At 35.4% G+C, this 72,089-nt stretch overlaps 5 protein-coding genes across 9 annotated transcripts; 3 read left to right on the top strand and 2 right to left on the bottom strand.

Annotated features, from left to right (window-relative positions):
* Positions 1-1,126: 1,126 nt before the first annotated feature.
* On the top strand, positions 1,127-2,722 carry LOC116030624. Of its 3 annotated transcripts, none has more exons than XM_031272931.1 (3): positions 1,127-1,336; positions 1,489-2,187; positions 2,290-2,722. In XM_031272931.1, exons 2-3 carry the CDS (start codon positions 1,490-1,492, stop codon positions 2,303-2,305), a joined length of 714 nt encoding a protein of 237 aa, XP_031128791.1. In that variant the 5' UTR covers positions 1,127-1,336; position 1,489; the 3' UTR covers positions 2,306-2,722. The 3 variants fall into 3 exon arrangements, with proteins under 3 accessions (XP_031128791.1, XP_031128790.1, XP_031128789.1); XM_031272930.1 differs by having other exon boundaries at positions 1,444-2,187; XM_031272929.1 differs by having other exon boundaries at positions 1,127-2,187.
* A 15,868-nt stretch (positions 2,723-18,590) lies between these two features.
* Positions 18,591-23,646, top strand: LOC116029133 (ubiquitin-conjugating enzyme E2 28-like). Of its 2 annotated transcripts, none has more exons than XM_031271035.1 (5): positions 18,591-18,742; positions 18,888-18,970; positions 20,790-20,917; positions 21,715-21,819; positions 23,239-23,646. In XM_031271035.1, exons 2-5 carry the CDS (start codon positions 18,901-18,903, stop codon positions 23,380-23,382), a joined length of 447 nt encoding a protein of 148 aa, XP_031126895.1. In that variant the 5' UTR covers positions 18,591-18,742; positions 18,888-18,900; the 3' UTR covers positions 23,383-23,646. The 2 variants fall into 2 exon arrangements, with proteins under 2 accessions (XP_031126895.1, XP_031126896.1); XM_031271036.1 differs by having other exon boundaries at positions 18,621-18,742; positions 18,861-18,970.
* Positions 23,647-30,885: 7,239 nt separating this feature from the next.
* On the bottom strand, positions 30,886-32,091 carry LOC116029625. The gene is made up of 2 exons (XM_031271673.1): positions 31,516-32,091; positions 30,886-31,323 (listed from the first exon to the last, which is right to left on the bottom strand). The coding sequence occupies exons 1-2, from the start codon at positions 32,089-32,091 to the stop codon at positions 30,886-30,888; spliced, it is 1,014 nt and encodes a 337-aa protein (XP_031127533.1).
* An 18,527-nt stretch (positions 32,092-50,618) lies between these two features.
* LOC116029429 lies at positions 50,619-57,018 on the top strand. Its single transcript, XM_031271431.1, has 2 exons — positions 50,619-51,337; positions 56,718-57,018. Exons 1-2 carry the CDS (start codon positions 51,027-51,029, stop codon positions 56,734-56,736), a joined length of 330 nt encoding a protein of 109 aa, XP_031127291.1. The 5' UTR covers positions 50,619-51,026; the 3' UTR covers positions 56,737-57,018.
* A 46-nt stretch (positions 57,019-57,064) lies between these two features.
* On the bottom strand, positions 57,065-61,250 carry LOC116029428 (mitochondrial adenine nucleotide transporter ADNT1-like). 2 transcript variants are annotated; one of them, XM_031271429.1, is made up of 8 exons: positions 60,692-61,250; positions 60,329-60,377; positions 60,011-60,174; positions 59,705-59,742; positions 58,588-58,700; positions 58,350-58,463; positions 57,888-58,232; positions 57,065-57,582 (listed from the first exon to the last, which is right to left on the bottom strand). In XM_031271429.1, the coding sequence occupies exons 1-8, from the start codon at positions 60,847-60,849 to the stop codon at positions 57,499-57,501; spliced, it is 1,065 nt and encodes a 354-aa protein (XP_031127289.1). In that variant the 5' UTR covers positions 60,850-61,250; the 3' UTR covers positions 57,065-57,498. The 2 variants fall into 2 exon arrangements, with proteins under 2 accessions (XP_031127289.1, XP_031127290.1); XM_031271430.1 differs by lacking the exon at positions 60,692-61,250 and adding an exon at positions 60,555-60,690.
* Between the last annotated feature and the right edge of the window lie 10,839 nt (positions 61,251-72,089).

Genomic DNA, 72,089 nt, shown 5'->3' with positions numbered 1-72,089 from the left:
AATACATGGTGATGGACTTGAGCTTATGAGAGTTTTTCAATAGTCATCACTTGAAGAAATATATTGAAAGTAAAGTGAATAGAGAAAAGTGATCCTTCCTTCCTAAATCCCTCATTGAATTTTCATGAAAGTTATCGTCGAACTAGCAATTTAAAATCAGGCGCTTTTTAGGAGGCAACCCAAATTTTCTTTTGATTTTTTCTTTTTTTTCTTTTTTTTTCTTTTTTTTTTTTTTTTTGTGCTCGTCCATGATTTAGTTTTGGTGTTGTTAGGTTGAATTATGCAGACCAACTCAATGGGAAAAGGCAAAAAGATCACTTTGGCCATGCCTGGGCCACGTCACATGGCAACACTAATATTTTTACTATATCTCTCTCATACAATGTTGGATTCAGGCGATTGAAAATTCTAAAGAAAGTTAAGAGGATGGTCTACAACTTTGATATTTTGAATGCAAATTGAATGATTCGCCATGATGAGCAAGTTGAAAAAGAGGCATTTAACCTAAATTTTAGACCGGCACTGCCCAAGTCTAGAGCGCAATTTGCACCCTGAATAGGTTAAAGTGCACTCTACTGGACTATATTAAACTTTTACAAATCTTGGGTGCCCTTGACATATTTTGGATGCATTCTGAACTTTTGCGTTGTACACGTGGCAACTCTAATATGTTTGCTTCTTTTTTCTTTTTTCAAATGCCAACCTATTAAAATTTGTCACATCAGGAAGTAACTTTGTTGTGAATTGTAAATGTAGGGGCATATAGCATTCTCATCTAGTTGATAACCTTTTATGTGCGTATGCAAACAGGATAAGTTGTCACTTGCTTGTGAAACAATTCTTTAAGCAATTACCTAAAGTAGGAGATGTTGGCATATGTAATTCCAGTACACGGTACTCTAGATCTTGCTTCTATTGTTCATGTTTGGTGTAATTTCAACGTTTGATAAGCATAGTTGTCCCTTTTTCCTTCAAAAAATGAAAATGCAAAAATAAAAAAATTATACAGAAAAGTATTGATTTGACAACAAATTGTTTGTCTTATCTTAAATGTTCATTAGTCGGACCTCAAATATTACCACCCAAAAAATGGATATATTTCTTGTAAGAAGATGTGCATCTCTACTCAGATCACCCTCCTCATCTTCTCTCTCTCATCTCCCACCAAAAACCCTCAAAGAAAAATAGAAAAAGAAACAACCAGCTACCCACTCCATTCTTTTCCCAATTGATCAATTCCAAGAATTCCAGTTACTCCATCCTCGTCGTCCCTTAAGAAATTTGTTGATGTGTTAATTGTGAGGCCGGCTTGGTTTGCATGGCATTGTCATTCTCGGTATGTGTTATTCCAGGGTTTCAGTTAGGGTTCATGCATATCGTGCATCTTTCTTTCATGTAATTGTTGTTTACATGATCCTCGATTGGATTTAACTAAATTAGCAGAGAATTGAAGCGAGCATAGAGGGCTGATACGATATTATGTTATAGGATGTCTGAACCAATTAAGCCTCTGAAAAAGCCACCAGGCTACAGAGACCCTTCCATCCCAATCCAAATGCCGCCGTCCTTCTACCCTCCACGGCGAAAGCGCAGGAATTGCTGCTGCAGATGTTGTTGCTATTTCATCATTTTCCTCATATTCGCCATCCTCTTGTTGATCATGTGCGGGGCCATTTTCTTCCTGTGGTTCAACCCCAAGCTGCCGGTTTTCCACCTCACCTCCCTTGATTTCACCAAATTCGCGGTCACCAACTCCCCAGACGGGGGCTCTTCCTTGAACGCCCAAGGCACCGTCGGGGTGGAGATGAAGAACCCCAACAAGCAGCTGAAAATGGTGTACGGGCGGACCAAGCTGGAATTGAGAGGTGGCACTGGCGGGAGTGAGGACATGAGCCTTGGGAAGGGCATCGTGCGCGGTTTTGTGCAGAAAGCGGGGAATGTGAGGGAGTTGAAAGTGAGGATTTGGTCTAAGGAGTTGTTGTTTGGGAAGAGCGCAACAAATGTGGGGGACAGATTCAAAAGGAAGACGCTGAAGGTGAACGCAGAAGTGAAGACAGGAATTGGAATAGGATTCTCGGGGGGTTGGAGCACCGGCCCCATTGGGGTCACCGTGCGCTGTAATGCTCTCAGCTTGAAACACATATCCGACGTCACCTCCCGGAAATGTCACGTTAAACTGCTCAACTTGTATGATTCCTAATTGTATCTTTATTAATGTAATTAGCTGTTGGAGTACTGTCTTAACTCATAACCTAGATAACGCACACTTGTTTGATTATTGTATTGCAGGGTTGATATAAGCTGACGACGGATTATTACCAATTCAAAATCACAAATTAGTTCTTATGTGCTTAGATCAGAACAACTCTAGTGTGTTATCGGTAGGCTAGAAAACAGAATTTGTGCTCCCATGAAGTTAATTCACCGATTCAATAGGTAGTATTTGATAGAAGAGACCAATGTTTAAAACTCGACAGTGGTGGTGCATGTGGAATTTGCCCCCTCCCACATATTCTGTCCGGCCAGAGTGTGGGGGCTCTAAGATTGGGATTCAACCTTTTAGGAGAAGAAACATGGTTTGTTTTGGGGGTGAATTTTCATAGAAATATGTGAAATGTTTTACAGGACAAGATCGATCAATTAGTACGACATGCATGCTATCCATTCAGATTCTTGTGAATGTATGAAAATTTAATCAATTAGCATATGGAGTAATTTAGTCGGGCTTACTTAGCTTGTAGCTAATTTGGGTTGTAATATAATATGTTTGATCTGATATCCTTTTAGTGAGTGTTTGCCAATCTCTATTGTGAAAACCAATTTGTACCTAAAAATAAAATTTCATGTGATGCAAACTCGATTGTCATTATATGAAGCCTATTGATCTGAAATGGAAAATGCACGTCCTGTTTAAAACAATGTTTCAAATAAACCAACTTGTTAACTTATTATAATAATCTTTGATATTTATTGATTGTTAATTTCTAAATCACGTTTCAAAGTTGGAGATATATTATAAAAATGTAACTGCATTTTTCCTAAACTGATTTTGAAAGTACATAAGTATATACTATTAAGTGCACCGATTTATACTATCAAATGCATAAGTCAACCGTTGATCTAGACAGATCAACGGCTCAGATCTCACCCCATTTTTTACTTATGTGTCTTTTCACCTGATCTCATCCTTACGACAAAAACTTGTAGAGTCCGTTTCACGGATCTTGTTAGACTGATCAGATTAAGATGAAAATGTAATATTTATACTGGAAAATGTAAATACTAATAAGAAATATATAAAGTGTTAATTAGAATGAAAAGTGTAATAATTTTGAAAAAATATATAATGCTTTTACATTTTTAAATATTATATTTTCATCTTGTCTCGACTTGTCTTATGAATAATGATCTGTTGCAATAGTAAATTGATAGAGAAATCCTTGTAGTACATGACTTGGAATGTACATCATGACTTGAGGGACGCCGGGACGGTCTGGGGTGGTATTAGTGTATGTTTAATTAGGTTGATGGTCAATTGTACTAGTTGTTTGAGTGTTTGACTCTTCTTTTTATAGCATTTCACAAGATTGTTTTCATAGGCAACTGGATGGATACATTCCACATTTTTCAAGCCACCTTTTTTACTTTTATTTTTATTTTTTAATTATACATTAGGTCTAGACTAATCCTAAATCGTCAAAACCCATGCCAAATATTTCCTTCTTTAAAATTTGTTGAACATATGGTTGACCTTATCATTGCTTGACACATTTCCTTTTTCATATAAAGTACTTCTTAAGACACTTTACACTAGGTAAACTTCGTTTTTTAATCATAGTAAAAAAAGAACGACAAAAATTACTAATTTAGATTGCCTATATTACTTGTATTTTTAGCGTAGCATTTTGTAGTCGTTGCGTTGTGCTCTCTCTTTATGGCCTTCACTCTCTTAAATTTTTAATTTGTACATACATGACTTTCATTCTCAATAAGATTAACCTTTTCTCTTTATTGGGGCTGATTGAAATATCTTTTATTGTATCTACACTTATAATAACAGTCAATAATGTTAGACTTCTAACTGGAAGTAAAAAAATGTTAGTGTAATAATCTGCTATAACATATTGTACTTTGTGTTCTTCTTATTGTGCAACCTCCAATTAAATTCCTAATATATCCTAATCATTTATAATTTTATCAAATTCTTTTGGTTAAATATAACGGAAGTTTAACATTAAATTCTTTAGGCAATTTGTTTCTTTATTGTAGTTTTCAAACAAATTGGCAATATTCTATAATACAATTCTGTATGGATTCCTAACTTAAAATTAGAATATTGAAGTTTTAATAGGATTCTATAATACAATTTTGTATAGATTCCTAACTAAACCATTATTCTACCCAAAACAACAGTATATAAATTCCTCCCCTTCTCACTGGTATTCACCCAAAACTAAACATAACATATTCTGCAACACACCATCTACTTACATTCTATATGTATGATTGTCAAAATATTATATATCATGCTAATTCTATTATTTGTATTTGTACTCATAATGATTACAATTTAAAAAAAAAATCAATGACGGTATACTCATTAATTAATATAACTTCAATATTGTTATGTAAATATATCTATTGTATAATCTGTTAATCTATACTTGTATCCTTGTATGTAATGTTGTGGTTCTCATTATATTCCTCTATAATCTACACATTTTAGTTACTCCTAACTCCCTAATCTATAGTTTTTGAATTTATGTTGTGGTTCACATTATATTATTTCATAACATCCTTTATGAACATATTTCCATGGCACAAGGATATTAGTCATGACAAATGTAGTAGAGTTAATTGATATTGACACACAAACTGTGGGCACAAGTTGTATAGTTTATGTCATTAAGAAAAACGAACCAAAAAACGCTATTGAAACGCTTGAGAAAAAGTATATGCTCATCGTCCTTGAGAATGAAACTCTAAGTAAATAGTAAAAAATTTCTCCCTTTTATTATTATTATTATTATTATTTTATTTTTATCATTATTAGTATTATTATTATTATGAAGATGCTCTCATTCACCACCAAAATCATTGTAAATGCTATATCTAAATGCAAGGAACTCAGGTTCAATCAATAGTGTTTGATAATGACATTGGAATGTATGATATCACTTTACAAACCAACAAATGGTACATCATCTCAAATGTCATTGTCAAACCTGTCCGAACGAAATATAAAGTACTTGATCACAAATACAATTACACATGGATTTTAAATGGTCGGACCGGTGTCCAAACAAGTGACAATGATGACACATCATTTGCTCGATCCCATGTAAATGTTTATTTATTTCTACTTAATTTAATTATAATTTAGCTATTTACAATTTCGTTATGTTTTATTAAAATATATAAGCATCGAGACTATTTCTTTGATTTTTATTAATTTAGTATTTTTTTCTCTCTCATTATTATATGACTAATTTAACCAATTAAGGAACACTAATTTAAAAATACGCATTGGACATTGGTTTAATCGAGCAACGCGCGTGTGATAACTAGTATTAATTATAAGAGTGAATTGTATTCATAGAATTAGGATGAGGTAACGTAATTAGTGGGAGAGTTAATAATGCTATTAAATTAGCATAAACAATATATATATATATATATATATATATATATATATATATATATATATATATATATATATATATATATATATGAAACATGCGGATGAATCTCAGCTTTAGATCAACTCCTCTTTAAAAAAAATATTTGTCACCTACGATCTACAACAATAATGTGCATCGGAAGGCAGAACAACGTGCTCTGGAAGGAACAATAATATGCACTGGAAGACAAAAATGTGCACCGGAAGGTACAAAAATGTGAAGCAATTATTAAAAAGACTAAATTTAATATAGGATATTCAATACAAATTATAAACGACAATAAATAATAAACAAGCAAACAAGACTCAACTCAAATTAGTGTGATCAAGATTAACTTATTTTTTTTAAAGAAAGTTTGCCACCTTTGGAAGGCTCAACAATGTGCTCTCGAAGACTCAACAATTTATGTGCTCTAGAAGGCTCAATAATGTTTAGTCCAAAGCAAAACAATATGCACTTCGAAGGCACAACAATGTGCTCTAGAAGGCTCAACAATGTGTACTCTAAGGCAAAAAATATATATATACTTTTCGAAGACACAACGATGTGCTCTAGAAGGTTAACAATGAGTACTGTAAGAAAATTAATGTGTTTTGAAAGGCACATCAGTGTGCGTTGTAAGGCACAACAGTGTGCTCTGAAGGTACAACATTGTGTTTTGCAAGAAGGAAAAAATGTTCTGAAATACAAAAAAATTAACTTACACAAAATTACCATAATGCCACCATGTTTTTTTAAAATATCTTCATTCTGACCCTTGATATGGACTGAATCAATGGATGAGATTAAACCCTATTTTCACCTAAGGCTTTCTTCGCACTTGATCCGTTATATATATATATGGACTGGATCAAGTGTGAAGATAACTTCCTTGCGGAAGTGCGGATAACATACACCAAAAGGACGCATTTTAAGTGTAGAATTCACGCACCTAACCTTAAGCATTAAAATGGTGCACCTTAAGTACACAAACCACGCACTTTATGCACACACATAAGGCATCTTAAGAACACAAATCACGCACCTAAAGTTTTAAAAGAGCGCACCTTAAGTTTCAACAACCACGCATCTTAAGAAGGCAAACCACGCACCTTAAGAATTAAAACAACGTACCTAAAGCTTTAATTGAGAACTTAAGGTGCGTTTTTGTTGAAACCCTGAAACACCTTAAACACATAAATCACGCACCATAAGAATGAAAACCACGCACCTTAAGAAGTAAAACCACACACCTAAAGCTTTAGACTGGCGCACCTTAAGTTTCAACAACTGACGCACCTTATGCACAAAAACCACGCACCTTAAGAAGGCAAACCACGCACCTTAAGAAGTAAAACAACGCACCTCAAGTTTCAACAAAAACGCACCTTAAGTTCTCAATTAAAGAACTGACGCATCTTAAGTACAGAAATGACGCACCTTAAGTTTGACCAAAATGCCACTGCGTTATTTTTTTTTTTAAATCTATCAATCTGGATAGTTGATTTTAGTGAAATCAATGACTATCGTTCAACTGCATGCATCTTTCACCTGGACACATTCACCGCATTTGATCTCTATTCTATTATATATATATATATATATATGGATGAGTTTAAGTGCGGATATAGCTTCCCGTGCGGTTGTGCGGTTAACCCAAAAAGACGCACCTTAAGCATTAAAATGGTGCACCTTAAGTACACAAACCACACACCTTAAGCACACAAACAAAGCACCTTAAGAACACAAATCATGCACCTAAAGTTTTAAAATGACGCGCCTTAAGTACACAAACCACGCATCTTAAGCACACAAACAAAGCACCTTAAGAATACAAACCACACACCTAAAGTTTTAAAATGGCGCACCTTAAGTTTCAACAACTGACGCACCTTAAGCATACAAATTACACACCTTAAGAAAGAAAACCACACACCTAAAGCTTTAGGCCAACGCACCTTAAGTTTTAACAACTAACTCACCTTAAGCACACAAACCATGCACCTTAAGAAGAAAAATTACGCACCTTAAGAAGAAAAACCACACACATAAAGCTTTATATCGACGCACTTAAATTTTCAACACCTGTTGCACCTTAAGCCACACATTACAAAAATCACTCACCTTAAGCACAAAAACTACGCACCTTAAGAAGGAAAACCACGCATCTTAAAATTGACCTAGATGTAAAAAGACCAAATTACCATCGCGCATTTCTTTAATTAATGTTAATCCTGGACGTTAATTTAGGCAAAATCAATGGCAACCACCAGTTGTCCGGTCATGATAACCACGATTGCCTAAGAAAGATGGTCATACGGCTATAACCGTCTTTCTTAGATAGTTGTGGTTGTCGTCTAACAACCGATGGTTGTATTCCTCTTTATATATATATATATATATATATATATTTCTTATAAATGAATAACAAGTTTTTTTTTAAAAAAAATGAAATAAAATAAGGATATGTGTCAAACCTACGATGAGTTAATCTACTGAGCAAGTTAATTTGGACTTAATTAAAATTTTTTACTAGTTTAGGAGATTTGAATGGAGTAATTTTTTTAACTTAGGGGACCCAATTGCATTATCTAGTTGATTTAGGGGCCAATTTGACCCTTTTTTCTAATATGTTAGTGTGACCCCAATTCATGACATCCAATTGTTATAAGCTATGTTACGATGGATTTCACATTGGGGGGAGGGGATCTTTAGGGGCACAAAACATGTGTGTGTGTGTGTGTGCGTGTGTGCGCGTGCGTGTGTATATATATACAAAATCATGATCAACTGTGAAATAGGTTTCTCGTGATAAATGTGGACTAAGTTGATCCATTCATCTAGGATGACTAATCGCTAAAAAATGACGGCGTCAATTTTATAAATATTAGTATAAGAGAATCAACTAAGAGATTTCATGCATCTATTTCTTTAATGTAACAAAACTAATTATATCGAATCTGTTCTTTTAGCAAACTAGCACTAGTAACTGAATTGCACATGAAACACTACCAAAAAAAAAAGTAGTAGACAAGCAATTAAGACGAAAGCCAATGACAAACATATCCAAAAGCAAATTAACAAAACTTAGAGTAATTATAAACAAAAGTAGTATCTACTAACTAATACAATACCAACTACAATAAGTATTTAGATAATTGTTTTTAGAAAAGTGTAAATTAAACATTAATTTTAATGCCAACTATAATGACCCTTTTATATATAATCTTGCATTAATATACTTTGAATTACTTATTTAAATAAAAACATTGGATATTAAATCAGTCGCGCAATACACATGTAAAACCAGTATTCGTATAAATAGGGATCTTGTCTAGGGCTGTGCAAACCCGACCATACCCGAAAAAACCGCCCAGTTCGAAATCTGAATCAAGCCAATCCGACCTGAACTGTATCCGAATGGCAATATTCGAACCGCGAGGTTAAACGACGTAGGAGAAGGGAGTTCAGATAGGGTTAGATATTTTGATATCCAACCAACCTGATGATAAGTGCACATTTGTCTATATTTTTTCCCTTTCACTAAGTCATTTTGTTTACTAGAAGCAAAGATGAGTATTTTCATGCATTTTGGTAGGCATTGGAGTCAAATGGAGACCAAATATGAAGCTATGTAGATGGATGCATCACTCCTAAGGTAGACTAAGATTGGTATTTTCAATATTCTTGGTCATTTAGGCAAACCAAAACAAAAGAAGAGCAAAAGATCAAGACATTGCAATTTTCGCTCATTTCGACCACTATTCGGTTATTGGACCACATCTCTGCCTAGGAATGTCCAAATGAGGTGATTTTTGCGCCATTAGAAAGCCAACTTGAAGGGATACAACTTTGTTGAAGACCACAAAGTCCAATGAAATAGTTTTAAGAGTGAAAAATAGCCTAGAAGTCAAAGAAACTACATAGAGTTCAGAAATGCAATTTCTAGAGGCCACCCTCACGGCCAGCCACACGGCCGTGTGTGTGGCCGTGACCTTTTCGCCAATTTTCAGTGAAATATGGCAGTTCCAAAGGCCACCTACAGCTTGTAATCTTTGATTTGAAGCTTGGATTTCAAGATTCTACCTCCCATCTCAATAGAGAAACTTTATTTCCTTTATCTCTTTCTTTTGCAAGATTTATGTTTATTACTTGTGTTTTTGTGTTCTTTATGCTATTTAATCATGAGTAGTTAGTTTATGGGCTTGAGTTAGGGTTATATTATCTATCTTGATGCTTAATTTGTGATTATTGCAAAAAAGGGGAAGAACTCTAACATAGGGTTCTTGAGTTTATGAATGATTTGTGTTTGTATATTGCTATGATTGATGTACACAATGTTGCTTTTACACATGGACATCTGTACAGAGGATAAATTACATGTGCATTACTGCACATTTCATTGATGATTAGTGGAAGCTCAACAAAAAAAATCATAGCATTTGTCCCTGTTTCATCTCATAGGGGGGAGTATATATATAGCCAAGGCATTGGAGAGTTGTCTGGTTGAGTGGGGTATTAGGAAGGTTTTCACTGTCACAGTTGACCATGCCTCTTCCAATGATACTGCCATGGGGTTTTTCAAAAGTAAACTGGTGTCTTGGGGTAGCACTTCTGTTAGGTCTAAGTACATGCACATGAGGTGTATAGCCCATATTCTTAATCTTGTAGTGCAAGATGGGTTGAAGTTTGCTGACAGTTCTTTTAAGAGGGTAATAGATGCATTAAGATGGTTAGGAGCTCCCCTACAACTCTGCAAGGCTAAAAAAATTTAGAGATCTTGCTGATCTTATTGGGGTGGAAGCCAAATCAACTTTGCAGCTGGATGTTCCTACCAGATGGAATAGCACTTATATGATGCTCAACACTACTATCCAGTACCAGAGAGTGTTTGAAGCATATAAGGAGAATGATTCCTCCTTTTCTACTAACCTAGGTGAATCTGTGCCAACTCTTCTAGATTGGTGTGAGGTGAAAAGTTTGGTAACTTTGCTGAAAAGTTTTTATGAGATGACTGTGAGAATTTCTGATTCTCTTTATGTGACATCTAACACTTTCTTCAATGAGATCTCTGATCTTAGTTGCATGTTAGATGACATGATTGGGGCTGATTCTGGGAGTGAAAAGGTAAATACAAATCTGTTAAATAAATTTAAATATGTTTTTCTGCGTTTGTGTTAATTTTTAATGTGTAAAAAAATTAAAATATGTGTTTGTTTTATTTTTGTACGGGTAATTGGGTCCCAAATGAAAAATAAGTTTGAAAAATATTGGGGGGACCTTGAAAAAATGAACTGTCTAATATTCTTTGCCAATATATTGGACCCTAGAGATAAAGTTGAGTATATGCCTCACCAGTTTACTCAACTTTATGGTGAAGATAAAAGTAAAGAAAGTTTTGCTAAGGTTCAATCTGCAATGGTTGAGCTGTTCAATGATTATGAAGCCACATACTTTATGAGTGTAAGTAGTGAACCTTCTACTGCCCAGCCTTCTCAACCAGCGAATTTGCAGTGTACTACTATTGGTAGGCCACAATCTAGGTTGAAAAGTGAACTTAAAAGGCAAAGAATGGAGAGTGGTGGAAGCCTTAAACAGACTGAGCTGCAAATATATTTGAGTGAGAGTATTGTGGAAGATAATGATGATTTTGATATCTTTATATGGTGGAAGGTAAATAGTGAGAGATTGTCCATTCTTTCAAAATGGCAAGGGATATTCTGGCAGTACCAATATCTACTATGGCTTCTAAATCTGGTTTTTCTACAAGTGGTAGAGTGTTAGATGCATTTAAGATTTAACTTCTAAAATTGTAGAAGCCTTAATTTGTACACATGATTGGTTGAGATTACCAAATCAACCAATACAAATTGAGGAAAATATTGGTGACTATAAAAGGCTTGAAAAAGGTAAACCTCTTTTTTTTTTTTCTTTTTCTTCTTTTTTTTTTATGTTATTCCTTATTCACTTTTAAGTTTTAATCGTTATATGTTTTTTATTTACAGAGTTGCCAAGGTGGAGTTAGGAGTGTTGGTCCTACAGGAACTAGTTCATCCCTTCCAACAATTGCAGTAATGTTCATTCATTCTACTCTACAGTTTATATTAATATGTTATTCTTGATTTTTGTTATTGATAAAGTAATATACGGATGTACAAATGAAATACTCTGTATTAATACTAATCGGATACAAGTAGGAATACCCTATGCGAAACCGGTCTACGTGGCAGTGGGTTAGAGGTTCCTGGTTTCTTTGACTATTCTCAAGATTAAATAGCCAAAAGTTCACCTGCCAGCAATAAATGCGCCTTTTATAGGTGGCCTCGAGAAAGGTCTCGGACCAGCGGCATGTACTACGCGTGTCGAACATGCACCGGCCTACGCGACGGCCCAGCGTGCGAAATCCAAGTGGGAGTCCCGAATTGGTCAGGACTTTAGCCGAATGAGATCCCGATCAAGGGCGGGATGACGACTTAACTGGCCTTTGGAGACCGGTAAAATGAGCGGGGTAATTTAAGCAAGGAAGTAGACCGGTGGGCGAAAATAGACCGGTACGCACAGAAAGACCGGTGGACCGGAATACATAGATCGGGATTTTATCCCTATCAATTAGCCCCCTAGCCCGGTCTCTGACGACTCTCGAGGAGACGGAGGCTGGGCTACATGATTAGGCCCCGGACCCGATCCCGCCCTGAAACTCGAATAAGTTTCACGGGATGACGTGAGGGACGACGTCAGCCCTAATCGACACGTGTTGCGCTCGGATGGTCCCTAGGAAATAGCGCCGGGGTTATGGGGAAGCGAACCGTCACGTTGCTTTTACGCCGCCTATAAATACGGGGTCCACCACGAGTTTACGCTTTTACGAAACCTTTAGTTTACGAGCCAAAGCTTCCCGTTCATCAGAGCTCCTGCCAACCCGAAATCGAGCTTGCTCTATGACTCGTTTCTCCTCTAGCAGGTACTGACCATTCGACCTACCTTTTCTTTAGTCTTAGTCATTTTGTTCCTGCTTATTTTTCGTCCTAGGCTGCCCTTAGTAAGGCGTCTTTTCGTCTTTGCGAGGTACAGCCATGAGCTAGTCCGAGATCGGGTCATTCACGGTCTCGTCATACAACTTCGTAATAAACGATATAGAGGCATACTCGAGGGAACTCGAGGGACCTTCCCGGCCTACCAACTCAAACCCCAACGCTCTCCTGGCCGACCTTGCTACTGATGCTGAGTCTCGACCCATGACGGAGCCCCTCTCAACGGAACCGGGGACCCCAAGTCGGGGCAAACCTCCCCTAGCGACCCTTAGGAACATAAACTGGCTCGCTGGGCTGCCAGCCCACTCTACGCCTTCAACGTCAACCGGGAGGTTTTTCTTAAGTAGTGACGGCCTACGACAACACACCAGCCTCCTTACTCAGGGCGAGATCGAAGAAGCGTCGGCCCTTTTGTCCGGGATCGTCAAGTTCAACATGATTTGGACTCAAGGGGACTGGCTTGGGATGCATTTGGACTCTCTAAAAGCCCCCCTAACGTTCCCGTTTCAGCTCTTCCTTCTGGGCTTCATGAAATATTATGGGGTGTTGCCCGGGCAGATCAGCCCGAACGCGCACCGCACCATAGCGTGCTTTCCACAAATCTATGGTCGTCACAACCTCCCGGTCACCCTGGAACTCTTTCGGTTCCTTTTATCGGTCCGACTCTTATCTCCGAAGCACGGGGGAGGGGTGCTCTGCACCCAGTCCCGAGGTCACTTCTGCAAGATCCTTCATCTCCCTGACAACAATAGAGGGTGGAAGGATCGGGTCTTCTCGGTTAGGTACCCAAGGCCTCTCCCGGTCGACTGCGAATGGCCGTCACATGTGACCGAGCACACTCAGCTAGCGCCAACTCGGGCCCTCAATAACGCAACTACGACCTAGGAGAGAAATACACTCCTAAGAGGGCGGTTATCACCGTCGCAGCGGGTCCCCTCCCGCATCTAGCCAGTCAGGTTTGTCGCGACTCATCGTATCGACGGTAGGTAGCCTCCCGGTCAAAGGCAATCGTTTATTACCTAATTTGGGTTTTCTCTTTGCAGCGATGAGGAGCTTTCCAGTATCAGCCTGTCATCCCGCCCCGACCGCGAAGATCAGCCTAGGGGCGAAGAAGGGTAATTCGGCAAGGCCGGTAGCCAAGGCACTGAAGCCCCAGTTCCCTCCGGGCTTCCACTCACCACAACCCGTCCCGCTAGCCCGACTAGCGAGAAAGATGCTTCCCAGGCCACCAAGCGTGGCAAGGAAAAGGAAACCGAGATCAAGGAAGTCGCACTGATCAAGCGCTCTCGTCGGGACGGCTCGGGCTCTATGACGCTGGTTATTGACGTGCTCCTGAAGCACGGGGATGAATCCCCGGCCGCCCTACTGACCAAGACCTGTGCAGCGGCACCTCCCTAGAACAAATTAGTGGGGGTCGACCGACTTGGTCGGCGAGCGTATCGCCCGGGACTTAATACAGGTGAGTGATCTTATCGCCCGGTCTTTTGCTTTTTACGCACCGGCCTCCTAACATTTCTGCCTCCTAATCAAATGGCCCATTTGGTCACCGACCTGTTCTTTCGGGCGAAAGACGGTGACGAAATCCATCGGAAGGAGGTCGGCCCGCTCAAGAAGGCCCTGGTGAAGCGGGACTAGAAGATCAAGGACCTGGAGGCGAAACTGAAGGCGGCCGAGGACGCTGAGAAGACGACTCTTGAACGGGCCAAGTTCAGCGAACGACTGCTAGTGGACGCCGACCTGCTGGCCAAGCACATCTGCCAGGGGCTTAAGACCGCCGAAGCGGTCCTCAGCGCGATGTCCAAAACACCGGTCGGTGAGGACCTGATGTACACGTACGGGACTTGGGCCTTCACCAGTGGTCGACACGCAATGCAAAACGACGTCCGGGCGGCCTTAGAGGCTTCGGTCGATGCGGACGACCTTCCCAAGCTCCTGGCCGTACTGCCCGAAAACGTTCCTGACCCCGGGCCGCCCCCCTTCTTTGAGGTCACCGAGCAGGTTTCTGGTGCGGTTGCCGAGGCCTCTGCTGGATAATCGGCAGAGGTCGCCAAAGAGCAGCCTGCCGAGCAATCCAAGGAGGGAGAGTGACTTAAGGCAGCTCTAACGAGAGCCCTCCATGACCGTTATCGGTTCTAACCTCGGCCTTTTCTCGGGGTTAGCCTCCTCCACGAGGCCGACGTGTAGGTCCCGGGCCCAATTACAGCGTCCTTCTACACTGTCGTCGCCTTCTGGTCCACCGAAAATCACGTGGATAGCTTGCTTCGAACCGGACGGGGGAGGGCTCTCGATCTTGCTTGGAGTCTTTTTCCTTTTTGTCCTTATCCTTCTTGAAAAACTTCTTCCACCCTCGTCGACCTTTCTTTTTCTTCTCGGCGGACTGCGCCAACTCGTCGGTCTGTAACAAATCCTCGATCAAACCCTTTAGCACGTGGCATTCTTCAGTGTCATGTCCCCGGTTACGGTGGTACGCTCAATATTTGTCTTTGTCCGGGCCGTCTTTTGATGGTTCGGGCAACTGGATCATGTGACAAGCTTGGGCGTATTGCAACACCTCTGCCACCGGTCTACTTAACGGTGTATAGATTGGATTTCCGTCCCGGTCGTTTTGCCGTTGGTTATTCCGCCTGTCTCCATCATCCTCTTAGCCGAGTTCGCCTCCGTGGCGGTGACGTGGTCGACTACCTTGCGCAAGGCGTCTTCATAGCAGAGCGGTGGCCGAAGGATAAGGTCCTGGTACAAGTTCCCTGCTTGTAGAGAAGACAGTAACAGGTTCGTGGCCGTGACATCGTCAACCTGCTGGATTTCAGTCATCGCGATTTTCCATCGTTCGATGAAGACAGAGAGCGGTTCACCCTCCAGCTGCTTGGCATTCTCGAGGTGGGAAAAATGTTTCTTTATCGTTTTAGACATAGCAAAGCGCTGGACGAACCTCTGGGCTAACTCTCGGAAGTTGGAGATTGATTCTGGTTCTAAAGTTTTGAACCACTCTACCGCCTTCCCGGTCAACGTGGAGTAAAAGGCTCGGCACATGACGGCCTCCAACACCCCCATCATGAGCATGTTTCCGTAATACGAGTTAACATGCTGCTCGGGGTCCGACATACCAGCGTAATCTTTATCACCGGGGACGCGCAAGTCAATGGGGTAGAGCTGGCTCATGATCTCCTGAGTGAAGGGCGTTCGTAGCAGGTTGCTGGCTCTGTCGGCCGGTCTGCCATCGACTTGCTCTTGTTTCTACCTATTGAACTCGGCGCGCACCTGATTAAGTATTCCGCGGGAGAGGCCGGACTGACGGGCAGTATCTCGGTGGCGGTGGCGCCGAGAGTTGGAAGAGTTGGCCTCGCTGGAGTCCCCGTCGCTAGGAGTTGGCAAATCCAACCGATCAAAAGCGCTCGCCCTCGGTGGCTCTTCCCAGTTAGCGGGGTGTGGGGCCCCAGATCCGCTCAACTGGGAGAGGGTCGAGCGGTGCGCAGGGATCGGCTCGTGCAAACGGGACGACACTAAACGCCTCTCGGAGTGAGCTCTTCTTAGTCCGAGTGTGGCGATCGCGGCACCCCCGATCATTGTAGTCTCAGGTTGAGGGACCTGCAACTGAACGGGCGACACTGGCTGGAACGGAAAAGGTTGAGCGAACGGTTGTGCGTAAAAACGCGGTGAATTAGGCCACCACTACATGTTCGGGTACGCGCAGGTATTGATAAGGGATCGACCCGACGAGGATAGGAAATGCTTGGGGATGATGGATAATGTTGACCGGGTCGAGGGTTGGTGCCCCGGCCATGTTGTTCGGCTCGTCGCGGGAACTGAGCCGAGACCGAATGTCCGATGGTGCCTCTTGCTCCGGGTTAGCAGCGGCGAAGTAGTCCATGTATGGGTACAATGTCGGAGACCGAAAAGCGGGATGAAATGATCGGCTTAGATTATTCGGTCCCCATAGACGGCGCCAAAATGATAAAGTAATATACGGATGTACAAATGAAATACTCTGTATTAATACTCAATCGGGTACAAGTAGGAATACCCTATGCGAAACCGGTCTATGTGACAGTGGGTCAGAGGTTCCCGGTCTCTTTGACTATTCTCAAGATTAAACAGCCAAAAGTCCACTTGCCAGCAATAAATGCGCCTTTTATAGGTGGCCTCGGGAAAGGTCCCGAACCAGCGGCATGTACTACGCGTGTCGAACATGCACCGCCCTGCGCAACGGCCCAGCGTCTGGAAGCCAAGTGGGAGTCCCGAATTGGTTAGGACTTTAGCCTAATGAGATCCCGATCAAGGGCGGGATGACGACTTAACCGCCTTTGGAGACCGGTAAAATGAGCGGGGTAATTTAAGCAAGGAAGTAGACCGATACGCACAGAAAGACCGGTAGATCGGAATACATTGATGAAGATTTTATCCCTATCAGTTATCTTCTGAATTCTGATAATCTGTTATGAGTTATGATATGAGTAATGAGCACATGACATATGAAAATGGCTTCATTAGCTTGACAACAATTAACTTGTTACTGCCTTGAATCCTTAGGCCCTTGAAAGCTTTCACTCTGCTTCAGGTATAATAATATTAGTTTAGTATGCATTTATAGCAAATTTGATCCGGTATTATCATTCTCCCTTCTTCATTTATTTTTCTTTGGCTATGATGATGCTTCCACCTGGTCTGAATCAAATTTTGGGTTGGTATGTTGCTCGAGTTTTGGGTTTTGATCCAAAACTTAAGAAGCAATTTGCCCCCAATCTTAACTTGATCTAAAAACAAAGCAATCTGAGCCTATTTTTATTTCTAAGTGAACTGTTAAAGTGTGATTTTTCATGTATATAAATGTGCTTTAAGTTTGCAAATTGAGCAGGAAGATGAGGAATGTTAATTGTTGAGTTGCTGAGTATTGAGTAATGAGTAATGAGTAATGCTTGAGTGCTGAATGAATGATGATTTTGTCAACTTGTAAATTGTAATTAATTTTTTGTATTAAGATAACTTCTAAGTTGTAAGCTGTAAGCTTTAAGTTGTTAGCTACTTAGCTTTAACTTTTAACTTTCAATTTTTAAGTTGTTTGTTTGAACTTTGAAAAATTTGGCCTGTAAAGTGTAAATTGTAAATTGTAAGTAGTAAAAATTGTACTTTAAATAGTAGTTTAGTACTTTAAGTTGTTAGCTATTTTGTTTTTTTTTTTTTTTTTTTTTTTTTTTTTTTTTTTGCAATCCGAATAAAATAGAAATTCAACCCAATCCGTCTAAAATCCGAAGTTAATATATCTGATGGGTTGGGCTGGTCAAAATGCATGGATATGGGGTGAAATAAGGGTTTCCGATATCCGATCGGGTGGAAGGTTCTCAAATCCGAACCGTCCGAACCCGTCTGATGTTAAAGCCTAATCTTATCCAATAATCGTGAAACAATGATCACTTAATAATACAATCTTCTCTCATAGTTTCTAAGTGTTATATATATATTTTTTCGATTTACTAACTATTGAAAAATGTATTTCAATCATCCTTAAAAAGTTTGATTAAAATTGTTAGTTACAAAAAGTTTACACATTTTTGTCAATAAAAAATATTTTTTTGAGTACTACTAACTCTATTAGAATGTGGTATTCTCACTAAGGCTGGAATCATAACCTTTCATTTAAGAGTGCTTCAATCATTATTGCATGGACCATGATTCACACAACTGTGTAGACCATAAATAAAAAGTACATTATTTTTGTACATAAATTGTTAGAGCATAAGTTTATTGGCAACTAGTCAACAAAAAATGTTTTGAAGGAAATCTTGCAATTGGGTCAACAACCCATTAGAGAAATTTCCAAGGCCCACAAATGAGTGTGCGGAGTTTGAGTAGAATTCCCAACCAAAGCAGCCACACCCATCATGGCCATCAATTAATGGAAGCCAATAATAATTTAATCAAACAAAATACAAAAACCCAAAAAACCGTAAACAAAGTCAGTCATATATTCTCCGCGTTGAGAGCCAGCCAGAAGCTCCAAGGAAAGAAGAAAACAACAAATCGGCAAATAGCTTCCAATCTCGAATCTCTTATCAGGTTCTTCACTCTTCCACTTTCTATATATTACTTATAATCCTTGTATCTATGTACGCAGTTATTGGATTTTTTACAGAAATTTCCTGATCTACGTTTTCGCTTCCTATATAATCATCAGATCGGAGCTGATCTCTTCGATTTTCAGGTTGTTTTGAGCTATGGCTTCGAAACGAATCTTGAAGGAGCTGAAGGATCTCCAGAAAGATCCTCCTACCTCTTGCAGCGCTGGTATTTCTCATTCTGTTTATGCCTGTGGTTTTGTTGATTTTGTTTTGATGAAAATGAGAAAAACCTATGTTTTATGGGCGATCTGTGGATATTTTGGAGATTATGTAAGCATATGTGTTTCTGTGTAGGGTTTCTGCTTCGTAGCTTGGTTGGATATATGTATTTACGGTGTGCTTTGGTGTTATTGTTGATGGATATCAAATGTAAAGGGAAATCTATATTCAAAATATCCATTAAAGGCTTTATTTTATATGACTTGGTGGTCATTTTTGTTACCTGCAGTTAGAACTCGAATGCAAAATATAAATATTACTGCACTAAAGATTTCAGATGCTAACCTATCCAAGCTTGCTTTAATAGGGACATAAGACATGCATCTGTTGACGAAGTAAGCTATGAAGCATTCAAGACAGTAGTTAATGAAAGATGCGGTAGTATAGTTGTTAAAGTTGTCTATTAAACTTGTTGGTTTTTTCCCTCTGCTCTCATTCTTTTTTCGATGTAAGGTTGAAATTAACAAAACAAGTAAGCATTAAAATTTCTTTTACAGAATAGTAACTATTGACATGCCATTTTAAGAAATAAAACATGAGGTTGTTAGATAAGTTCAGTTCAAATCGTTTCATTGATAAGAATCCTTCAAATTTTCATAAAAATTAAACTTTGTAAATCTAGAGCAATTGTTATATTACTCAAGTAATAACATGATATCCCTATTCATTGGGAAAATAATCCAAATATGGGATATCTTACATTTTGTGAAAAATAATTCAAATGTACTGGCCGTACAATCCTTTGTTTCCACAAAATTTGTGTATTCAAATGTATAGTGCATGTGGGATTCTCGAAAAAATATTTGATTTTAGTGTTAATGTAATAAAACGCCCCATTGGACTGGAGATGGGCCCCTTGTGCCTAGGTGGGCACCTAGATGCCTTAGTAAAAATAAAATTAAATAATTAAATAGTTAATTGTTTAAAAATTAAAATCATTTGCTAATGCTAGCATTAAAGCCAAAAGGGAATATAAAGCATATAAACTGTCAAAGTCTCAGAAAGTAGGCTTTTAAGGCATTAAAGCCAAAAAGGGAATGTTGAAAATGGTAAAACTTGAAAATTTTGAGTGGCGGCTGGGGCGATGGCCAGCTATGGGTTGCTGCGATGTGCTTTGTCACTCGTCTGAGTCGTCTTGATCTGTCAATCGGCTACCCACAGCTGGCCAGCGATGGCATATGAGCTGCAAAAGGTAAGGGCAATTTAGGGTTGGCCATCAATGGCGTCAGGTTCTAGGTTTGAGGTTTCTGACTTCTGAGTTTCTGCTTGGCAATGTTGTGTGATCTAATGTGATACTGTGACGTTGCCCATTCCATTTTAGGTTTGTTTTGCTCAAAACGACATCATTTTGAGCAAAACAAACCTAAATGAAAAATAATAATTTGGCCAAGTCCACCGACCGAATAAATTGGTGACTAGTGCTTGTTTCGTCTATCGTCTAAGCCTAGTCGGTGCCTAGGTGGCTGCCTAGGCTGAATTTTGCAACTGTGATTAGTGTAAATGATGGTGGTTCCTCTTTACTATTATAATATGCTAAATCAATTCAAATCCTTAGGTTTTTACAAATTTTAATGTAAATCAATTCACTTCCTAAAATCTCTCTTAACTCTAAAAAAATTCTCAAAAAGAAATGTGCAATTGACATGTGACCATCATCAGTGCCAGGTTTTTCCCTGTATGGCAAATCACAAACGTGAAATTGTTCTTTGTGTTCTCTTTCTCACCATAAAATATATATAACACTTTCTATATTATTTGTTGAACAGGACCTGTTGGTGAAGACATGTTTCATTGGCAAGCTACCATAATGGGTCCCCCAGATAGTCCTTATGCAGGGGGTGTGTTTTTGGTCACTATTCATTTCCCCCCTGATTATCCTTTCAAACCTCCAAAGGTACAGCATGTTGAATGTTACATTTGGCACTATATTTGTAGTCTCATCTTGAAAGCTGATTTTGCTTTGTTTAGGGTCCTGTGGATTTGGGGGATGTTCAGTTTGTTGTAGAAATGATCTGCTATGTTGTTTTGTTTAATATTTAGGTACAAGTGAAACCTCTGTAGTTCTGTTGCTGATTTGTATTACATATCAGTTTGAAGATTGTGTCTTGTTTACATGGAAGTCTCATCTATGTTAACGCTGGCCTAATAAAAAAGTAAAAAAGTAAAACTGAAAGAAAGAAAGAAGAAAGGAAATACATTCTCTAAACTGTGTTTGAATACATACTCTTAAGCAGCACTATGCGGTTATTTATTTATTTATTTATTGCTTCCAGACAAAATCTGAAATGATGAAAAATAGTCACGTATGATGTGTGAACAGAGAAGTAAAATGAATGAGGAGAATAGTACTAATACTAATTATACACGGGGAAATAGAGATAAGCTTGCTTCTTCAATGTGAACATACAGCAAGAAAACTGGACTATATGATGTGAAAAGAATTTCAGAGTACATCTTTGATAATTGCTGAGACAAACTTGTGTATGAAAGCCTCTCTAAGGGCAAAATTTTCTCAATATGAAATTCATGATTGAGGTCACTACATGTCAAATAAAAATTTGAAGACTGGAATGGTCCAAATGTCTGATGTTGAATTGTTTACAACTTTTTTGCTTTAGAAAATGGAAATTGCACCTTTTATTTGCAGTGATAGTTCTTCCCATTTTAGTTACATCTGTATAATTCTTGCAGGTGGCTTTTAGAACAAAAGTTTTTCATCCCAATATCAATAGCAATGGTAGCATCTGCCTTGACATATTGAAGGAGCAATGGAGTCCTGCCTTGACTATTTCCAAGGTTTTAGCTTTTGAATTTTGCTCACTACTTTTGTTTAGAAATAATGCAAGCCATCATGATATGCTTAAAAATTAGCTCTCAACCTCTAAATTCAGGTCTCCGAAACATTTCTGTTATGTTTCTAGAGTGGATTAGATTCAGATTTTGGGTCTAGTTCATTGCCCTTAATTTTCACTTGCTCTCACATATTCTGTATACTGGCAATCTTCCCAGCCCCTAGTTTGTATGGTCTCGGACATTGTCATACCCTTCTTTCTCAAAAATCAGCAAGTTCTACAAGCATTATGTTACCAATATTTTCACTTCATTATGGAGTAATAGGAATAATTTTTGTTGACAAACTGATGTGCCATATACATGCCTTCAATTCTCAGAGTGTGATCTGGGTGGCGACCAGTTACAGGGAACACGGAATTGCCTCATTCCTGTAAAGATTTATTATCACTTTGGGATCTTATTGTAGCCTACAGACCCCCATCATTGAAAATCTGACTTCACTGTTTCTTTCCCCTTTAATTTATCATTAATTTAAAAAAATAATAATAAAAGAAACTGTTTCTTGCATTTTTTAAATTCTTAGGATAGTCCTTTGTATGAATGCATTTATGAAAATAGGATCCCTATTCAGCTATTCTAGGATGGTAGTAATATCTCATTCAAAAGTCACCAGTCTTTTTGTCCTTTTCCAATTAGTTTTTGGCTGATTTGGTAGCCTTATATAGAACTAAGGGTGTGTTTGGTTCGCACATGGGAATCGGAATCGGAACCGGAACCGGAACAGGAATGGGTATCAAATACTTGGTAATGGTAATGGTAATGGGTTTTGGTGAAAGTATTTTGCATGTTTGGTAGTAGCTTGGGGTGGAATGGGAATGATTATTAATAGTTGGGGATGGAAGAGGAGGAGGAAGGGAAATGAAACTCTTATTTTATTAAGGAATGGGTTTTGCAATTAATAGGGGTAATAGTGTTCTAAAAACTTGTTAACTAAACAATAACAATGACTTTGATACCCATTCCTGATAGCTAAATCTGTCAACCAAACACACCTTAAGTCAGTAAGATCTGATTCAAAGGATCACCAATCCTTTTGTCGTTCCTTTTCCAATTATTTTGTGGCTGATTTGGTATTGCTTATATAGAATGAAACAATGCTCCATAGCAATTTGCACTTGAGTAGCATGAAATTTTTTACAAGTTATCATGCATGCATGTTGGACCTAAGTGCATCTACATTCTGGTAAATTGTTATTATGTTGGCATGAATAGACCTCAGGTGTCAGGTATAGAGAATGCTGAATCTATCTTATACAGTTTATAGGGCTACATTTATGTGCACAATTGCAAGTTAATTTTAGTGAATGAGAGTTTTAAGTCTGTTTCTCAAGGTGGGAAAGGTTTTTGTATCTTACTTCTCAGGTTTTGCTTTCAATCTGCTCACTTCTAACTGATCCAAACCCTGATGATCCCTTGGTTCCGGAGATCGCCCATATGTACAAGACAGACAGGGCTAAGTATGAAGCAACTGCCAGGAGCTGGACCCAGAAGTATGCAATGGGTTAAATGAAGTATGCAATGGGTTAAAAATGACCATTGTGTGTTTGCATTTGTATAAAGATAAAATTTGTCTGTCCTATCAGCCATTGCAATGAAGAAGTGTACTATTACCTTTCAAAAGAAAATTGTGGTCTGAATTTCTTGTGTTTAGACTAATATTTGTGGAAAACAAGAAATGTTTATTTATATTATTAGTATGTTGTCTTGTGTACTGAACATTTTAGACTCAATATGCCCCTCATCTTTAACATTAAAGTTTCTCCCTGCAAAGGTATTGACATAGTGGAGTGCTTTGAATTCAGATTCTCCAATTGAAATCTTAGTTGTGAGGAAATAGCAATAGGGTTGAAATGGTGGCCATAGATTTGCTTGCCTGATATTCAGTTTTTATAACTTGTTCAGAGTATTGACTAATGATTAGTGAGTGATGATGCAATAGGAAAATACTGAGTATCTGTATTAGTTTTCCATAGCAATGTAATTTACTTGTTATTACTCTATTGAGAGGTCCTTTAATTATTACCAAAATAGTAAGTTTTAAGAATAAGGTTCAAATTGGCCAACGTAACTTGAAAGAGTAATTAGGTCACTGGAAAAAAGTACAATTACACTTTTCAACAATTTAAATATGTGCGATTTCACCTTGCAGTTGATATCTTCTCCTCCTTGGGTCACTTGGTTATGCGGTTTTTTTTTTTTTGGTCCAAGTGTCTTCTCCTTGCGTTTTCCTTCCTTTTATTTTCTTTCTTTTATTTCATCTAGCATAAATCTCCAAATTAAGTGTGTAAAGTTAAACTCCACTATGAAATTCCTAGAAGGCTAATTTGTTTTCGTTCCTTCTTTGTTAAAGATACTGATATGAAGTAGAGGTGTAAACGAGCCGAGAGCATAGGGTGGCTCGAGTTCGAGCTTGAGCTTGCCAATTTTCGAGCTGCTCGAGTTCGGCTCGAGCAGCTCAATTGTTCGAGCTCGAGCTCGAGATCAGGGTGAACTCGAGTTCGAGTTCGATTTTTAGCTCAAATTTAACATGTTTGATTTTAAATTCATGTTTCAATTAAAAATAAACTATAATTTTATATGTATATATTATATTATATTATATTATATTTTATAAATAAATAAATAAATATACATACATACATACATATACATATACATATACATATACATGCATGCATACATACATACATACATACATACATACATATATATATATATACATACATATATATATATATATATATATATATATATATATGTATGTATATATGTATATATGTATGTATGGCTTGCGAGCGGCTCGACGAGCCACAGGCCTAATATTAAACGCGCCACTCGAGCTTGAATTTGACCGAGCTCGAACCTAGCTTTGACCGAGCGGCTTGCGAACCGCTCGACTCATTTACACCCCTAATATGAACTATATAAATGGGGAGGCTTGGAATGTCAACATTGATCTAGATATGCTTTCATACCCACATTTACTAAAGATCATCCAGGAAGGTCAATATGGTTAAAAAGATACAGATATGAAGTATATAAATGGGGAGGATTTGAATGTCAACATTGATCTAGATATGTTTTCATACCCACATTTACTAAAATTTATCCAGGAAAGTCAATATGGTAAAATTGAGACACTATATTATAAAGCCCTCATGAACCATTGAAAAACTTATAAAGTACCCCATGAACCATTAAAAAACCTAAGAGTTCTGTGGAGTGATGCAAGCACCCTTGACCTAAGTGCACTAGCAATTAAATTTAAATCATGTGATATTTATGTGGATCATGGAACTGATGACATTGAATTAATTCCAACTTATTTGTTAACTAGAGGTGAAGGGAATGATGTGGGTAATGAGGTGATGTAGCTGTAGGTAATTTTGAGGTTGATGAAATGATCAAGAAGGAAATGAGGGTGATGGAAATGAGGAAGGAACTAAGGGTGATAAGAAGAGGAAGAGAATGAGGGTGATGAAGAAAACAATAATGTAGATGAGATAGATAGTGAAGATAATGACTTTGAGAATGATATTGGAGGGGTTACACAAGATGATGAAGCCATCATTGATGTGGAGTTGCAGTATAAGAATAAGGGAAAGGAGGTTAACTATAATGACAATGTTAAGTCTAAGGTTAAGCGCGAGGTTAATGACCCAGAAGAAAGCGAAAAAAAATAAAAAAAAAAAGAAAAAAAAAAGATGAGAGTGAGGTATGTAGTGAGGATTACTATTATGACTCTACAGACCCACCAACCTGTGAGTTAGTAGAAGGTCCACAATATATAACACCTCCATCAAGAAAATGTAGACTGTCATCTTATAATCCATAGTGTGATTTCCCTAAGCTAGAAAACAGAATATTATTTGAGGATGTAAAATAATTTAAGACTGCCATGATCAAGTATGTAGTGCACTTTAAAAGAGATATATATTTCTACAAAAATGAGAGTAAGAGGATGAGGGTGAAACGTGGTAATGGGTGTCACTTTCTTTGCCATTGTAGTTGGGAAGAAAGGTATAGAAGTTTCCAGTTGAAAACATGCATACTTGAACATAGCTGCAATTGTAAATACAAGTTGAAAATGGTAACTCAAAAATTGTTGGAAGAAAAATATGAGTATATAATTATAAAAGACCCAACCATACAACATATGAAGCTTAGGGATACTATACAGACTGAATTAAAGATTAACATGACATTTTCTGTGGTTAGAAGGGCACAAAAAGTTTCTTTAAAGAGAATGAATCAATGGTATTCTTCAACTTAAGAGAATTAGAGACTATGCTCAAGAGTGTTTGAATTCTAATCCTGGAAGCATTGTTGTAATCAAAACTACTAGGGTAGTTCCAAAAGCACCTTGTATATTTCAAATGATTTATGTTTGCTTTGAAGCCATGAAAAGGGGGTTTTTGTAAAGGTGTAGACAGATTATTGGTTTGGATGGTGGTTTTGTGAAAGGGGTAATGAAAGGTGAGATCTTAGCTGCTGTTGGGGGGATTGCAATAAATAACCAGATGTTTCCAATAGCTTGGGCAGTTGTTGAGGTTGAAAATACAGATTCTTGGAGATGATTTTTATCGTTATTGGTACAGGATTTGGGTATCAACAATAGCTTTCACTGGACAATAATTTCATATCAACAAAAAGGTAATTGTTTCTCTTTTATTAATTTCTTCTGACTTAGGCAGTTTCTATTTTCTTTATGCATGGATTAGTTAATGTGATCTAAGAACTCCTGCCAAATGTTAAACATAGGAAATGTGCTAGACATATCGATGCTAATTGGAGTAAGAAACACAAAGGCAAGGTATTGAAAAGATGTTTTTGGATGTGTGCAAATGCAACAACTGAGGAACAGTTCAATGCAATGGTTGACCAAATGGGTTTAAAAGATGCACAACCTAAAGTTGATTTGACTATCCTACAAAGTTTTGGTGCAAGGCATTTTTGAGAATTGAATTGAAATGTGATTCTATAGACAACATGTGTGAAACATTTAATGGAACAATTGTCTAGCAAGAAGCAAACCAATCACCAATATGTTGGAAGATATAAGGATTGCTACAATGACAAGGGTTGCAAGATGCAGGAAAGAGCTAGAGAAATGACCTGGTAAGTTTAGACCTAGAATAATGAAAAAAGAAACTGAATGAGAACACAGTTGAAAGCATAGGTTGGCATGTAGACTTCAATGGTGATGATGAGTATGAGATAAAGAAAGGAAAACAACAATTCAAACTGAAGCTAGAAGGGAAAACATGTTCATGTAGATCTTGAGATCTCATAGGTATACCCTGTGCCCATGCATTGTGTGTCATATTTGATAAAAGCAAAGATCCAGAAGATTACATTCATGAATGCTACTTGAAGGAAGTTTACAAGAAGATTTACAGTCACACTATCCAACCACTTAATGGGAAAATTAGCTGGCTTAGAACTAATAGTGAAGAAATATTAGCACCTATACCAAGGCCAATGACTAGCATACCAAATAAGATAAGAAGCCGTGAGCCTAATGAACCCCCGGTTGGGAAAATGCCAATGCAAGGTTCAATTATGACATGTTTCATTTGTAAGCAAAAGGAACATTTAAAAAAAAATCTGTCCTTCCAAAAGTTCTTCAAATCCAGTCAGTATTACTGGTTCAGGTACTGCTTCTTGTTCTGCTTCAAATTTAACCAATGCTACTAGTTTAGGTACTGCTTCTGGTTCTTCTTCAAATCTAGCCAATGCTACTGGTTCTGGTACTTCCTCTAGGCTTGCTAAACAAAGAAAAAGAATGGTATTAGCTTTGGTGTGTATGTCAACCTAAAAAGTGGAGCAAAAATATTAAATGTAAGTGAATATTGTAGTTCTTATGCTTCATAATGTTAATTCCATACAGTACAACTAATCTATTCAATTTTATGCATTATGTAGCCCCAGGACAAAGAGGACGACAATTGCTATATGTGGGAAGGAATGCAAGCTAGTGTATTGGGCAAGAAGCATTAGTAGTTCATTTGCTCATAGATTTTAGAATGGTTTGGTATATATTTAGCTAGAACAATTCTATGGAAACTTGTGGCCTACTAGTTTTGTAAATATATTTCAGTCCGATTGTGAAACGTGAAGTTTTGTATTGTAGTTGCTAGCTTTATATAGTAGTATAAAGTGCATTAAAATCTCTTGAAGTTTGACGGTAATCATGTTTGGCCAGTTTCAAACAAACATAAATAGTGTTCATTTGGCCTATTGCTATTGGAATTATTGTAAAACTAGTATGACTCTTGTAGTTATTTACATTAGGCAAAAACTTGTGTGAGACCGTCTCACCATGAGACGAGTCGGGTCGAGTCGGGTCAAGATGCAAATGTAACACTTATATGCACAAATGTCATACTTATATGCTCAAATATAATACTAATCAGGAATAAAATTTTTGTTACTTATAAGGATAAATGTAATACTTTTAAGGGAAAATACAATACTTTTACATTTCGATTTAAAAGTATTACATTTGTCATCAAAAGTATTATATTTGCCCTTATAAGTAAGGGGGACTTGACAACATTACTTATTATGAAAAATATATTACTTTTTCTCTTATAAGTAACAAAAATTGTATTATTGATTAGTGTTATATTTGAGCATATAAGTATGACATTTGCACATATAAGTATGACATTTGCATGGTGCTTTGACCCGATCCGACCCGTCTCACGAACAAGGATCCGTGAGACGGTCTCACCCAAGTGTGACCCTTTACATTATGTAAAACTAGTATGGCTTGTTGCTATTGATATTTGGCCAATTTATGTTACTTAACAATGGTATAGACCATAATGGTATAAACTCTTATTGGCATGCTGCTATTGGTTTTATCTTGCAGTATTGATACAAAAAAAAAAAAAAACAAAACAAAAACAAAAACAAAAAAAACTAAAACAAGCTGCTATTGGCCTCCTGTTGCTGCTCTTATATTTAAACAAAGTCAATAAGAATAACCATTCATTTATTAACCACAATGAAGTACAACCATACAAAAGCCCTTAAACTACTTTAGAAGCGAATTTCTTACAAATGATAAGGAAATCCTGGTTTATTAACCAAAAAGCTTACATTCAACCATACAAAAGCCCCTAAACTACTTTAAAAGCGAATTTCTTACAAATGATAAGGAAATCCTGATTTATTAACCATAAAGCTTACATTCAACCATACAAAAGCACCTAACAACACTACAACTATAACCATCTTTACATTGTTTTGATTGTAAATTGAACCAATCTTGTTCATGCCTTGTTCAATTCGATCTCCCCATCTTGTTTGGACCAATGAAACTTCATCTCTCAAACCTTCAAGAATTCTTTTTAACTCTGCTAAATCAATTTTGGTTGATTCATAATCCATAGCTTCTAGTCCTTGCATAATATCCTGTTGGCTAAAAGATGGTAAAACACTCTTGTACTGAAAAAATGATGATGATTATTCCACTTCTATCACTGCTAATTTATACACAATTAACAGAGAAAATAACTCAACAAACATCTCTAGAATATCTCTAGCAACATAGAATTAAAAAAAAAGATAATGAAACACTAATTCAAAACAAAACTAATATGCAGTAAATATAGCATTTTCTATCACTCCTCCTTGCTATTTTTGCTGCAAACTCCAATCTTGTCTCTCAACTCTTCAAATCTTGATCTTGGCAATCCCTTTGTCAAAATATCAACTAATTGAACACTAGTACTACAGTGAACCAAGTTAACTTCATTTGTTTTTTGAACTTCTCTAACAAAATAAAGCTTAACTTTAAAGTGTTTAGTATTGCCATGAAACACTAGATTTCTTGAAATTGCTATGGTTGCCTGGTTGTCCACAAAATTTGTTGTTGCCTCCTCTTGGGTCATCTTTAGATCAGTCAATAATTTCCTTAACCAAAGAGCTTGATTAACAGCTACAGCTGCTGCAACATACTCAACTTTCGCTGTAGATTGTGCCACGACATCCTGCTTTGTTGAACTCCAACTAAAACAACCAGATCCAAAACTGAAAAAAAATATCCGGATGTATTTCTCATATCGTCTAATAAACCTGCCCAATCACTGTCAGAATAACCATGAAGAAACAACTTCTCTGTTCTTTTAAACTTTAAACCATAGTCTAAAGTTCCCTTTATATATCTAAGAATCCTCTTTGCTACTGTATAATGCGACTCACTAGCACAATGCATAAATCTTGACAATAAACTTACAAGAAACAATATATCAGGTCTTGTTGATGTCAAGAACATAAGGCATCCAATAATACTCCTATACGCTGTCTCGTCAACCTTCTCAGCACCATCATCTTTGCTGAATTTTTCATTTTGAGAAAGAGGAGTACTCCATATCCAATAATAAAACTTTTTTGGCATTCCTTTTTCAAACAGCAAACACCGCGCCATATACATAACAGTTCTATTCTTCCTCTCACGTACTCCATTTTGTTGAGGAGTGTAGATTACAGTGAATTGATGTTCAATTCCTGCATCTTCACAAAACTTAGCAAACCTATCAGTAATATATTCAGTACCATTATCAGACCGAATTACTTTAAATTTGCAGCCACTTTGATTTTCAATCCATGATTTAAACTTCCAAAAAACATCAGCAACATCACTCTTTTGTTTAAGAAAATATACCCAACACATTCGAGTAAAGTCATCAATGAAAAGTATAAAATATTTGCTGCCATTTATAGAAACATCCTTCATACCTCCACAAACATCAGTATGAATGAGTTGAAGTTTTTCAGTTGCCCTCCATGTTTTTCCTACCAGAAATGGCAATCTGGTTTGCTTCCCTAGCTGACATATCTCACACACTGCTGCAACTCCTGTGAATGACATTCCTCTTACTATCTCCTTTTTTTTGCATATACTCCAAGGTGGAATAATGAAAGTGCCATAGCCTTTTGTGCCATAATTCAGCTTGGCTAACAACACATGGATAAGCTTTAAACTCTGCCTCATCACAATCAAGACAAAAACTCGTCTTTCATTTTCACAGAAAATAATTCAGCACCACATGAATCAGTTATAAAACACATGATATTCTTAAAAATAACAGAATAACCTTTCTCAAGTAGTTGTCCAACACTCAGCAAGTTTTGACTAATTTCAGGAACAAGCATCACATCAGAAATTAATTTTATACCTGATGGTCCTTCAATTGCAACAGTTCCTTTACCTTTGACTTCAATATATTGTCCGTTACCAATTTTGACTTTTGATATTACTGTTTTATCAATCTCTTTGAACAGTGACTCATCAAAAGTCATGTGATTGCTGCATCCGCTGTCAATTAGCCAAACATTGCTTGAAATTTGTCTTGCAAAACAAGTCGCAACAAAAAGTTGTTCATCTTCTTGTTCTTCATCCGCTACTTGAGCTTGTTGTGGTTTGTTTTTGCAAACCTTATTCACATGACCCATTTGATTGCAAGAAAAACATTTCACATCAGGTCTAAACCAACAATATTTTTCCAAGTGTGAGGTTTTCTTACAATGCTGGCAGGGAGGGAATTTTCCTCGATTGGCTCCGTTTTGACTTCCCTTCTTCTTCCATGGTTTCTACTGGTTTTTGCCTTTTGGTTGGATTTGACTCACCTCATTTTCTTTGAATGCTCCCTCAATGCTACTTTCATTCCTATAGGTCCTTCTTTGTTCTTGAGCTTCCAGTGCATGAAGAAGGTCTGCTAGAGATATTTCTGACAAATCTCTAGACTCTTCAAGGGAAGAGATTTTTGATTCAAATCTTTCCGGCAAAGTTACCAATATTTTCTCAACAACCCGATCATCAGGAAGTTCTTCTCCCAGTAATCTGATTTTGTTTACCACCTTCTTCAATCTTTCAGAGTAATCTTTTAATGATTCTCTCTCATTCATCTTCTGCATCTCAAATTCGCTTTTCAAGTTCAGGACTTGCATTCTTTTTGTCCTGTCATTTCCTTCATATTTATTTTTCAACAAAACCCATGCCTGTTTTGCAGTTTTACAGGTCATGATTTTTGTAAAAACTTCATCTGTTAGTGCCGAGTGAATGCAGGTCTTGGCCTTATTCATCTTCTTCTTTTCCTCCCTGCACTCTCTCATTTGGGCAATTGTTGGATCTTCAGGAAGTGCTGGAACTTCATCAATTTCCATCATTTCCCATAGGCCATGTGCTTCTAAGTAAGTTTCCATTTTCACAGACCATGCATGGTAATTTTCTCCTACCATTTGAGGATAAAGTTTTTAGGTCTTATATGATAAGGTTTCCTCACTGATTCACTCACACAGGTCCCTTGAGAAAAAGGGCTCGGATACCACTTTGTTGGCTAAAAGATAGTAAAACACTCTTGTACTGGGAAAAATGATTATGATTATTCCACTTCTATCACTGCTAATTTATACACAATTAATAGAGAAAATAACTCAACAAACATCTCTAAAATATCTCTAACAGCATAGAATTAAAAAAAGATAATGAAAGACTAATTCAAAACAAAACTCATGTGCAGTAAATATAACATTTTCTATCATATCCTCAAGAAAAACTAGAAACCCACATCCATTATTCTAAAAAATATAGGTAAATGCTAATAAAAAATTATATAAACTATTAAATAAAAAACAAATAATAATTTCTAACCTTTCATTGTTGACATTTAGAAAATTTTCGTCCACTCTTGTGAGCTATGCATAATGAATGGGGATTTCAACCCACATTTATAGTACAAAGCTAGCTCGTATTGGAGAGTAAACTTTTGGTTCAGTATTCTTTGAGAACTTGAACACAATCTTGAAGTAGATGAAGACATTGAAATTATGTTTGTTCTAATCTTGCTTGTACTGTGCCTGTTCTACCCCTATTGGTATTGCTGTTTGAAACCAAAAGCTAGGGTTATTTGCTCCTGGATAAGAATAATAGAGAAGAAAGAAAAACGAGAGGGGTAGTGCTCTGCTAGGAAAATAAAAGGAAGGAAAATGCAAGGAGAAGACACACGGTAAGAAGAGAAGAAAGAAAATAAAAAAAAATAAGCCGCCATGTAATCAGGTAACCGGAAGGGGAGAGAGGATACAGACTGCCATGTCAAATCGCACGCATTTAGATCGTTGAAGAGTGTAATTGCACTTTTTTTTGTTCGGTGGCCTAGTTGCAGTTTCAGGTTAAGTTTAGTTGCCAATTTTACCCTTATTCCTAAGTTTTAATTACATAATTAATTCAATTTTTGGTTCTTGATTTATAGGTGTCGTTTCACTTTTAGTCATTTTTTTCAAAACATTCTATATTGGTCCTAGTTTTATTGTAGCATGACATTGTTTGTAATCCGTTAATAAAACTGTTAAACTACTGATAGGGATAAAATCCCGGTCTAACTCTGTCGACCTCCCGGTCTGGTTTTCTCCAGATGTATTTTTTGGTCCTCCAGAGCCCGACTTTTGTCCCGGTCTATGAGGGTCGGTCAGAGTAGCGTCCCAACCTGCTCCAAAACTCTGTTGGGATTCGAACCTTAGCTTATCCGAGGTTTTACACCTGGTTGCCGAGGGATTGGACCGTTACGCAGACCGGTGCATGCTCAACACGCGTAGCGTATGCCGCTAGGCTGGAACTCTTCCCGAGGCCGCCTATAAAAGGCGCATTTATTGCAACGAAAAGGACTTTTGGCTGTTTTATTAATTGAATAGCTAAAGAGACCGGGAACCTCTGACCCATTGTCACGTAGACCGGTCTTGTATAGGGTATTCCTACTTGTACCCCCTTCAGTATTAATACAGAGTATTTTCATCGTACATCCGTATTTTACTATATCAACTATCGTTAACTGTTATGATATTTTTGTCTTTTTTATATAAAATGTATATTTTTTTATTAGTATTACTAAAATCTTTAATCCCTATTCCCTAATTCCCATTATAATCGAATGCATTGTGTTTTGTGCGTAAGTTTCTTCCTCAATAGTGCAAAGACTCCAAGTTCGTAGCATCGCCTCACTGGTCCAACTGTCGCAGCAGCGCCTTACCGCAGCACCCTCGTTGCAGCACCGGCTCAGGCAGTAACTCGCACAGCAAAACTTCCGCAGCAACCTCAGGCAGCAACGCTCTAATCTCCGAGAAAAAAAATAAGGAATAAAGTTCAAATTGGCCATTTAACGTAACCTGAAAGTGCAATAAGGCCACTGAACGGAAAAAAAAAAAAAAAACATGGTGCAATTAGGCCACTGAACACTCCAAATGCATGCAATTTCACCTGATAGCAAGTTACCTTCCATTTCATCAGATTGCCTGCTTACATAGATGGTGATGTGGCATTTTAAAATAATTTTTTAATAATAAATATAAAAAAAATAAAAATAAAAATAAAAAATATTATTTTTTTATATTTTTAATATTAATTTTTTTAATTTTTTTAATATTAATTTTTTTACATTTTAATATTAATATTTTAATATTTTTAATTAATTTTTATTTTTAAAGTTTATTATTTAATAAATATTAAAAATAAAAAATAAAAAATAAAAAATATTAATTTTTTTTATATTTTTAATATTAATTTTTAAATATTTTTTAATATTTAATATTAATTTTTTAATATTTTAAATTAATTTTTAATTTTTAATTTTAAAGTTTATTATTAAAAATACTTTAAAATGTCAACTCACCATCCATGTAAGCATGTACCTTATAAAATGGAAGGTAACCTGCTATCAGGTGAAATTGCATGCGTTTGGAGGGTTCAGTGGCCTAATTGCACATTTTTTTCGTTTAGTGGCCTAATTGCACTTTCAGGTTACGTTCAGTGGCCAATTTGAATCTTATTCCAAAAAATAAAAATATACATTTTATATCAAAAAGGCAAAAATATACTAATAGTTAACGGTAGTTTAACGATTTTATTAACGAAGGACAAAAAATGGTCATGCCACAATAAAACTAGGACCAAAATAGGATGTTAAAAAAAAAGGACTAAAAGTGAAACGACACCTCTAAATCTAGGACCAAAAATGAAATTAACTCTTTAATTACATATTCGAAATTAATTACATATTCGAAATAAAATTTTTAAGAAGAGTGGATGTATCCTTGTGAAATATGCTAGCTTAGCGTCCATGTAAGATTTTAATTGTTAACCATGCATCTTTCCCTTTCCCTTGAAGGCTTATTCCCCTTCTCAAAATCTGGAGACAGAATAAGCTTAGGGTGTATGGTTTTTATTATTGTTGTCGTTTAAATGTTTTTCATTATACATAGTCGCTACATCTTGTGTTATGTCAATATCACACTAGTATCACATTAACACTTGCATGATAGACTCATGCCAGAATTAAGAAAAAAAAAACTAAAAAAAAAACTAAAAAAAAACAAAGAATTCCACCTATGAGGCTTCCAAATTTTGAAAAACTTGTAAATCTTACTTGGGATAAGGCCATAAGGGTCAAATAGACACTCCAATTATATATCAAAATACAATTAGACACTTGAACTAAAAAATCTCTAATTAGACCATTAAACTTGTTAAAATTGTGTAATTAACCTATTTGACTTATAATAGCATGTTACTCTCAAGTCAGCATGGAAGCAAAATTGACCGCCTACTTTTTGGCAACCTGTTAAATAAGTTAAATGCACAATTTTAACAAGTTTAAGGGTCTAATTGAAAATTTCTTTTATTCCGAGGGTCTAATTGCACATTGATCTAATTAAAATGTGATTTACTTTTGCAAGTTTTTGCAGCTTTGAAGCTTACTTTTTTTTTTTAAACATTTTTTTTATTGTTATTATAATTTTTAAGCGTAATCACACTTTAATTCCTTTATCCATTATACAATTTAGTCTTTGTTGTGATTTGATTTCTATTAGCCCGTTCTGCAGGTGAAACGGATTACTGTGATTGGATAGTTAACAATGCAATGAAACAGGAGCAAAAGAAAAGAGAGAGACAAAGTAGATTACAGTAGAAAAATTTTTATTCCATCATCTCTAACTTCACTACATAATACATGTGAATATATATATAATTACAATCGTAACTGAAAAACAATAATGGAGATTTAAATACGATCGTTACACAATAATGTTCACAATTAATTATTATTTATAACACTCCCCACATTATTTTACCATAATCATGTCTCGTTAAACACTCGCTAGAAAACCCTTGTGACACCCTGTAAAATTTTAAATCCCGAAAACTCTTTTCTACAATTATTTCCCTATATAAAATTATTTTCAACTAAGCCAGATTTTAAAGATAAGAATATTTGCTAGAATATTGTACTACAAGAGCCCAAGTATCTTAAAGTATGGTTTAAATGTAAATATGTATATATATTCTAGCTCATATTTATATTTTAAGGAGAGTTGGATTTCAAGAAGTATGGTGGGCTTGCACTTATGTTATAAATGTTTATTAAAGACTTAAAATTCTTAGCCCCCTAGTGTTATATATATATATATATATATATATATATATATATATATATAGGGTCATGTTCAGGTGTGGCCGCGCCCTTACGTGCGGCCGTGCGGTTTACACCACTCAATGTTAAGAAATGCACCACTCAATGTTGCCGCGCCCTTCAAATGTGGCCGCGCCCTTACGTGCGGCCGTGCGGTTTACACCACTCAATGTTAAGAAATGCACCACTCAATGTTACGAAATGCACCACTCAATGTTATTGAGTGGTGCATTTCGTAACATTGAGTGGTGCATTTCTTAACATTGAGTGGTGTAAACCGCACGGCCGCACGTAAGGGCGCGGCCACACGTGAACATGACCCTATATATATATATATATATATATATATATATATATAATATGTATATATATATATATATATATATATATATATATATATATATATATATATGTATCTATACAAGAGTATATAAAGGGAGTTATAACCTTATCCAATATCATTTCTCTCTATCTTCCCCTCTTCATTTCACACGCCATTTCCATACATTCACTCTTCCAACTTTGGTATTCATTTTATCTACATCATTTCCTTAGCAAGATTCATCTTTTAGCATTCTAAGAAGAAGACTTTGGTAAGATTATTTTCCTACATTCTTTTCCCTTTCTTGGTTTGCAATCTTTAAGACTTTCTTCTTATTTTCTTGGTGGGGTTTTGGGGTTCTAGATGAGCAAGGTGATGAAGAGGTGCTAGGTTGAGCTTCTAAGGAGTTCATGCTTGAATTTGCTAGTTTTGAGGTAAACGCATGTCCAATAAAATCTATTTTCTACTCTTTATGATGATATATGTGTTCTTGTGTTTCCCTGAGCTTATTTTGGTTAAATCATCTATGAAATATGTCTTATTTCTTGAGAAATTCTTGTATTGAAAATGTGTCTTTTCTTGTATCCTTGAATCCTTGTTGTTAGAAATGTCTTTTGCTTTGAGAAACTGAGATTTTGATTTATATTTTGCTCTCTAATGTTCAAGTCTGCATTATGCTTTGTGTATTCAATTTTGACCTAAGGGAATTGGGTCACGGGTCTGGGGAGCCCGTGAACCAGCCCCACTAGTTCATTCCTGGATCGAGTAGCAGTGTTGAGGAGCCCGCCGCTCACCATTTTTGCCTTCACGGGACTGAGTGGCAGGTTCTCTGACCCCGCCACCCAAGCCCGCTGGTTTAACTTTGTTTTTGTTCGAGTTCTGTCTAATATGTTTCAGTGTGTTTTGGTGTATCTTATGTTCTATTGTGAAGTCTTATGAGTCCCTAATCTTCTATAAAGTGAGTGGTGTTGCTTAGCCAAAACCCTATTTTATATATCCAAGTGTTATATATATATATATAATCCTTATTTTTGTAACCTATATCTATATTTGTATTCGGAGGATAAATCCTATGTTTGATATCAACCCTATCTTGAAAAATATACATATTATATATACTCTATGCTACTTTGAAAGCTCTATACTTCAATAGCCTATGGGCAATGAAAATATCTATGAAAACCTGTTTTGAAAAAATATTATTATCTTGAAAAAATTATATAAAGAATGTACTTATTTTTGGATGGTTATCCCTTTCGGCTGATGTCGTGGATATGAGCTACGGCTCCTTGTTGTTATGATCATCGGCTCCTTTGAGATTTGGCGGTATTAGCTTCGCCTCCTTTAGATTTGGCAGTATGAGCTCCGGCTTCATTATGATTATTTGATTTGGGCATCATGTATAAACATATTCTGGAAACTAACTTGTTGGGCTCGAAATCCCAATAGGGGGCGTGCACACTTAAGACTCTAGATTTGTTTTCACAAGTATGTAATGTTAGATTGAGTATTGAGATTAGTGTTGAGGTTGGTATTGAGGTGTTGATTGGGATACTTCCACTTATGTATTACTATGCTATACTGATATTTGAGATTGAGACTTGAACTGTCTTATGAGTATGGATTGATTTGAATATCTCCTTATCTATATCTATTATTATCCTTGATCAATGTTTTAATTATGAAACTACTATACTTAAAACCGTTGTTGTATTTCCTCGTGTTATCCTTCTAAATTTGAGTTAAAGTGAGTTTGTTATCAAACGTGTCTCTAAAGGTTGAGTCTGGTTTAAAAGTGTTTCCTGGACATGAATTTCTGTTCCTAAATCTACCATTATAGCTATGTAAAGGTGTAACCCCTCGTCTATTTCGATAAGTTTGAGGTTCAGAAAATATGTCTTTAAGCTATGACATTCATAGGATAAGTGACCGATGCTTCAAAATAATTTTTTTTGAGGAAGTATAGTTGTTATTAAGTTGCGATCGTTCGTGCCGGTCACGAACCGTAAAATTTTAGAAGCTGGTATTCGGACCCGATTATCCTAGGAAATGGATTATTAGACACCATATTATTATTCTTGAACTTCCTATTCAATTAAATCAGCCCATAGCAGCGAAAATTTATTTTGATCGTACATCGCTAAAATTTCGCGGTGTACCGAACCTAGCCCAATTTTGAGGGTTAGTCTGGAATAAATTTTTGGTTTCGAGAATTATTCTATCCAGATTATTTTCTACCGAAACTTTATCTGTTTGGACCCCAACTGATAAGTTTGAAAATACTTCATTATTTTATTCTATTTTTTTTCCCCATAAAAACATCTTACCTCAAAAGGAAGAATACCCAAAGCCAATTTATTCCATTTGTTCTTCTTCTTCTTCTTCCTTGGCTGAATTTCAAAAGAGAGAAAGAGAGATGACTTCCACCATTTTCCTCCATTAAAACCATAGCCAAGCTTGTACACAACTCTCCAATTTGTTCGGTAAGATTTCAATATTATTCGGTTAAAAAGTCTTGATTTCTTCCCTAGAACTTGATTGTAGGTAAAGATTTCTTAAATATGTTGTTATGGTGGTGTATTCTACCTAGGGTTTTTCGGTGAAACTTGGGGATAAAGGTTCAAGACTACTTTTACGGTGATATTACACACTTGTGAGGTAAGGAATTCCCTTAAGTTGGAATTAGTCACTTGAATTTGGATAATTGATTTTAGTTGAAATATGGTGTTTTTGGAGCTTTGGGAATATTTTCGTATACAAGTTCATAGCTTGGATATGCTTGTATATGTTGTATTTATGTCTATATAAGCTTATACTTGTGGAAATAGAGAAAGGAAATCAGGACAGATTTCTGTCAGTAACTTCCGTGAATTTCTGGGAAAAATCGGTAAATTATTTTGGTCCAATTGTTTTTATACATGTAGTTCTATAAGTGTAGAAGCCGCATATAAACTTTCATAATTTTTGGAGTAGTATAAGTATGGTTTTCGGAATTTTTCCCAAAACTGGTCCAGAGAAGGAAAAATGCTGGACAGCACACTGCCAAGGGCAAAAAATGGAATTTTCTGTGTACATTCGTGAACCTAGGTGACCAAAACTTTTTATGAAAATCAAGTACTATGAGTTAGGGTTCTACCATAAAAATTTCAAGTGAAAAAGAGTTCGGGAACTATTTTTACCGGCTCAATCTTTCGGACTGCGCAAAACTGTAATTTCTGGACAGAAACTGTCAAAATCAATTTTGACAAAAATATTTTTTTTGTAACAAAAATAGGGACGAAATTTTGGGATGTCACAACCATATTTGGATGAAATAAATTATTTTGAAAATACTATTTGATTCCAGGAAAGAAAAAGAAAAATGTTTTCAAACCCTTAGTTTCTGGAATAAGGTGGGGACCTTCGGGAAGGCTTAAACGCCACGGCCCGGGGTTGGAATAAGGTTGGACCTATGGGAGGGCTGGAGTGCCATGGCCCTAGGTTGGGATAAGGAGACCGACGGGAAGGCAGGGAAATGCCACTGCCCAAGGTTTGAGAAGGAGAATTGAGAAATATTCAAAGTGCTTACTCAGGGGAAACTAAGTGGAAAATTTTTTAGTATGAAAATTATTGTTACTCTGAGCTGCGGTTCAGATTATTATAAGCATTAGAGCTGCGGTTCTACTTGCAAATGAAAATTATTGTTACTCTGAGCTGCGGTTCAGATTATTATAAATATTAGAGCTGCGGTTCTATTTGCAAATGATGAAATTCCTGGAAATGTGAAATTTTGCAAACTTGTCTGAAAAAAGGCATGAAAATTATTTTGAGTGGCAAGTTATGACTTCATTCTTATTTGAGAAAAGCTTTATATGATTTAACGTTTATACGCTATTATACCATCTATAAATCGTTTCGTTACAGGCAGATTTTCAAATCATGGTAAAACTTTATAAAGCTTTTAGATTATCTATGTTTTCAAACCTTTGTCTACTTTTAAGTGACAAATGGATTTCCTTACTTAGCCGTCGCGCTAACTGCACTTCAATGTGTTTCTTATCAGTTGCAAATTAGTGTGGGCCCCTGTAGCCGATGAGCTCGGAATAGAAGGGAAGTACAGGTTGAGGTCTACTCTTTGATGTAGACAGGGATTGTTATTAATGTTGTAAGTTTAGCCTGTGCACTTAGAGTGGAGTTTGTCAAAGAGGTGATAGAATTCACTCTAGGTGTGGCGGTAGCACCCGATTTTCTGTTGATATGATGTAAGCTTCCGCAGCGTTTTATTACGGATTTTGTAATAAATGTAAGAGTTGAAAATTGGGGTGTTACAAAAGGTCTTTTGAAAACCTTCATGTAGAAGTTTGTTAGATAATGTGTGTGTGTGTGTGTGTGTGTGTGTTGCAAAACCTATTTCGGCTATCAAATTATATGTATATAGTTTTCCATGTTGGAGTGGGATTTACTTAGCACTATTCGCTAACGTTTTAACTATGTTTTTAGGTTTGGAGTAGATGTATTCGAGAGAGCGCTGGCTAGTTTTGTTGTTGAAACCTTACTCCTTACTTTAGCTGGTTTTGATGAACTCTGTAGTTTGCTTATGTTTAGACTTGATGTATTAGCTTTAGCATTATGTTGATTTTGGGATTGTGAACTTTTGGATAGTCGCCTTAGCGTTTGGGTTTTAGTTTTAATGTAAGCGTGGCATTACACCCTTAGGATTTGTGGGATTTCTAGGAACCACAGTGAGGTTGTGCGCTTGCTTTATTTCTTTGTGATCCAGATAGGTATAGGCGATTAGTAGGTGAACTCAATTATCTTACCATTACTCGTCTTGATATTGGTTTTCCAATTAGTGTAGCGATTCAATTTATGAGTACCCCGACGCAAAGTCACAAACTCATTGGGAGGTAGTTGTTTGAATTGTGAAGTATTAAAGTGTTCTTGAGAAAGGAGTGTTATATGTCAGTTGAGGACACATGAGTATAGAAGCTTTTTCTGATGCTGACTAGGCTGATCCCTATAGGGTACTATGTGTTTGTAGGTCGAAATCTGGTTTCTTGGAAGAGCAAGAAGCAAGGTGTTGTAGCACGGTCTAGTGCAGAATCTGAATACAAGGCTATGGCTCATGTTGCTAGTGAGATAACATTTTGGAAGAAGTTGGCATGGAGGTAAGGTTGCTAGTGAAACTGGGGTGTGATAACAATGTTGCTTGATATATTGCGAATAACTTAGTCTTTTATGAATGGACCAAGCATATTAAAGGAGGTTGTTACTTCGTGTTGGAAAATAGCATAAAATGGCAATTTTAGTGGCTATTTTTTTGTACAAATATATGTGGGGTTCACTTCCGATTTGGGTCGGGTCAAAGTGGATTCGAATTCTTCGTAGTTAGACGAAGAGATTGATACATAGTACGCACAAAACGGATAATGGGTGAATGAGAAATTGGTTCTCAAAGTTGACCCATTTGAGTTGGAAAAATGGTGGGAAAAGCTTTGAAGTAAGCTTTGTCCCACATTGGTTTAGAAAGTGGGTTTGCACCACTATTTATACAAGAGCCTTTCTAAGGCTTAGTGAATTGTATAGCATACAGGCTCTCTCTCGCGCGCAGGGGGTGCCGAATTTTTGTAACTTTTTTCCAACACGTAGCTATTGAACTCGGGTAACTAGAGTACTTAGACCAAGTCCAGACTGTCTTAAGTACTCGTGGTAACAATCTGTATCGTCGCCTCGCGATTCTGGTACGCTAATAGCTCGAGGCCTTAACAACTTGTGCCTATTAGGACACCTCAGGTTTACTCTTCGTGCTCGACTTGTCTTGTGTACAATTCGGGTTTGTGACCGTTTAGAGACTTAATTCATCTATTACGGAATTAATTTCGAATTAATTCCAATTTTTAAATTTTGAATTAAATATCGTGTATTGGTCGGCTGTTACAGGAATAGAAAGTCTTATTTATTTATCAGATTAATGTCATGAGTAATTGCTATTTAATCTTCAACTCCTATATATTTCGTTGGTAGAAGCAGTAGATTTACACACTGAAAAACAACGAATCATTTCTCTCTTGAAACTCTGCTTCTACTCCTTTCTTTTATACTGTGTTCATCCCGTTGTTCTAGTTCACTGGGTTCATCAGTTTGGGTGCTCGAACTGTGAATCGTAACACGTTTTATCCTGGGAAATCTAGGCTACAACGCTCCTAACACTTTTGGGAGGTAGCAAATAAGGTTTTAAGGAAAGAGTGTTTCGCTCGACTCGTGTTAACCCTTTCCAGATTATCCCTTTCATTCTTGTGCTTGTAATTATCCCAAAAATATTATTTTCGTAGTAATATTTTCTAACACTTCGTATGGGAAAAGGTGCAGGAAGGGCTTATATCTACTAGCTGCATTCTAAGCGATGAACAACTTGAAGACTTGTCCACAAAGGGGCTTGGAAGAAATCAAGTGGAGTATATTTGTAACAAGTTGGCATGATTGATATTTATGCCGAGTGTTAGAGTAGGTTGAGAGGATTACTCTCTACCTTAGGTTTTTGAATTCAAAATATGTGGTCCTAGTCTATTCATAATGTATATAATTCATAATGTATATAAATACAACTTCTATGTACAGTTTTGTAAGTGTCCAGAAATACAAAACATATCCACACTCATTGTAGGGTTTTTCGTCTAACATGGTATTTGAGTGGAGTGAGGGGGAGTAACCCTTCAGGCTTTGGTCGAATAAGGGAAGCAATGCCGCCAGTAAAATTTCATTGTTGTTAGAGTTCACATGCACCACCGCACTCCGACAGTTCCATCACCACGTGCCGACGCGTGTGAGTGTCTACAGCGTCTTCTCATGTATGGTATGTATGACGAGGGTCAGAATGTATGACATATGACTGTGGACGCCTTGTTGGCACTAGGTGTTGTAGATGATATGAACAATGTCGACAGTACAAAGGGAATCAACAAATATTATGAGGTGTATGGAAAGGGAAAAAAAAAGGGAAAATAGCACTGTGTCGTGTTATGGAGAACACTCCCTTAAAAGCAATTTCCGACCACTCGCGGTTGCTTCCGACCGGTAACACAGTATTTAATAATGCTCAGACGAAGGCAAATCGCTAGAAAGTTGATTGGGTGTTTCCAGTGTAATCCAACAATGTTTATATAGTGTAGAACTCAACTAACCACTCCTTGCATGGCCACATAAAATACGCAAAAGAAGCAGCGCAAAAGGAGGATCATGGGTTGAATGATCCCATGATGTATTTGCGGAGAAGGAATATCTTTATTTGTAAATAAATGAAGAAGCTGGTGCTGGTTATAAAAATATAGGGAAGTCCTTTTCTATTAAATGTTTATTTTTATCCAACAATCCCCCACACATTTATAGAAAAGGATTACAAGGATAACGTCTGAGCAGTACACAAAGTTGATCTTAATGCTAGTGATTTGAAACCTTGAACTGACACGTAGTGACATCGAGTAATTTTCTTCCCGAGAGTGAAACAAGTCTTGAACTCGTCGGTTGGATAAATTTTGAACTCAAATGCACGCATCAACTTTTTCTTTAATACATGCAGGTCAAAGCTTTGACCTTTGAATCTCGCTCTGTCAAGTCTACATCAACATAGACCGCCCTTTTAGAGCTACAGAGTTACTAAGGCTAATTTAATATCACATCACTTATGTGAGTCTTTCCATGACCTCGATTGACCTATGAATTGGTACATGTCATGGATTCCTCACCTCACCGATTTCAAGCCCATCTCCCTTGACGTCTCAAGGATGGCTTTTCGATTTAGCCCTTTCGTGAGAGGATCTGCAATATTTCTCTCAGATTTCACATATTCCATCGTTATTACTCCGGTCATAACCAACTGTCGTACAGACTCATGTCTGACTCTTATGTGCCTTCTCTTTCCATTATAGGCACTATTCTTTGCGACACAAATAGCAGTTTGTGAGTCACAATGCAACGGCACAGAAGGTGTTGGACACCCCCACAACGGTATATCTGCCAATAAGTTTCTCAGCCACTCAGCTTCTTGGCTTGCTAGATCAAGGGCTATGAACTCTGCTTCCATAGTTGATCTAGCTATACATGACTGTTTAGTGGAGCTAGCATCATCACCCTCATTGACCCAGTTCGCATCACAGAATCCTTCCAACACTGCTGGAAATCCTGCATAGTCAAGACCCCAGTCTAAAGTGCCTCTGAGGTATCGAAGCACTCGGTTCAGTGCATTCCAATGTGCACTACCTGGGTTGTGAGTATAGCGACTGAGTCTGTTTACTGCAAAAGCAATATCAGGCCTAGTGTAATTCATTAGAAACATTAAGCTTCCAATTATTTTGGCATATTCTTCTTGAGATATACCTTCCTCCATATTCTTAAATAATTTAATGCTCGGATCATACGGGATTTTAGCCGGGGTTACATCATAACTATTAAACTTCTTTAATAGTTTCTCTGTATAATGGCTTTGGGCCAGATGATAACCCTTGACAATTTTTGTAACTTTTACCCCAAGAATGACGTCGGCTTCTCCGAGATCCTTCATATCAAACTTGGTACATAAAGTCCTTTTAGTTTCATTGATTGTGTCAATGTTTGGACTAAATATCAACATATCATCTACATAGAGACATATAATTACGATTGTAGACTCAATTTCTTTCGAATATAAGCAAGCATCTGACCGGTTAACAGTGTAACCTAGGTCTAACAAAGTATTATGGAACTTTTCATACCACTGTTTAGGAGCTTGCTTCAAGCCATACAAAGACTTTTTGAGTCTACATACCTTTTCTTCTTGACCAAGTTCGGCACATCCAGGAGGTTGTTCCATGTAGATTTCTTCTTCCAAATCACCATTGAGAAATGCTGTTTTGATGTCCATCTGGTGGACTAACAACCTGTGCAAAGAAGCTAAGGCGTCCATCTGGTGGACTAACAACCTGTGCAAAGAAGCTAAGGCAAACAGAATACGAATGGTTGAGATTTTTGTTGAAGCTAAGGCAAACAGAATACGAATGGTTGAGATTTTTGTTACTGGTGAATAGGTATCAAAGTAATCTTCACCAAATTTTGTTACTGGTGAATAGGTATCAAAGTAATCTTCACCAAATCTCTGAGTGTATCCTTTAGCTACAAGCCTAGCTTTAAATCTTTCAATAGACCCATATGGTCTTAATTTCCTTTTGAAGATCCATTTGCAACCAACTGGTTTACATCCTTTTGGAAGATTTACCAACTCCCAAGTGAGATTTGATTTAATCGAGTCTAACTCACTTTTGATGGCTTCTTTCCACAAAGTGCAATCAACAGATCGCATAGCATCGTCAAAGGTTTTCGGCTCTTCTTCTAAGACCAATTGACAAACGAAATGATCGCATATTTCATTTATATCTTGCAGTTCAGTTATAAAAGTTATAAAATCAGAGCCAAACCTTTTCTCAGTTCTAGGCCTTTTACTTCTTCTAGGTTCACAGGAATCATCTGAAACACTAGTCAAAGGAAGTTGTGCATGCCCACGTAATGGGTAACCACTTGCAGACAAGTTGTGAGCATTTTTTAAAGGGAATATGTGTTCGAAGAAAATGGCATCTCTAGACTCACATATTGAGCGATTCTCCAAACACATAAACCTATAAGCAGCACTATTTTCAGCATAGCCCACAAAAACGGCATCTAAGGTTTTAGACCCTAAATTGGGTCTTTTAAAGGACGGAAGTCCCACCTTTGCCAGGAACCCCCACACTTTAAAGTAATTGAGGCTGGGGGCATGCCCTTTCCACAACTCATAGGGGGTTTTTTCAAACCCTTTATGAGGTACTCTATTTAGAATGTGATTTGCTGTTAACACAGCTTCCCCCCACAGGGAGTTCGGAGCACCTGCACTGATTAGCATGGCATTAATCATTTCCTTTAAAGTTCTATTTTTCCTTTCAGCTATGCCATTTTGTTGAGGGGTATAAGGAGCGGTTACTTCGTGAATGATACCAGAATTTTCACACAAGTTTTTCAGAAACTTTGTTTCATATTCTCCTCCCCTATCAGAACGAAGCCTTTTGATCTTTTTGTCTAACTGATTCTCTACTTCAGATTTAAAAACCAAGAATTTTTGTTCAGCTTCGTCTTTTGTTCTCAACAAGTAAATTTTTGTAAAGCGAGAAAAATCATCAATAAAGGTGATATAATAACGCTTTCCACCTCTACTTTCAGTACTCTTAAAATTAGCTAAATCAGAATGAATCAATTCTAGAGCTGTTGTAGAACGAGTATTTACAGCAGAGAATGATTTTCTAGCGAACTTAGCTTCAGCACATATTTCACATTGAGAGTATGAATCNGAAACAGTAATATAAGCAGAAGAAGCATTATTATTATTTGGACCATGCCAGTTTGGAACAACATCATAAATAGGTTCAGGTCTAACTACAGTTACATCCAGCACAAAAAGTCCACCACGTAAATATCCCTTCCCTAGATATTTTTCCCCTCGAGTCATGACCAGACGGTTAGACTCAAAAACTAATTTAATCCCGACCTTATTCAACAAGGCCCCAGAAATTAAATTTCTACGGAGAGTGGGAACATATAACACATTTTGTAACAGTAATTTTTTCTCAGAATGTAACTTAAGTTCTACTGTTCCTTTTCCCCTTACCTCGGAAACACTCAAGTTCCCCATGAAGACTTGTTCCCCTTCAGCTGACACGAATTCTTTGAACATTTCTCTATTTGCGCAGAAGTGACGGGAAGCTCCCGTGTCTACCACCCATTCTTCTAGATCTCCAACTATGTTGGCTTCGGTGATCATAGCTGCAATTACTTCTGAGTCTTCTGCATTTTCAAGAAGATTGGCTTGGTTCCTAGGTTCTTCATTGCTTGCCTTATGGGAGTTTTGATTAACAATCCCTTTGCGAAAATAGCATTGTGCTGCCCGATGTCCTGACTTCCCACAGACGAAACATCCACCACTTTTGCCTTTTTTCTGGATTTTGTCATTTTTGAAGCGATTATCATTATTGTTGGGCTTGCCGTTTCTTTTATTATTCTTGTTTTGGCCTCCAGTCTTCGCCCTGTTATTACTGAAACTTGATTCTACAATGTTAGCTTTAAAGTTTCCAGGATATGTAACAGACCTGTTTTGACGAATTGAGGCTTCAATGTTGATGGATTTCACCAACTCTTCCAATGTAACCTCCTTTGAATTATGCTTCATTTTATCTTGGAAATTTACCCAGGATTCAGGCAATTTCTCTATTAGCGCAGATAAAAATATGTCATTTACCTGGGTTCCTTCAGCAAGCATATTTGTTGTCAAATTTTCGTATTCATGCACCTGTTCCAGTATGGGCTTTGTGTCTGTCATTTTGAAGTTCAACCAACGAGCAACAACATACTTTTTCCGGCCAGCATCATCACTCCCGTACTTCTTCTGTAGTCCATCCCAGATGGTTTTCGCATACTTGTGCTTAGAATAAATGTCAAATACAGAATCTACCATGTTCTGAAGCAAGGTGGCACGCACGTATTTATTGTCTTTGTCATATTTGGCACAGGCTTCTTCACTGATTGTAGGTGACTTTGTTGGAGGTGCCTTGGGATCACCACTGGTCTCCAAGATTGTCACCTAAGAGTCTTGCGCAGGAGTTGATGAAGCTGGCTGGTCTTTAGTTGGTGAAGTTTGAACAAGGTATATAGCAGTGTCATGAAGTAAGACATAATCCATTTCGGCTTGTTCAAAATGCATGAGAATTTTGGCAGACCATCTGCGGAAGTTCAAGCCGTTGAGTGGCTCCAATTTCGCGAGATCAACAGCAGGTTTGGCGATGAATGCAGACATTGTTTTGGAATTGCTTTTAATTGTTGTAGATGAACAATGTCGACAGTACAAAGGGAATCAACAAATATTATGAGGTGTATGGAAAGGGAAAAAAAAGGGAAAATAGCACTGTGTCGTGTTATGGAGAACACTCCCTTAAAAGCAATTTTCGACCACTCGCGGTTGCTTCCGACCGGTAACACAGTATTTAATAATGCTCAGACGAAGGCAAATCGCTAGAAAGTTGATTGGGTGTTTCCAGTGTAATCCAACAATGTTTATATAGTGTAGAACTCAACTAACCACTCCTTGCATAGCCACATAAAATACGCAAAAGAAGCAGCGCAAAAGGAGGATCATGGGTTGAATGATCCCATGATGTATTTGCGGAGAAGGAATATCTTTATTTGTGAATAAATGAAGAAGCTGGTGCTGGTTATAAAAATATAGGGAAGTCCTTTTCTATTAAATGTTTATTTTTATCCAACAAGGGGGCGCCATGCGACTATTGCATTACTTGTTGATATGATTGGATCATTATCTAATTCCACATATGAAGTATCTCACCATATTTTGCTACATTTGGTAGTCGACTGGATCCGAATAAAATGCTTGCTAGGGGGTCATTGTGGCTTAGCCTTAGTTGGAATTTGCATTAGAGGGCTGGTCTTAGTGTGGGCAGGAAGGTAGTGCACGTGATCGGGATTTGCATTAGAGAGAGTTGTTGCAATATTGGGTTGATCATTAGACCACTGGGTTGATCAAGTTAGTCTCTTATTCCTCAAATGCAACAGCACATATCATTGGCATTGGGTGCATGCTCATTGTCGCTAGCATCTCTCTATGCGTCAACTTCTTGGTCCTTTGGCTATGGTATGACTTGCAATCTTGTTGTCTTACTCAATTTTTGGCAAGGTTTTTTTTGGTGTAAAATTGAGGTTTGAAAATTTAGTTCCACACATGACAACGCCAATGATTGCGTAAATAATCTAAGGACTACATGCTACGTATGTGTAGAAAGAACAGTATAGAAAATATAGTAAATGAAAATGGTTTTATAGATGAGAGGGCATTAGTACATTGTAATGTTATAATTAATCCAAGTTAGAAGCCTCTGCGGGGGTTGAGAAGTATACTAAGGTATGTGATCCAAAAGTCTTTTTTACAATGTTGGAGTCTTACTTTTCTAATCCTAACAGGGCGTTTGGTTGGAGGGAAGGAATTAGGTGGGAAAGAAATTGCAATTTCATGGAAAAAGAATAATGTGGGAATAAAGTGAGAGTTTAAATTTCGTTTGGTTAGATGGAATAAAATTAATAGGAATTTCAATTCCAATATTTGATATACATGAAAATTGAAAGGGAATAAGTAGTATAAAGTCCAAAATGTCATTGTTATTAATATTAATATTAATATTAATATTATTATTAAATGGCAAGTACACAAAAAAAAAATATATTAAATTCAAATACCACCCATCTATTGTATCTCTTAAACTAGACATATTGTAATGAATTTTCATGCAAATATTTCATCAAATGTTAAGTTTCGTAACGTCACATCCAAAAAAACATAAAAACAAAAGTGCACAACCTAATTAAATATAATAAAATGTTAAAGCTTTCAAAAAGTTTACATCCAAAAACAATTATAATAGACATATTGTAATTAATTTTCATGCAAAGAGAATGTTAGACATCAATTTTAGTTTCAAAAAGAGAGGGGTAATTTAGTTGTCTTCGCAATTAGGTGGGAATTAAGTGGGAATGAAAATTAAAATTCCCTCCAACCAAACGCCCTATAAAAGAAGCACATGTTGAGATCTCGCTGACATTACGCACATAGAGACCAGCTAATGACACATCAAGTTGGTCATAAAATAAAATAAAAAAATGAAATACATATATAAAAAAACATGTTGAGATCTCGCTGACATGACCCACATAGAGACCAGCTAATGACACATCATGTTGGTCATAAAAAATAAAAAATAAATAAAAAATAAATAAATAAATACCTAGAGAGGTTGGGATCCCAATGACCCACAAGGTCGAGAAGAACACAAGAGGTTTGAATCGGGTTTACACAATTACACGTATGCCTCACGCACTGTATATCTCCATTAACGATAGTGTCACAATAATCAAGGATTACCTAACCCCTCACTGTGCAATTGACAACATTGCAAATTTAATTGATGATATGAAGTTAGGCACCAACTAACCTCTCAGTGTGCAATTGACAACATTGCAGTCATCAACGGTCACGCTGAGCAGCTCCTGCTGTTGAGTTACAGTCAATATATCTTTATCACTGCTGATGTCATACAAAATGAAAATAAATAAAAAAAATAAAAATAAAAAGATTGGTATCAATTTCTTCACGCACCAATGGGATATGTTTCTTCTAACCTCTCAATCTACAATTTCAAAGACGATGGACGACGTTTGATTTGCTTTGCTCGTATTAAACAATGGTTGCCAATTTTCTGTTTGGGTATAATTAGAATAGATATTATGTGTTGCGACAGGTTTTGAGAAATTAGGAAGAGATGGGTGAATCGGCGGAGAGCGTGGTTACGACGGAGTCAGAAGAGATGGTGGAAGAGAATGGGGAAGGGGCAAGCGCGTCGACATTTCTTCCGGAGCTGAACCTTATCCTGATTGTATGTTTTCTTTCGTTATCCAGCGACGAAATCAATTCCTTGGAGACGAAGATGGTGGACAACGTTGTTAGAGATGATCATCGTCCTACAGACCACGCGGTGGTTGCTGATCTTCATATGAAAAGGCGACGAGTAAACGAATTCAAGGCACTCGGTTCGAGACCGATCAAGTTTCAAACCAAGATCAAAGATTGCAGGTACTCCCTTCAATTTTAATTTCCCTAATATTCCTTCATTTTATTAATTAAAAAAAAAATCTTTTAAGGATCTTACATTCTTACTACACAGTCTTGCATTTACCGCCAACAAACAATCACTTTTTTATATGATAATTACATGTTTAAGTAGTTATTGAATATTTGTAATGTAACATTTTGCTAACTGTTTGTGAATGAGAATTATAAGGGCGATTACATTTGTTAACCCTTTATATACCCTTCCATCAAAGCTAGGATTATAGTTGAATAGATGAAACAAAAAACAATAAGGGTGTGTTTGGTTCGAGGAATCGGAATCAATATGGGTATCAAATACTTGGTAAGGATAATGGGTTTTGGTGAAAGTATTTTGCATGTTTGGCAGTATGGTGGAATGTGAATGATTATTAATAGTTGGGGAAGAAAGGAGGAGGGTGTGGATTTTCCCATTAATGGGGTATTCCAAACCCATATAGTAGTATTCTAAAAACTTATTAACCAAACAATAACAATTACTTTAATATCCATACCTTATGCCTAAACCCATCAACCAAACACACTGTAAATATTGATCGGATACAACAATTTAAATATAAAATTCATGACACCTAGAGATACGGTCAAGCCTAAGGGGCTAGGGAGGATGTTGAAAAACAATTGTTACAACATGACAGGGCTCACTCTATATTGTGGATTCTAGTTCAAAATAACATTTAGATTATGTGCAATATAATATGCATCTTCCGTTAATAAATTATGTACTTGTTTTAATTAACATATTAAGTATCTATCGTTAACATAGTGTGTAGCTGTAGTTAATAAATTATGTACTTGCAGTTAATATATTATGTATTTTCAATTTATTTATAAGTACATAATTTATTAACTAAAAGGTATATAATATTTTAACTGCAGTTATATAATCTTAATATCATTTTGAATAAAAGCAATGTAAGATGGACTCTAATCCATAGTATATTTGCCTTCAAAAAGAGGGATTAAAGGATAGAGAGATAGGGTCAAAGTTGAATATAGGTTCAATAGATCAACTAAGAAAATATGCTTTCTTTGAGAGCTATAGATTAATATGATAATTTATCTAAGATGATCAATAATTAGAAAATAAGGGGAAAAAAGAGGAATACCAATTTCATAAATATTACAAACTTTCAATACTTATGAAATTGACTTGCTCTTTTTTTTCTCTTTTATTTTTTCACATCTAACCATTAAATATGCTAGATCGATAACTAACATTTGTCCACACTTCTAATGAGAAGCCTTGTATATCTGTGTGTGTGTGTGTGTGTGTGTGTGTACGCTCGCACGCTAATATTCAAGTGCATCCACATGTTCCCATGAGACCATTCATAAATGCACATAAGCTACTATACGAGTGCACACATGGTAGCTTATGTGCATTCATATTGGGCGAATTGCACACAATCGTAGTATGCATGCATTCGTGTAGTAACATGTATGCATTTATAAAGGTCTCACAGGAAGAAGTGGTCTCATTTGATTATTACTATATATATATATATATACACACGCACAAGGGATTAGGTGTGAAGCTTCTTCTAGGTGAAACGTGCGGATTAATCACAACATTTGATCTTGCCAAAATCAACAGCCCAGAATGAAGAACAATTAAAAAAAAACGTGATGGCATTAAGGTCTTTTTGCGTAAGGTCACAACTTAAAGTGTGTAATTTTATAGCTTAAGGTGCATATGTTTTAAAGCTTAAAGTGCGTCACTTTTTTGTTTAAGGCTTTGTTTAGCCGAGCTTATTTAGGAGTTCATAACTTATTTAAAGCTACTAATAAGCTATAAGCTGTATTTGGTAATGTTTCCAAAATAAGCTTGTAGCTTCCTAACTTTTTTTCATCTTTATATTTATTATTTTAAATAAATGACATCTTTTACCCCCCCCCCCCCCNTTTCTCTTCTCCTATATTTTTATTCAAGTAGTAATATCTCCATCAACGAAAATTTAAGTGAGACTTCTATTGAGGTGAAGGAGATTCACAACAATATTGTTACTTCATTATTAGATGCTAGATCATGATTATGCTAATAGTTTCATTTTAAAATGTTAATTTTTAATATGTGAACAAATCTATTTAAATTTAAAACTATTTAGATTTTATGAAGATGTCATTTTTAGTCTTTATACATTTATCACCTTATCAAAAAGCTAATTTTACCAAACACGTACTTTTAAGCATAATCAGCTAGCATCTCTTCAGTTTTCAGCTTCTAGCTTATAGCTTTTCAACTTTCAGCTACATTTTCAGCTAGGTTTGCCAAACATAGCCTAACTCTTAAGGTGCGTAAATTTATAGTTTAAACTGCATAAGTTTATAGCTTAAGATGTGTATGTTTAAAATTTAAAGTGCGTAAGTTTATAGCTTAAGGTACGTAAGTTTATAGCTTAAGGTGCGTCACTTTCTAGTTTAAGGTGCATCAATTTAACTCTTAAGATGTACATGTTTAAAGCTTAACTTGTGTCAGTTTGAGACACTTGATCATTTGCATCCATGTTGTCAGGAAGCGCGTATTTAAAAAAATTTAAAAAAAAAAAAAAAAAAAAAACTTCAATTTGAGCCGTTGATCTAGATTAGATCAACAGCTCATATCTCACCCCATTTTTCATCTGGGAGAAGCTTAGCACGTAAACCATCCCCATATATATATATATATATATATATATATATATATATATATATATATATATATATATAGTCATGATCAGGTGTGGTCGTGCTCTCTCGTGCGGCCGTGCGATTTACACCACTCAATGTTACGAAATACACTACTCAATGTTAAGAAACACACCACACAAATATGCATTGTGGTGTGTTTCTTAACAGTGTGGTGTGTTTCATTGTGGTGTGTTTCTTAACATTGAGTGGTGTATTTCGTAACATTGAGTGGTGTGTGACCGCACGGGAGAGCACGACCGCACATGAAATTATTTATATATATATATATATATATGGTTCAAATGCCAGTGGGTGGCTCCTGTGCAGTTAAATGAGAGCCATTGATTTTGCCTAAATAAATGTTCAGGATCAACAATGATTAAAAAAAATGTGGTGGCAATTTGGTCTTTTTGCATCTAGGTCAAATTTAAGGTGCATGATTTTTCTTCTTAAGTTGCGTGGTTTTCCATCTTAAGGTGCGCGATTTTTGAGCTTAAGGTGCGTGGTTTTGAGCTTAAGGTGCATTAGTTGTTATAACTTAAGTGTGTCGGTCTAAAGTTTTAGGTGCGTGATTTTCCTTCCTAAGATGCATGGTTTGTGTGCTTAAGGTGCGTCAATTGTTGAAACTTAAGGTGCGCCGGCCTAAGGCTTTAGGTGCGTGATTTTCCTTCTTTAGGTGCATGATTTTCCTTCTTAAAGTGCATGATTTCTGTGTTTAAGGTACGTCAGTTGTGAAACTTAAGATGTGTGGTTTTCCTTCTTAAGGTGCTTTGTTTGTGTGCTTAAGGTGCGTGTTTTGTGTACTTAAGGTGTGTCATTTTAATGCTTAAGGGTATGTGCATCATTTCTACACTTAAGGTGTGTCATTTGTGTGTTAACCGCGCTATCGCACGGGAACTTGTCTTCGCACAAGAACCTTTCCATATATATATATATATATATATATATATATATAGATTTTTATTCAAATGTGGCCGCGCCCTTACGTGCGGCCGTGCGGTTTACACCACTCAATGTTAAGAAATGGACCACTCAATGTTGCCGCGCCCTTCAAATGTGGCCGCGCCCTTACGTGCGGCCGTGCGGTTTACACCACTCAATGTTAAGAAATGCACCACTCAATGTTACGAAATGCACCACTCAATAACATTGAGTGGTGCATTTCGTAACATTGAGTGGTGCATTTCTTAACATTGAGTGGTGTAAATCGCACGGCCGCACGTAAGGGCGCGGCCACACCTGAACATGACCCTATATATATACACATACATACATATAAAAGGTTGTGATAAATAAGTGGTTAAAAATATTATGGAGTGAAAAATGTTATTTACATGAAAGTCTTTAAAAATCTTACTACACACCTTTACATTTACCTCACAGAGAGTCACTTACAATTGCATGTTTAAGTAGTTATTGCATATTTGTGATTGAATATTTTGTCGCATCTGTTTATGAATGACAATTATAGGTAGTTATAATTTTCTAACCCTTTATACCCTTCCGTGGTTCCACCAGGCTTGGATTATAGTTGAATGGATGAAATAAAAACAATCAACATTGATTTGATAAAACAATTTAAATATAAAATTGATGAGACCCAGATGTCAATCCCAATAAACTGGGAGGTACAAATTATTATGTGAGACCGTAAAAAACACATTTTTAATATATTAGAAGTACATTATTTGTTCATTGAATATACATTATACAATATAATGTGCATTTAGTATTTAAATAATGTATTTTTTCTGAATATAAGGTACATTTTTAATATACGAAAAGTACATAATTTGTGTATTGTACATTATTTGATAGTACTGTTGCAAAAATCGGTCGCCTAGACCACCTAGGCACCGCTTAAGCGCTAGGCGCCCCTACGCCGAAGCGAATTGCTCCTTAGGCGGCCAACTATAACTACCATATTAAATAATAATTTTAAATCTTTAATGTTATGAGTTCAAATCTTTGTTTATGTAAAAAAAATAAAAATAAAAGAAAAAAAAATCATTTTAAAATGAAGAGGTTCCTTCCAACTCATTGCACCTGACATGATTAAAAAGAAAAAAGAGTTCTATTACACAAGACATTCAAATCTTACTCTCTAAATTTTACTCCCTGATGTGACGGACACTGATAAACTACTTTTTTCATGTGGGTCTCAATACAAATGTCTATATCAAGATTTTGTGTGTGGAATAAAAGTGAAAAGTAAAAAATATGAGCACACAGTCTTTTCCTAAAATATTATTGGGGGAAATGTAAGCACAGTAGATTCCCCTTTGCACCTGACATGATTAAGTCACATGTTATAAATTTTTATAGTAATTAATTTTACAAGAATTAATTAGAGGAAAATGCTCTTTTCCCACCTGATTTTTCCCTCATGTTGTGGTTTTAATTCATTGGGTGCTAATGAACTGGTTGATCATACCACTAATTAAAAATTAAATGTAGCTACTAATCAAATGATGCCATTTTAGGGGAGGAAGTTTTTAAGGAAAATATATGAGGGGTTTATAGCATTGCTCTTAATTATATGAAGTGATATGAGATAGTACAAATTTAAATATAAATAGCATCATCTTTCAAAGAGTCTTATCATTCATATATGAGGATCAATGCTTATGTATATGGCTTCATTCACACGAGAATTATGTTTTGTTTTTTCAAGGCATTCCAGAAGAATGTGAGGAGGGGAAACATCGGATATTCCAGCAGTGACAGCAGTGATTGTTGCAGACGTTCTAATCGTTTTTTTTCCTATAGAATGTAAACGAAGATTCATTAAATCTTCTTTTTTTATTTTTACTTTTTAGTTGGACACAGGTTTGACTATTGATTCCTTATTTCCTGGTAGGGAAACAGGTCGTTTTTTTTTTTTAATGATTGATGTTTGTAAAAACTTTTATAACAAAACAATTGTATGCACGAGGTTATGACAAAAGAGTTACGTGTGCATGTAAGAAAGCTTTCTTATGCTCTCCCATTTACTCCATAAAACAAAAACAAAAACAAAAATAAAACAAAAGCAGTTCCTGTCATATTTAAGCTTCTTCAGTGAATTACTGTTTCAATTCCGAAAAAGAAAACAATGACAAGCAACTTCTAAACATCGCAGCAGAGAAAGAAGTCCACAAGGACAAGAATGGCAGCTTCTAAGAAAAATCCAAAAAGAAAAGAGAAAAAGCTTCTATGGCCTTGCTCTCAAGGCATCCAAAACAATTATTGTTACACTATTCCTCACGAGTACTTATTCATGACACCAACAAGCATGAGAGCCACAATACACACCTACGAAAACAAGAGTTGTAGATGGAGAACAAAGTTATGAACACGGTAGAACAGTTCCTAAATCATGAGTTGCAACAACACTAAGGCCATGTCATTGTTTCTCTCATCCTTGCCTGCAAAATTATTGTGTTGAATGAAGATACATTAGTGGCTTCTCTCTATCAGTCCGATATTTTGATCTCAACCCCCAATATCTCCTTAACTTGCTCGTATGTCACAAAAGCAATAGCTATGGATGGAACAACCTGAACAAGTACATCAAAGTTTAGCAAAGCTTCAAACTTGAAATGGTCATAATTTGAGGAAAAACTAAAAGATTTCTTCACTTCAACCTATCAGCTCCATATAATTCATTCAACTGGATTATATTTCCTAATTTAGGTACCTGCTAGGTTATAATTCACATATCCCAAGAGCAAATTAGCAAAATGCTGATAGGTAAATGCTTTACTTCGTTTTTTTTTTTTTACTTTGCCTATAAATGATAAAGAGATGAAAAAATCTGCCAATGCACTATACAGAAAGATCACAGTAATCAAATGAGACAAACCTTTACTGAATTGGGGACCAGACCCTTGTACAATGCTCTCACACCCTCATGCCGAACAGTTTTCCTAAAAGCATCTATCATGCCAGTATATTCAAGGGCAGCCCTGCCCTTTCCTTCACCGGTTACAATAGATGCAGCATCTTTCCAACCCACCATTTGCATTCTTCTGCGAATAACATCAAGAGGGTAAGCAACAGTTTGACCAATAGTCCCTGCAGCAGCCCCACATGCCAGCCTTGTAACAACACCAAGCTCAGAATCTTCAACCAGTCCAAGAGGGTTAGATTTCAACAGCCAATCTTTCAAAGATTCATAGACAGCAAAGTTCAGACCCACATATGGAATCTGCAGACACCAAACCAAACTTTTTCATTGTACAACCACCATGACCAGTTGGAAGTACAGAGTAGAAATCAAACACGAAAAGCATTTTATCATATGCAGAACAGAGTTAGGACTTACAACTCCTATGACAGATGGAAGCCAACCCTTGTATAAAGCCCGTGGACCTTCCTCGCGGAGCACAGTTGACAAAGCATGAAGCATTCCCCTGTACTGATAAGGAGACTTATCTGTCTGCGAAGCAGAACACAACATTGGTCACATGCAACAACAAAAAACATTGCAGAGAGATGCCCCATCTAGTACTACTTCGTAATATACAAATTTGATGATTTTTCAGAATAGCTGAGACCATTACTTGGACAGTTAGCCTGCCACGGACCATGTCCATTGGGTAGGTTGCAGACATGGCAATTATTCCAGCACAAGCTCCAGCTCCAAGACGCAATAAAGGAGTGAGCTGAGCATCCTCTGCAAATGAACAAGATCAAAGTCTAAAAATATTTCCCAAATTTCAAAAACTTGATAAAGGTACTGACATCTAACAATTATATCAGAAAGATCCCATTAGCTTAACGAATTAATAATACTCACGAAGAAGCTCATCAAAACACCAGTGTATGCAGTAACTTCTAGTCTAGAGAACAAAGAGTACTTGCTTAAATAAAAAATCAGGTTCCAAAATGGAAATGAGTTCACATATATTGGGATGGAGAGAAAGCTTATCACCTCATAAATTAAAATATAGGTAGGACCTCGCGAACTAGAAAAATTAGCAACTAGATTAGTAAAAAAAATTATCTTCTTGAGGAATAACTAACAAAAACAATTTGTCTGAAGTAAAAAGAAAAAGAGAAAGAATGGTGGGCATTACCCGGTGATGGCCCCTCAATCTGGGGCGTTGGAAGGGCTGAAAAGGGTACAGGCCTAAACTCCGGCTTAATGTGCACGAAGTGGCTGTCCGCAACTCAAACCCACATCCCCACGCTTGACAGATTGAGCTTTTACCATCCACCGAGCAATGGCCCCTTGCTAGACAAAACAGCAGAGGACATGATGAGAAGAAACAACACAGATAATTTACGTAATCACAAACATCTCTAACAAATACTAGCATCAAGTGCCAAGACTAAAGTAGCTCAAAAATATCTACAAACTAGACATGGAGAAATTAAGAGAGGAAAGAGATCAAGAACGTTATTTGAAGAATAGGAACCAACAAGTACCAGTGTAAATGGAGAACTTTGAGTCTCATACCTATTCAAAATCTACTTTTTTCGTTCCCATAGTTAAAAAGTTACATGTAGTACATCATCAAATATTGTTAAAACAAAGATTTACATATGAAAGCACAACACGTGAAGAACAATAGACACGTGTCTTCAGTGGCAAAAATGCAAGAAATCTTATATTGATTTGTAGAATTAAAATGATTTCCTGCCATGACAAGCCTAAACATGAAAGGAAGCACATACCATTTCCTGTTTGTTCCCTATATAGCCATAAGATGCCCCTGTTTCAATATCAATGAAAGGAATGAGATATCATATAACACAATGCTTTAATGGTAATGGTAACATGGGATGAGAAGTGATTTATGAATAAACTAATTTAATATCCTGAACTAAAACCTACAGAGTTACTGTACCAAAATTAAAACTAACTAGTGAACATTGCGTTACTCAGGGAAGTTGCAGAAATCAGATTTTGTAAGGTAAAATTGAACAAGCATGAGCAAACATAGTAATCCTAAACAGGCACATCTTTGGACAGGATTATACTTGGAGGCCTGCTCATAGCTGAAGAACTTGACAGCTGAGTTTGGGATGATGCGTGCACAGTTGGTCCCATTACCCTTAAATAATCCTCTGAAGCCCTCAGTTCTCCAGATATATTTTAGGCCTTGAATTGTGCCATTGTATTTTATATTATGAGGATTCTGAACCTGCACATTTACCACAGCCTCATAAAATTAGAAAATGAAAAAGTAAGGTGAATTTTAGACTACACAGACACTAATAGAAGAAAGTCTTTTCACTATACAGAGGCAAAATTTTCTGAAAAGAAACAATATTTGAATAAGAAGACATTAAATTTACCTGTAGCAATATTTTTAAACGTTCCAGAGGAGCAACAGCTGTCCGTGACCTGCAAGTGGCACACTTAAGCACGATAGAAAACCAAACTGATAATAACGAAAATGCTGCAACTTTTTAGCGCGCAATGAATACAAGATTGAATACTACAGCCATTTTAATCCTGATGAATGAACGAATGAATACATTAAGATTAAATACTACGCTCAAGGCAATAGCAAAAACATACGGTATTGTTTTGTCTTGCAGCGATATTAATTCCATATGTCATTTCTTTTTCTCATTGCGAGAGCAAGCTTTCAATTAGATTCAATAAACACGCATCCATGTATGGAAATAGAGAGATATATGTGTAGTTGAACTCACACGCCACCAGCAACACCTCCAGCGACGAGAGACTTGCAGATACTTAAGACGGCGTGGCTAGTTGGCTTAATTTCCTCCCTAGCGAGCTTCGCCTCTTCGGCGAGGTTTACAATCTTCTCCACCGCCGATTCGCCAGCCTTCACGTCCTCCGAAGCCATAAAAGACAAAGGGAAAAAAAAGACGATCTCGCCAACAAAAGATCGAATTATCCGGAGAACTTAAATACCAGAATTAAGCCAAACAGACCACACTACGATCTCGAGTCTCGACTCCTCGATACGATCGATCGACGACTCGGCAACTTATCCAAGCACTTGCATTTTTTTCTCCAAGCGTTCCACGCTCTATCTCTCTAGGCGGCGGCTGGCGGTGGTCGGTGACGGCGGCGGGGAGACAGAGAGAGAAGCAGATCAGCACCAGAATACGGTAGAGAAAGTAAGAGTGCGAATGTGCGTTTTTATGTGGCGGCGTATTTTAGGTTTAAGCGTAGCGTCGCCCACCTGATCCAAATCATTAAATTAATGCTAAATCGAAATGGAGTACAGTACGTGAAAAGGAAATTAGATTCTAAAAAATTTACAGGAAATTTAGGGATTTGAGTGGGGGATAAAGGAGTGGCCGTCTGTTGAGTGTTGTTGAACGCGTTATGTCCTTACAGGTGTGCGGGGGTAGTTGTGATTCGGAGGGTGTTGGACCACCATAGATGCGTGGTCTCTTCCAATGACTTTGAGGTGCTCACACGTCCACAAATTTATTTTGGAGAAAATTTGTAATTTTTCACTTTTAGGTCGGTTTGGGAAGCAAAAATATTAGGAAAATGAATTTTGGAAAATGTTTTCTGAAAATAAATTATTTTTAAAAAATATTTTTTTTTCTTTGTGTTTGGGTGGACAACAGAAAACTGTCTTTTGTGTGTTTGGTTTCCAGAAAATGAACAAACAAATGATTTAGAAAACACAAAAAAAAAAAAAAATAGAGGTCACACATTACTGTAGGCGTTTATCTTATTTAGTAAAATAAAAGTATGATCATTATATGTAACTAGTATGCCACCCGTACGATGCACGGTATAAATATTTGATATATTAAAATAATTCTATGTTATTAAAAACTATTAATATTATTAAATCTCATATATAATAAGAAAATATGATGTTTATTCATTTATAAAATTTTATTATTTAAAAATTATGTTGATTTGATATGATAAAATTATGAACATAAATATTTGTAATTAATATAAATTGATATTTAAGGTGGTTAATTACTAAAAATAATAAACTATATTAAAAGAATTGAATACAAAATATTTAAAATTTCACTCGTGCGATACACAGTATTAATTCGATCAATTATATAAGAATGTACTCCAAGAGTATTAAGCAATAGTATACAATATTAACTAAATGATATGAATATGTGACTGCATGTAAATTCATTTTTTTCTGACAAATAATAAATTAAGTATAAAACATGTACAAAAAGCTACATAATTACACTTATATATTGTGGATTTGTGATGCACAAATAGAACATATTAAAAAATTCATGTAATATTATGGTAATTTCATAATTTTAATACGAAAAATTAATAATAAATTCAAACTATTCTAACATAATACGAAGAATTAAATTCTATTATAAATTTAAAATTTAAAATTTTAAAATTTGTTCAAAAAACAATTTTTGAGTACTATTGACTCTAACAATGTGTAGTATTTGTTTAATATACTTTTAGAAATTGTTTAAAATAAACACACATTATTACAAAATAATTATTTTCACAAATCTAAATTAGATGTAAAGTAATAATCTTTAGACAAAGTTTTTAAAGATAAAAAGACAATTTAAAAAAAAATTATAAATATTATATGTTAAGGCAAACTTATAAATTTTGAGTATGAAATAACGTGATAGAATATTTAGATACATCATATTGCAATAACACGCGCTATTATGATATTAAAACTCAAATCCAATGCAAACTATGACACAAACCTGAACTAGTTTCTAGCCCCAACTAACTCAAACCCAACAACTCATCTTATAAATGCTACAACTCACTCGTTTGAAACCCTGAATACCCATTCTTCATTTTTCCGCAACTCTACCTCCAGCTCATTCTTCAAAGATAACCTGACAAAGAATCGTACTTGAATCGTCTTTGGTTTCTTTATTTCCGCAGATATTGTGATTGTCTCAACCCCATTGGTGCACGCCTTTCTTCAAGTTCGTCATTGAAAAATATAAATTAACTATATGAGCTCTTAAATTTTGATAATTTAAAAAGAATATAATAATCTAATAAAATATATAAAAACTTAAATTAATAGTAAAAAATACAATTACACATATTAAAGAAGAATATAAATTGGGTCATACGATATATATAATGAGCCAACTGTCCAAAAGTTAATAAGGTGATCCCAACCCCCAAGCAAATAAAACCTGACCAAACATATTTATTCGTTCCAACCAACATATTTATTCGTTCCAACCAACATTTCTTTGTAAAATCATAGGTTACTATCACGATCTCTACTATATTTCCATAGTCATATTGTTGGTCTTGACTGCTATCATTTAGTCATAAAAAAATGTATTCAACAAAACACCTAATTAAACATCAATATAAATAATGAGTGTAATTGTGAAATTCAAAGAATTAGAAAAAGAAACATGCTCTAATTTTTCTGTACTACAGTGTTATTTAAGAAAAATAGTAGACATGTTTCACACATATGAACTAACTAATGCTTATATATCACTTGAGATTTTTATTCATACTGACTCTTTTTTGAAGTCTTTAACATTTTTTATGAATGTACTATAGAAGGTAGTCACATATGAAAAGCAAAGCACAAAATCATGAAATAATGACGGTAAGTCAATGCATTATAAGAGCATCCTTATCAATTGGGGTTTTTTCCACATATTTTTGTGAGCCCCAACATCCACCTCATCATCTACTATCTCACACAATCACAAAAACTCTTCTCCACACTAGTTTAAAGTTTTTCTCATTTTTTTGTGGAGCCACCATTTTCTATCCTATATTTTAATTAATTATTTATTTATTTGAATTATAAATTTATAATTATAAAAAATAATTAAAATAAGCATACCTACATTTAATTAAAATGATAATTGCAAACATTTAAATTAATTTTCGTTGTTGCTTTTTTTTAATCATTTTAGAATTTTAATTATAATTAAATCATTCAAAAATATTAAATTTGGTATTTTATAAAAAAAATTGAAACAAAAATAATAAAACAATAAAAAAAAACAAATTAAATGAAAAGAAAAAAGTAGAAGAAGTGGCGTGAAAAAAAAAAAAAAACAGAAATGAACCATAGCACTGATAGCAGAAATGAAAGCGAAAAAAAAAAAAAGGGAGAAGAAACTCATGGGCTGAGCTGTTCTTTGGCGGCCCATGCGATGTCCTTTTTTTCTTTCTTTCTCCTGCAAAATCCTTGATTTTGCAGGAGAAGAAACTCACAATAAACTTGGCTTCACATCAGCTTCATTCTTCAAGAGGCAATTAATACTTTGACATTATCTCCAAAAAACCATAGATATAGATGCTCTAAGAAGTTTAAAGCTACTACAACAGGTATTATTTCATGGTACCTCTATCCTCAACAGTGTGTTTTCTGTTGCCCCGAATAGTAGTTGACCCATTTGACTTGTTCATTCTTCTTTCCTCTGCTAACTATTAACTTTAAAAAGTTCCTCTTTGTTAAATGACTTCTATATATCCGCCTCTAAAGATACGCACTTTGACTATCAATGATTATTGCTTGGCAACAATGCTAGATGCCTAGATCTACGGGGAAAGTAAATTTGTTGTCGCATTGGGTATGGTGTAATTTGCAGCCTACTCCAATAGTTAATGACCAATATCTAACATACAAATATAGTGTTCATATTGATTGTTTGGGTGTTTTTTTAATAATAAAAGGCTAACAATCTAAATTTGTATGCAAATGATGATAAAGTACTGTGATGTCATTTTTTATTTATGTATTATGATAGTTATATTCTGGCCTAAATTATTATGGATCTTTAATTAAAACAAGAATAACGATAAAAACTTACTTGATTCCAGGAGATGTAATCTCTAACCTGAATAATCAAGAATGCTTCACCTCTCTGATCTGTATGCCTTAATCACCTTCTGATGATACGGAGAGCCTTAATCACCTCCTGATGATGGGTATTTTTAGATGTGATGAGAAACCCTCATTCAAGAGGAATGGGAAACCTCCTTTCAGGAATAGAAATAATCCCTAGAGTTTTAACCCTAATCACCTCCTGATGATACGGAGACTAGAAAGCCTATGATCCCTAGAGTTTTCCTGGGTATTTTTAGATGTGATGAGAAACCCTTATTCAAGAGGAATGGGTAACCTCCTTTCAGGACTAGAAATGATCCCTAGAGTTTTAACCCTTATAAACTTAAATTTTAACAGAATGAGAGGAAGGGAATTTCACCCAGTAATTCCGCCTTTATACATTACTAATCATCAACGTGAGTCCCTTATGGAATTACAACCTTTATTATATAAATCAATGTTAGGAAATAATTATTTCTAACAATACTGACTTTTTGTGTTCCCCTCAATATTCATCCTAATTTTTATTGTTCCAACGCAAAATTCATTGGGATTGTCATAATTTGAATTTTTTTTTCCAAATACTTATGGTGCACTACTATGCAAAATTCATTGGGATTGTCATAATTTGATAATTGTTTTTCCAAATATACATTATAAATAGGTAGCCTCAACATCAAATACTTATGGTGCACTGCTATAATAGACTGTATCATCAAATCAGAGAAAGTATTTTTAGTATTGTCTTTTTTCCCCTTAATATTCATCCTAATTTTTATTGTTCCAACGCAAAATTCATTGGGATTGTCATAATTTGATAATTTTTTTTTCCAAATCTACTATACTAATAAGAGCCAAAGAGAGTTAGGCCTAAAATGGGTAGAAAAAATGGCGGTCAAATTATTTAATCAAATGGATGGTTCAGATGAATTATTTAATCAAATAGATGGTTAAGATAATTCAGATTAATATTATTAATAGAGATTACCTAATTTAACCTTACTTTTATGATTATCCGTTAAGTTTTCCGTTAAATATTCTCTTCTCCGTTAATATTCCGTTAACTTTTAACTTACCCATTAATTTCTATAAGAAAGGTCTTATGTTCGAACCTCATCTCAATGAAATTTGACATAATTAAGTTTCTCACTCTATTTTACTCTTATTAAATTAAATAAATTAGTAGCTACAACAAAAAATGATACATATGTATTTCTTTAATTTAGAATTATGTCTACAATACCTTTATTTGAAAAAATTATTCATTATCAAAAAATTAAATTAAATAAGAGAAATAATTTTATTAGTTATATTGTCTTTATTTTCTCTCATGCAAAGATTCTTTACATTCAAATTTATCGATTGATATTCATTACATTGTCCATTATCTTATTTTTACAATATCTTGTAATTAAATATCAAAGTTATAGTACAAAATAAAGTTATATATTTATTTACCAAGTATTTTATTAATACTATGAAAAAAAATTTAAAATAATTTGAAGCTAATTATATTAACTACTTGGGGATTGGTTGACAAAGAGAGTATTCAAATAACCCAACAAATTGAAGCGGAATCACTCTATTTTACTCTTATTGAATTAAATAAGTTAGTAGTTACACCAAAAAATGATACATATGCATGTATTTCTTTAATACTATGAAAAAAAATAAAAAAGAATAGTTTGAAACCAATCATATTAACTACTTGGGGGATTTGTTACAATGAAAGTACTCAAACAACCCATTACCCAGCAAATTGAAGCGAGAAACTACATTTTAATATCTTTGGAATACATAATATTTTAAATTTTCAAATTTTTATTAATTTATTTAATCTTTTTTCTTAAACTAGGGATTTCTTTATCCACAATAACTCATTCAACAATAATGGTTGAACCAAATGAACCCCAAGCAAAACACCTAAAGGAAAGTCCATAGCTCCTATATCATAATCTCATTGCATGACGTTGTCATTTATGCTACCAACAATAACCGAATTGCAAATAACACACTACCAACAAAAAGAAAGAGAACAAATAGTAAAGATGTAGACAATGACAATGTTACTCAAAAGAGAATTAAGAACACATAGAAAAATTCAAATTAAAAGTAGTATTTATTTAGACTATCATTTTTAGACCAAATATTTAGACTATCGATTTTACAATGTTGCAAACATTTATTTTAGTAATAATTATAATGAATTTTCTATATTATCTTGGATTCATACACTTTGAGTTAGATATTTAAATAAAAAAATCCGACATTCAATTACCTATGTATAAACTTCTCCTATATAATCTTGTATTGATATACTTTCAAATATTTATTTAAATATAAACATTGGGCATTAACCCATTCGCGCAATGCACGTATAAAACTAGTATACATTATAAATAGGTAGTCTCAACATCAAATACTTATGGTGCACTGCTATAATAGATTGTATCATCAAATCATTGTATTCCATTTATTTAGATATAGAAGACATTTATATAACATATACCCACTTAGTTCTTATATAGAAGACATTAGAAGTGCATGTTGTTTCTGCTGTTAACTCTCTTAATTCTTTCTTTTAAAAAAAAAAAAATACTCTTCATTCTTTATTAGTTTGGGTGTTTAGTTGTCTTTCCTATCCATTTCCCAAGAGTGTCGTGTGATTCCATTTCTCCAAGAAGTTATTAAAAAAAAAAAACAAAAAAACAAAGCATTCTCCTAATCCTGACAGGTCACAGCTCTCTCTTCTCATCTTTTTTATTTTTTATTTATTTTTTATTTTTTTGACTTCCAAAAGTCATCTCCCAACACTCTAACAGAGAAAGGCGATGGCGAGGGCGGAGGCGAACAACGACGGCGGATAGTCTGGAATTAAAAATACTTAAAAATTTTTTAAAAAATGATGAATTTCAGGACAAATAACACCAATCTCCAATATTTTCAATGGCCACAATCTTGGCCAACACCCAGGCCCGATCCTATCATTTTATAGGCCCAGGGCGTAGCAACAAAAATGGGCCCTATATCAAATATCAAATTACTATATATTTTTATAACTAAAATTTAAATTAAATAAGAGAAAAAAATACTAATTTCAAATAACTTGAAATAAGATTCACAAGTTTTTAACAATTATACATACAAATGAAAATAATTCTAGATGCATTCTTAAATCCAAAATAATCAATAACCGCATCAATGCTTTCATAAATAAAGAATTATAGTTTATAAAAAATGAATAAATAATTTAAAATCAAATGAGCTTAGAATCACATTATTATTATAATAAATAATAAAGTAATCTATATAAATATCACTATAATTATAGAAAAGTAAAAAAAAAAATCACAAACTTACGAATTAAATTAAAAAAAATACAAATTGAAAATATAAATAAATTTCATAAGTTACAATTTTAATACTATATAATAATATCTCTAAATTTATCTACTAAAGAGTGGGAGGAAAAACTATATAGTAATACCCCCAAATTCATCTACTAAAGGGTTGTAGGAGGAAAAATTTATCTACTAAAGAGTTATAATAGGAGGAAATATTTAACGAATAGGAGGAAAAATGAAAAATTTATCTACTAAAGAGTTGTTAGATAAAGAGTGAGAGGAAAAACTGTCTAGTAATACCCCTAAATTCATCTATTAAAGGGAGGAAATATTTAACGAATAGGAGGAAAAATGAAAAATTTATCTACTAAAGAGTTGTAGACCTCTAGGAGGAAAAATTTAACAAATAGGTGTATATAAAATGACTTGATCCCTCAACCATCAACATACAAACCACAAGCCTACCAACTAAGCCACCATTGAACTTTGTAACCAAAATTTATAATAAATTATTACACTAAACATATGATACTATATAAAAGCTAATGAAATAAGGTGGTGGGCCCCTTCCAAACGTGGGCCCTGGGCAAGGGCACAGCCTGCCCTTACCCAGGGACAGGCCTGCCAACACCCAAAAGTTACTGACATATATGCTTACAATTTGAAATAATAATCAAATAGTAATGTGAGAAGGAATAGAGATGATTTAAAATTACATTCGTGTTGACAATTCTATTAATCTAAAAGTATACAGTCGTACACCTCAAGAGCATTGTACAATTGACTAATGGTGCGGATATTCAGTATTCCATTGTTTATCTAATCTGCTATTGTTGATGATGATGTTGTTGATGTACTAAGTGAAACCTTTGGTGTAGGATCCACATCTAACCTTATAATGAAATTTAAGATTTTTTTGAAATTATTTACAAAACTATAAATGTTTTTAAATAATCAAATTGGGAAAATGACACTTTTTCCCCCTATGTTATGTGCATATAGCACTTTTCCCCCCCGTGTTATTAAAGTGGTAGTTTTCTCCCCTCAGTTATTTTAAAAATGGTAGCTTTTCCCCCTGTAATGTTAAATTTACATTTTTACCCTTAAAGTAATTATTTCATTTATTTTTATTCTCCAACCAAGTATTACTAATATGTATGGAAGATCATGGTTCGATACGAACCTAATCGAACACTGTAGCAATTGAACTTAAATAGTATGGACGGTTACGGTTATGATTCATAACCGAAAAAATAAAATAAAATAATTGTTGAATTTAGACTATTTTTAAATAAGAAATAAAATTAATAAATAAATAAATAAGTTTTGATTGGCGGTTCAAAATTGAAATTGGAATTGAACCGTACCGATTTATCAAAATAAGTGTTTGATCATTTTCACTATATATGACTGTGGTTCAGTTCCAGTTCACGGTTCAACAATTATTTAATTTTATTTTTTTCAGTTCTGAATCGTAACCAGAACCGTGCATACTATTTCGGTATGATTGCTACAGTGTTTGGTTAGGTTCGAACCGAATCGTGATCATCCATACATATAAGTAATAATTTGTTGGAGAAGAAAAATAAATGAAATAATTATTTTTAAGGGTAAAAATGTTAATTTAACATTTTAGGGGAAAAAATAGCCACTTTAATAACACAGGAGGAAAAAGTGCTATATGCACATAATATAGGGGGAAAAAGTGTCATTTTCCCAATCAAATTTAGTAATAATTAATGTTTGAAATAAAAAAAAAATACATACAATAATTTGAAATCATGATTTGTTCACAGTTATTATGCATCACAAGCTTAGTAGCACCAAATGTATTAATATGTACAGTTTCTGTTTGTTTTGTACTATATAAACATAATACCATTACAAATTTAAAACAAACAAATCAAATCGGCCAACTATAACCTTATATTTTATATTAATATTTTGGAATATCCTTTTATTATTTGTTATTAAATATTTTGTGTAATACAGGAGCTCAATGAACATGCATAGTGACAAAAATTGCAATAGATATGTTGAAAATTGGTAATTGATTTTTTTTATTTAGTGTAAGGTTATTCATAGCACTTATAATTCATGCATAGAAATTAATATATGTTAGAGTAAAATACAATATCTACGAAACAAATTAAATGAAACATTTAACAGTAAATAACAATAAATAATACCTCCACATCTTCACAAATAGATTCTAAGGTTGTTGAGATATACGCTCCTCAATTGTTCTTAACCTTGTACAGTCGAATAAACCGTGCCCTTATTGCCCATGTAGTACTGTAGGTATTTATGACATTGAACAAAACAAAATTTGGGACCATGATGTGTAAATTTTTTTATTATGGCTAAAACAATAAGAGATAAAATGGTGGAGCCACAGTGAGTATTTCTTTGAATGAATGTCTTATATAGTAGTTACGTAATAGGTTAGATAGAAAGTAAAGAAATTAAGATTTATTAAAGGAAAGGACGGGAATGATGTGTAATAGTTTAGGGAATTAATAAAATAGATTACGAAAATTATGGTATTATATATATATATATATATATATATATATAATATTTTTGTCCAAATGGTTAATATTACAAAATATAGAAAGTAAATAAAGTAATTAAGGTAAATATCACCACCACCACCACCACCATTAAAGAAAGGACGGGAATGATGTGTAATAGTTTAGGGAATTAATAAAGTAGATTAGGAAAATTATGGTATTATATATATATATATATATATATATATATATATATATATATAATATCCCCAAACTACTACACATCTCCTTTCCTTTAATAATAATAATAATAATAATAATAATAATAGTTATTATTATTATTATTATTATTTTTATGATGATGTTATTACCTTAATTACTTTAATTTCTATATTTTTGTAATATCCTATCAACCATTTGTAAATCTATATAATATATATAGATAGATTTCTATTCAAATGTGATCGCGCCTTCCTGTGCGGCCGGTGCAGAATACACCACTATGTATAAAAATATATACCACTCAATGTTAGAAAATGCACCACAATGAAAATGCACCACAATGAAAATACACACAAAAAAAACACACACGACACACCCATAATAATGCACCATAACTCCCCTGCCCCTAGTGGTGCATTTCCTAACATTGTGTGGTGTATATTGCATACCTAGTGGTGTATTTTTGGTGATGCGTACCTAACGGTGCATATTTGTGTGTTTCATTTTCTAACATTGAGTGATGTATATATGTATACATAATGGTGCAGCCGCACTGACTGCACGTTAAGACGCGGCCACACCTGATTATGACTATATATATATATATATATATATATATATATATATATATATATATATATATATATATATGTACTAGCATGGTACCCGTGAGATGCACGGTTTAAAAGTTAAATTTTAATTTGTAATCTTAAAATATTGTAATAGTTTATCATAGGATATTGCAAGACCAACAACAAAAACATTAACATTGAAACTTATTTATTTATTTACAAATTATTAAAAACTTTAGGGTAAACAACATTTGTTATTGAAGTACAATTCTTATTTAGATCATTACAAATTAGAATTTTTAGACCCTTAGGATTTCTAACTCTAGATGCAGCTACATACAATTGTCCATGTATAAAGACGGGTTTCTTTAATAGCAACCCAACATGAGATAGTGTTTGACCTTGACTTTTATTTATTGTCATGGCATATGACAACATTAATGGGAACTGTCTCCTTTGGAATTTGAAAGGCAATCTTGTATCTGATGGAGACATAGAAATTCTAGGTATCAAGGCTGAGCTACCGGTATTGTCACCAGTCATTATTTTGGCCTCAATAACATGCTCGGACAATCTTGTAATAACTAATCTCGTACCATTACATAAGCCTAATGAGTGATCTATATTTC

Source organism: Ipomoea triloba, chromosome 9 (genome assembly GCF_003576645.1).
Source record: "Ipomoea triloba cultivar NCNSP0323 chromosome 9, ASM357664v1".
Lineage (NCBI taxonomy): Eukaryota > Viridiplantae > Streptophyta > Magnoliopsida > Solanales > Convolvulaceae > Ipomoea > Ipomoea triloba.
The sequence above is the reverse complement of the archived record's forward strand: the minus strand, read 5'-3'. Positions and strand labels throughout refer to the sequence as shown.

Coding starts and splice junctions, on each gene's coding strand:
- LOC116030624 (XM_031272931.1), top strand. CDS start 1,490: ATGTCTGAACCAATTAAGCCTCTGAAAAAGCCACCAGGCTACAGAGAC.
- LOC116029429 (XM_031271431.1), top strand. CDS start 51,027: ATGGGTGAATCGGCGGAGAGCGTGGTTACGACGGAGTCAGAAGAGATG.
- LOC116029428 (XM_031271429.1), bottom strand. CDS start 60,849: ATGGCTTCGGAGGACGTGAAGGCTGGCGAATCGGCGGTGGAGAAGATT. Junction 60,378..60,691: donor GGAGGTGTTGCTGGTGGCGT/GTGAGTTCAACT, acceptor TGCCACTTGCAG/GTCACGGACAGCTGTTGCTC. Junction 60,175..60,328: donor GTTTAAAAATATTGCTACAG/GTAAATTTAATG, acceptor GTAAATGTGCAG/GTTCAGAATCCTCATAATAT.
- LOC116029625 (XM_031271673.1), bottom strand. CDS start 32,091: ATGGAAACTTACTTAGAAGCACATGGCCTATGGGAAATGATGGAAATT. Junction 31,324..31,515: donor GAGCATTCAAAGAAAATGAG/GTGAGTCAAATC, acceptor CATGTGAATAAG/GTTTGCAAAAACAAACCACA.
- LOC116029133 (XM_031271035.1), top strand. CDS start 18,901: ATGGCTTCGAAACGAATCTTGAAGGAGCTGAAGGATCTCCAGAAAGAT. Junction 20,918..21,714: donor ATCCTTTCAAACCTCCAAAG/GTACAGCATGTT, acceptor TAATTCTTGCAG/GTGGCTTTTAGAACAAAAGT. Junction 21,820..23,238: donor CTGCCTTGACTATTTCCAAG/GTTTTAGCTTTT, acceptor CTTACTTCTCAG/GTTTTGCTTTCAATCTGCTC.